The following is a 72,089-nucleotide window of genomic DNA, read 5'->3' on the forward strand; positions in this document are numbered from 1 at the left end:
TTAATGAACATTGTACAGCTACAGTGATATGGAATCCAACACCACATCATTAGCCCCAACATTCCAATAATGTACTGTATATTCCAGCTCCCTTCACACAATTTTATTCACTTTTTGAATTGTATGGGTTAAACAATACCCTTAATTTACTTCCTCACAATCAAATATCTTTCCTGAGTTGAGCAAAAACCATCTGGGGAAAGCAAGACCAAAAATGGAGGGATCAGATTACAGTCTAAATTAAATCCATGTTCAAACAAAAACATTTTTGAGTAATAGCAATCCAACGGTCTATCTAAAGAGCAAGGAAATTATTTCAGAGGTAGTCATATGAGTTGTTCAGTCCAGATTATCCCAGGGGGAAAAAAAAAAAAAAAAAAAAAAAAGAGAGAGAGAGAGACAACAATCCTCTTCCTTACTGAGTCTTGTTAATAAATCTGTGATTTCCACAGCAATTAGCCACAACAATACAGATAAATGGTGATGCAGCTGCTGTTATTCTGGCTATATTATTGACCATCAAAAAAGGTACTAAATGCTAAAACATTTGTGGAATCGCAAGTGGTTTGCCACGAAGAGGAATCGGTGCATTAATATAAACTGGTTGGAAAACTCAGAAATCACAAGGCAGGGGACTGAACTCAACAAACTCAACTATCTTTTTCTGTTGCCTTGGTGGCTTATCTTTGGGAAGACCCCTATGCTTTTTAAATTATTAAGGTATTAACTATAACATTGTACCCCTTCTGCTGGCAATGCCTGAGTTCTTACCCATTCCCCTGGTGGCTGTTCAAGGTTTAATTTTTTTGTTTTGTTTTTTAAGTAGAACTGAAGAGCCATATCTGATGCACGTATCTATGGCAATATTATGGTGCCCCCCAATTCAGTCTCTTCCAATCACTACCTATTGAAAGAGATGTGCCAATTCTGACTGACAACTCTGAAAACACACGGGGATGTATTTTCTGTATGCCTATATATGGGAAATGTAAGAGGTACAAAAGTGCAGGAAGTGCCTTGTGGAAGGTAAATGTACAGGTATATACCATCATGTGAAAGAACTGGGTTCACTGTCTTGATGTCTTTTCCCTCAGACCCACTGAACACTGCTAGCATTTTAAACAATAGGCCCAGAGACTTATTAGTAAATTTACAAGTTATGTATTGCATACAATGAAGAGATATTGTAATGAAACTGTGTAATAATGTTCACAAATACTGCACTTTATCTAAGCAATATGCACATCGAAGACAGTGTAATGCAGCTATTATATATATTTATATATATATATATATATATATATATATATATACATACACAGTATAGTCACTATTTTCGCGATATATACTCTCGCGAAATTTCGTTTCACGATGGCAAGGGAATGTTTTTTTCCTTGGAGTCTCGCAATTTTCCTACGATTTTCGTGAGCCCCCACATCTCCGCAGTCACTTTTTTTTAGCCACAGCCGCCGCCATATTTGTAATGTCGTATCCCGCACCACTTTGGGTTGTGATCTCACACTCACAGGACAATCTCTCGAGTCTTTAGTTCACGTGTTGTGTAACGTGTTTCACGATTACATAATGAGTGACCGCAGTGCCGAGGATTCAAGGAAGGGCAAGGGTACCCAGGAGTACCGTAAAGGTGTGAGTATGAAGAAATATTCTCTGGAAGAAAAGCGTGGTATACTAACCATGCTGGACAGTGACGCTAGAACATGTGATATCGTGAAGAAGTTGAAGTTTTAAGTACCCAGAATCAACAGTGCGTTCAATTAAAAAGTACCGTGATGCAGTGAGTGTCAGAGTGAATTTATTTTCCCGTTTCTAAACTGGACGTGCATTTAGTTCAACCTGTGAAAGAAACAGGTGGTAACTAACCACTGCTCCCAGCTTCGGAACTCATCTGCAAGCCCCATCAAGCAGTTCAGCCTAAGTGTCAATGTTAGTAAATTCTTTGTTCAGTAATATATTATATGTCTGATTATCTGTATGTAATTTATAGTAGGGGTATTGTGTCATTAATGGGTAGCTAAGGGGGAATGAGGTGGCTGACCCTGGAACCAATTACCACTTATTACTGTAAATGGAAAGTATACGCACAAATTTCGCAAGTTTAAGTTTCGCGCCGCAATTGTGGTACCAATTAGTCGCGAAAATAGTGACTGTACTGTGTATATATATATATACAAATATATTGTATTGCATACAATGATGAGATATTGTAATGAACCTGAGTAATAATGTTCACAAGTACTGTACTTTATCTAAGTAATATGCACATTGAAGACAGCGTAATGTAGCTATTATATATATATATATATATATATATATATGTATATACACAGTACACACAATATAATCTTGAATTTCAACGGAGGTCGGTTCTCCGACCCCCGTGCGAAATTTAAAACGTCGAAATTTAAATTGAACTTCTTATGAAGAAAATTAGCACAGTTCTGCGGCTGGCCAACCTTGACTTTTAAAACCTCCCTTTTTCACATACAAACCCAAGTTAATTCTGCGGCTGGCCAACCTTGACTTTTAAAACCTCCCTTTTTCACATACAAACCCAAGTTAATGCATAGAAATAATTAAATACAGCCTAAATAAGTACAGTATATTGGAACATATCCCTGACTTATAACAAAGACTGTTTGTACATGGAACCTAGAGCTCAAATGAGCAACAAAGGAAGGAAAGAAAGAATGCTTTTTGAGTAATATTATTCTATATAGTGAGAGAATGAAGGTACCGGTAATAAGTTCGAAAACATCAACATCACTAAAGGGAACTTAGTAATGTAGGAACAATAAGAAGGAGATGTACTGGTATAAGAACAACTTAAAAACCAGACTAGGACAGTGAAAGATTGTAATGATGCAGAAAGAAAAAAATGCCTTCCTAGTAACAAGAACAAGATTGACTGGCAACAAGAAAGGAAGAAAGGCTGGAAGTAATGCAAGAATGAGACAAAATACAAAAATCACAAAGATGCAAGAGTGATGGGTGAGGCTTACCAAAATCTGGAAGAAGTCATGGGTAAGGGCCTGCTGGACGGTGATGCGCTTAGCAGGATCCACCACCAGTAGCTTAGCAATAAGGTCCTTTGGGGCATCTGTGGCAGGGGCAAGGGTTAGTCAGCATCATAACTTGGTTTCCCATTGTTACATGAACTAGAAAACTCTAGACTAACAGCTGCGTACTTAAAGCTTATTTTGCGGACACGAAGGAACCACCATAATTTTGATAGTTATGTATGGCAGGCCAGTAACTGTTAGATGTGATCAGCTTGCACCCCACATTACAGAGCACAGTGAGCAATGATACATAAAGGTCTTCATCACATGCTTCAGAAGTTATCAAACAATGGGGACTGCCATTCCTTTGTCTTTCAAGTTTTCACAAAACAGATGAAAGAACCATATTCTCATGGAGTTAGAAGCTTCCCTAGAATGTTGCTGTTGCTACTAGTATATTTTCCCTTCCCTTTTTGCTATCTATGGATAATTACCTCCACCACTGAAGCTGACTGAGGTTAAGCGTTCACCAAAGTCTGTCTGTGTACACGATATATTAAAAGTTGTTGGATTTCACTAAAATTCAGTGAATGCGTGGGCAGTGAGTCAAGGAAGGACGGATTAGATTTCGAGGTGGATCCAGACCTGGATGCAGGAGATCATAAATTTTACTGGTATTGGTACAAGTATGTGCTCTCTGAAACTGTGTAACAGGGCAGACTCTATGTGAGACCGTAAGAGTATTCATCTGGTAGGAAAGAAACTGTAGCAGTAATCTTATCTTAAATGTCAGGACTGAGTAACCTAGTCCCTAGCCACCACACTCCTATTTATATGGGGCAAAAATGGGATTTGATGACGATGGCAATGCCAACAAAGGTGGTAGTGTGGTGTGGTGTGATGTGTGGTTGTCTGGTGGCAGTGTGATGGTGATTGTGGTGGTGGTGATTCATTTTTACTGGTGTTGGTAGTTACATATGTGCTCTCTGAGTGCTTTCCAGCTGAACAGTATTATTTTGGTTCTTCAATGCATCACCTCACCAGTCCCAGTTCCTATAACAATAAGGTATTTCATAAAGTGTGCCATGACCTCACCTGTGATATCCTCCCACTCAGGTGACTGGAAGGAGAATTTGCCCTCCATGATGTTGCGAATCATCACCATCTGCTTCCGGTGCCAGAAGGGTGGACATCCTACCAGCCTGCAATGGTCATGCACCTACTTCAGTTTATAAAGCCACACTAGCATCACTATATGACTAACTTGCAAATTATATTTATGTATGTATCCAATCAGATTGAGCTGATGAAGGTTTATATCCAAGGGGTGATTGGGGTTATTGCTCATGTAATGCCATTCAGGGATGAGTGAGGCTGGTCACTCTCATCGTAAATGTTAGGACCAAATTGCCTAGCCCCGGGCTGCTACGCTCCTCATGGGGCAATGTAGAACTGGATGATGGATGGATGGATGGATATTAATATATACATGCATGAATATTTATATACTGTATATCTGATATGTGCAACCATATAGCCAAACTATGGCACCTAGTGGTTTAGTGGGTAATTAAAGTGCTCCAACCAGATTAAGCCTGTGTCGGTTTATATCCAACGGGTGGCTGGGGTTTGCTGCTCACGTAATGCCACTGAGGAATGAGTGCGGCTAGTCACTCTTATCTTACGTGTCACAACCAACATGCCTGGCCCCAAGCTCCTATGCTCCTCGTGGGGCAACACAGGATTAGATGATGATGATGATATAATTCCAATACATATATAACTGTGTGTGTGTGTGTGTGTGTGTTTCTGATTTCTTATTCTTTATAAATTTCTGAAAATACATAGGTCTATCTGTCTGCTGAGACCAATATGGAACTGAAAAGGTTTGTGTCAATTAAAATTAAGTTTGTACAGTATGCATCAACCTAATATTCATAAACTGGTAAACTTATGTACTAAGCCAATATCAAATGGACTATGGCATATCTACTATTATCTTAGGTTAACAAAATATTACAATAAGAAAATACTTACAAAGTGTACATAATAACACCACACGCCCACCTGAAAGTAAACAATACATTAAAACACAGAATTATAACCTGGTCATAAAAGGGAGGGTAAAATTATCCTTGATAAATAGGTGTTATTACCAATTAGCATCAACTCAAAAATTAAATTATACATGCAGTTACTGGTAACAAAGTTCTGGTCCCATGGCTAAACCCATGGAACACTTGATGAAGTTAAACTCCTCAGTATGATGATAATTTTTCAGTTTAGTTATGCTACCTCCTTCTGGTGTTTTTATTCAGCTTAAGGGATGCTTTCTGAAATGAAAGTATGACACATAGCCTTAATCAAGATCTACATTTTCAGAGAGTTTTCCTACACTGAATAAAACCATCTGGTGGTAGTTTGGTGATAATGAAGGATAAAGCAATTGTTACAAAGTGATTAAGAGTGAATTAAAAGACAACACTCAAACTATTTCATTAAAACAGAACAATAAAACTATTTTACCACAAAAATTGTGAGAGGCACCAAGGGCATGCTAAATTACAGGTATGCAACGAGGTGTGTAACTAGATTAAATAACCACCATAACAGCAGGAGAGTACATGCACTGTGGTACTCATGACTTAAAGCAATTCACAAATTCAAAACAATGTCCAGGTCTCTATATAAGCTACATAAATGAAAACTAGAAAGCAATTAAAATCTCGTCATATTACAGTATTATCAAAAGTTCTTACCTCTCTTCTCCTCAAAAATGCAGTTTGTTGGTAGCCACATTTATGTTCCCATCCTTCTACTAAATCACCCACAACTTGCCAAACAATGGCAATTATCAGCATTAATTATCTCTCCATCCCTCCATCATTCACTCCCCCCCCCCCTTTTTTTTTGCCTCATCAGCAGTGTAGGAGCCTACTGTTAGGCTACTGACTCTTGACACTGAAAGCAAGGGTGACGAGCCTTACTTGGCCCTAACTGGCTTACATGAGCAATAAACTCCAACCGACCCTCAGATATAAACCCTCAGAGGCTTAATCCAGTTGCAGCGCATTAACTGCAAGGGTGGCCAGCCTTACTTGCCCCAGAGCGGCATTATGTGAGCAATAAACTCCAACCATCCCTTGGATATAAACCCAATGAGGCTTAATCAGGTTGGAGTGCATTAACTCACTAGATGCACAGGTGTTCTTTAGTTAAATGGTTACTACCCAATATGGTAAATGGTTGAATCAGTTTGGCTTGTCACTCAGTACAGAGTGACAACACTACACTGAAGGCAACACTACACTGAGTGAGTGGATGGTAGATGCCCCACTGTGTTACACCAAGCTACTTCATTATGGGAGACATCATTGGGAATACAAATAGTAACAGATAACGGCCAGTCCCATATTACCCACTTTGAGGTGTAGGGGACCAAGGGTAGCTACAGTAGTCCAGTACATTTAAGAACAGATGATCTGCTTACTTCCCTTCATGGCACTACAGTACATGACTACAAAACCTCCAGTCACTTGCTGCAGCTTGCACCTATGCAAGGCCATCATTGACCAAGGTGTTCTAACTACAGTACTAGGGTTCCAGGCACCTTTGGCCATTATACTAGTGTATATTAGGACAGGATGTATGGCTCCTCTATTTTCAGCATAATTCTCTTGCACCTACTTTCATTATCTTCTATCATCACCTATATAGTCTTCTCTCCCACATCATACCAATTTATCTATGTTTTTGTATGTAAATCCATAAACATCTTAAAAAAGAAAAAAAAAGTATCAAACTGCATTTTTGACAGTCTACAATGAAGGTTCTTTATCCAGTAAGCTTCAGTCCAGAACCTGGTTGTGACCAAGACATAGTCAATGAATCAGATGGACATGAGTTTCACAAAAACTGTCAGTGAACCAATACATGGCAGTGTTAATTCCTTATCTTCAATTTGTCATCACAAAACTTTACCTCTCTCTGTCCTCCAACACAATTTCTAATCACTATAATCATATTTATCCTATATCTCAATATGTGACTCAGTAGACTCGAATAAAAATTACTGAATTACAAAAATAGTGAAAACTGATTTAAATATAACTTCTCAACTCCTAAAACAGACATGGCACAAACCTGATTAAGTGAGGAATAATGTTTGAACTTAGTTTCACCTATCATTCTAAGCTTCCCACTTTTTTTCTCTCTCTCTCTTGCAACTCTTCATCAATTTCCCATGGCTTGTTCCTTCTCTCTTTTTAACCAGTTCAACCCAATGGCATAATATTACATTTACTCTTGTTGCTCCTGGATGATTCTATTCAGCACAACCGTGCAGCCTACACTCGATATATTTTCTTCTGATGGAGCCAAGTCATCCCCAGCTTACATATTATGTTGTGAAAAATCTGACGAGCACTAGTCATGAAGTAGGAATGAATCTCCTTGGTTACTAATCAAATCAACACTTCAGGCTGATTACACTTATTCACTAGTTGAGATGAGAGGGATTAGGGATCTTAGTCAGGTTCAATGTGCTATAGTAGTAGTTTAATGTGCTATGGTAGTGGGTTAAAGAAAGTTATACTGGAAAGTTAATTTCAACTTGAAAACTGATCTTACGATGAATAAAATTGTCTGAACAGGGCAATATCAAAATATTGTGTATGTCATCAAACAGAGGCAGTTAATGTTATTACTGTTCTTATAGTGATCCCTTCAGGTACAGGCATGCTTTTTTCAATGTTCGGAGTCTGTCCAAAAAGGAACTAAACTTTTAAAACAGCACCCCATCTAGCCAGCCAAGCATGATCCCAGCACTGTGTAGTGTCAACTCTAAGCTTTAGTCTTACACTCGCCAAATCACGCCACGTCATTCAGTCATCAAGGTACACGTGCTTGAGTTAACGTGTTTAGTGTACTCAGTGATTTGCTGCAGGTTGAACGATGAAGGATCTTGCAGAGCAATGTATTTGCATGAAATTGTTTCAAATTGGGAAAAACTTTTATGGCGACTTTTTAATGCTGCAACACATTTATGGGGAGGACTGTTTGATCCATATGCAATGTCACATGTGATTCCAGTGATTAAAATCGGGCAGAACATCCGACGAAAATGACCCCAAATCTAGATGGCCTTCCACATCAACAGACGACACTCACGTCGAGATAGTGCGTGCTGTGATCACATAATGAATACATTAATAAAGGCTCTACCTAAACCTTCTACTATGAAAAGTCTGTCAAAAGCTAAATAAAATCACCAGGTAGATACACAAAGAAAATTAAAGTTACATTCCTGTAAAATTCAGCATTGTACACTAGCTCATGATTTTCAGCCACTCAATGCGAGACAAGTTCTAGTGAAGCAGTAGCTAGACACTTACCTTTATGGCAACTGTGTATGAAAGAGGGTGAGGTTGGGAGGAGGAGGAATACGAGCCAACAGCTCTCCCTAGTCCTCCTCCTCCCAGAACCCTACCCCTCTTACACAGTTACCATATAGGTGAGTGTCTGACTACTGCTTTGATAAAACATGTCTCTCTCAGAGGTTCAAACTGTGGGCAAGTGTATAACAAAGAACTATTGTATAGCACTGAACTTTTCTCAAGTGTACAGCATCAGGCCAGAAGATTAATAGCCAAAAAGGACATAAACAGGTGACAAAAAGAGGATTTCCAGTGTAAGTATGTGGAATACAGAGCAGGTGAACACAAATCTAAGTTCATGATACAGATAATGTAAAGTAAATGAGATGTCCTCCAGTGAAAGAGCCTGACACACCAAGAGTTAAGCTTTACTCTTGTTACAACAAGATGATTTTGTTCTGTTTGGGAGAGTAATCTGGTAGTGAAGGCATGAATGAACACATAACTAAACTCTCCAATTTGAAAAGACTATCCTAGGCTGACCAAAATGATGTGGCAGAGACAGCAAGGATTAAACAATCTTTCTTGCTGGGACCTTTCGATGGGGGACATCTCAAATAATCCTCTTGTGATGGCACATTATGGCCCAATTCCACTCACACACATTAATGACTTACCATTTGTAGGATGGAGCACTTTCTAGATTCTTACACCAGAAAAGAAAATACCAGAAAATAAGTTCATGATGGAGAAAATGTACAGTATATAATCTCTGATCACCACAAAATATACCACTAACACCATTCAGAAGTTCCAATTCCATTCACACAACTCACAGCGTTGCATTCTTTAGGATACAGCTTTCCAGCTTCACACATCATGCAGGAAGATTTCAAAATCCACTGCATGAAGAAGTGAGGAATGGGAGAATGGGAGATGGAAATTTAACCCATTTAACCTGTTAACTGCTCTTTACAGCCTGGGCTGTTCCGAGTGCGACTGCTCAATACAGCCCTGGCTGCGCAGGCGAATTTCGAATATAGTGCCATGGTGACCAAGGCCAACCCGCGCAAGCATGTCTGAGCCTTCAAAACCGAAACCAAAACCGAAAAAGAAAAAGAAAACAAAAACCATACATTCCAATAGGGAATCAGACACTTCGATGTTTATCCATGGCTTTACCAAGGTAAATATTGAGCTAATATATCGTTACTATATACTCTGGCATGTGTTCTCTCAATTCCTAAGACAAAATTTGGCCTTTGGAAAATTTCATTTTTACTCCTACAGTATGTCTGCGCACCACGGACACCTCCAAAAAAAATGCCATGTGCAGTTAACGGGTTAATCCAGTGACATATAGTACAGCATTTTATTGTCTTCTTCCTATCATCAGACAATTTTACTCAGCTTCTGGGAGACCTATAATACTGAAGGGATTAATGATGGCAACATCTAAACTCTCCAGTCTGAAAAGTCTCTCTAAATCAGAATAACATTATCTGATGGTGGCAAGATGTAAATAACATATTCTACCCTTAAAAAAAAAAAAAAAAAAAAAAAAAAAAAAAAAAAAAAAAGTCAATCAGTGGTAAATGGACATCTAAGTGAATGGTTCATGATCGATGTGGACGTGCAACAAGGTTGTGTGACGTCCCCATGGTTGTTCAATATATATATATATATATATATATATACAGTATATATATTGTTACGCTGTCCGCCTGTCCGTTCCCACGGGTGCAGCCGTTACAGCTGGGCTAGGGGATTATGCAGTATCCGTGTCATTTGCGGAGTTTAAATTAGTGAGTGTTACAAGTTCTTTTGTTTCTTTCGTTCCTGCCACTGAGGGCAATTTTATTTAATACCGTGCTGAGAATGCATCTGATTATTTTGATTGTGTTATGTGAGCTACCAGTATATTTAATGATGTTTTGCTTGCATTAGAAGTACCAATTCATTGTAGAGAGAGAGGGGCACGAATTTAAGTTCCTTGTTAATTAATCAGATTCATGCGTTCGCGCTTGGCTGCGCGCGGGCCTGGCATCAGGGCAGTGTCTTCCCAACCAGCTTCAGTATCGGGTGTTGGTACACTCTCTTTCTCCCCAGTCATTTTTGTGCCGAGCTGGCGTTTTCGTTTTCATTTATTTTATTCTTTTGTTTGCTGACTGAGTTACTATCAAAGTACAGAGTGTTGCGTAATTAAGTAATAATCTTCCGTTGCGCAGTTTTTCTCTAGTTTACGGAGTGTGAGTGCCGGGGTCTGCATTATTTTCAAAATGCAGTGGAGGCTGATCATCTAAAACTACCTTGTTGTCTTTTTGTAATAGCCCCGGGCTGGTGCTACCGTAACAGTGGCGACCTCGCCAGGATATCCCAACAGTGCCTTCTTCTTGCTAGGATATCGTTACCTTGGCGTTCTCTGTGCTTTGAGGTGAAGTAGATGAGTGTGAAGTTTCTCAGTCAGCATTAGTATTTCATTATTCAGTACTGCCATTGAACTGTCGCCATGGAGTCACGCGTGTCTACACCAGATCGCGTACGTGCTGAGTCACCTGTGGATATGGAAAATATGGAACAACAAGAGGCACATAGCAAAGGTACTCCCCGTGTGAGCCCTGAGTTTAACTATGGTGCTGAGCTGCCTCGTTTCGCTACCCCACCATTACCATCTATGATGCCGCCAAGCCAGTTTAGAGCAGTTCCCCCAGGTATGGCTAGTGCTTTCCCTGGAGTTGTTCATTCCACTCCCATATACCCTGGAGTCTTGTCACCGGAGGCTCGGATGCAGTTGGAGTTGAAAAAGTTGGAGATGGAAATGCAGCGTGCAAAAGAAGAGAGGGAGATGCAGCGTGCAAAAGAGAAAGATGAGATGGAGATGCAGCGTGAAAAAATGCGATTTGAGCTGGAGAAGACTCGCTTGGAGGTGACTGCTAACAGACCTACTTCAGATACCCAAACCTCAGGCTGTGCAAAGGATAGGGCGAGTTGGCTCTCAAGGAGTCTAAAATTAGTGCCAGCATTTGATGAGTTGAAGGTGACAGAATGGTTTGTCAGGTTTGAAAAGAAGGCTAGGGAGTTTGAGTGGCCCAGGCAGTGCTGGGTGGGCTTGGTATCTAATGTGCTGAAGGGAAAAGCTTTGGAAGCGTATAATAGGTTGAGCCCTGAGGATGTAGATGATTATGATGAATTTAAAGCAGCCATTCTGAAGGCATATGAACTTAGACCAGAGGCTTATCGGTTGTTGTTCCGTGGTGCTCGGAAAAGACCTGCTGACACCTATATGGCCTACGCCAGGTATCTGGAGGAGAGGTTAGACGAGTGGTTGCTGAGTGAGAGCGCCACTTCGTATAACGAGGTGCGTGAACTGCTTTTGATGGAACATTTTACCAACATGGCTGACAAAGAAATTGGTGTTAAAATTAGGGAGAAGAGATTTAAGACCTTGAAGGAAGCAGCGACGTGGGCTGATGACCGGGTGTTGGCCTTGCGGAGTATGGGGGTCAAGTATGCTAATTTTCAGCATTCCAGGGAGAGGACTGTGAGTGGCCCTGCCTGGGATAAATCTCCCGTGAATCAGTCTAAGGGAAGTACAGAGGAGAAAAGGAATTCTGGGAGAAAGAGCCCCGTATCCAGTTCGAAGCTACTTTGTTACTTTTGCAAACAGAGTGGGCACATCAAGCCTAACTGCCCTAAGTGGAAGGCCTCCCAAAATGCCAAACCAGTGGCACTAATTGTAGGTTCGAGTCAGGTGAACGAGAGGAGTTGGGAGAGTGGTAACGGTGAGGGAGAAGTCTGTGGAAAGCTGGAGTGCGGCCGGCTGTGCTCGCTGCCAGCTCAGGCTGAAAAAGTTACCCAACATGCTACGCCACCTCCGGATGAACTGCCTAAGAAATCGTCCCTAGACTGGTGTAAACCTTTTATGTGTCACGGCACAGTGAAAATTCATGGGATCAGTTATCCAGTTACTGTGGTTCGTGATACCTGTGCACAACAGTCTGTGTGCAGAAACGTGACTGGAGGGCCTGTAAACTCAGGGAAGTATGTGCTGTGTAGAGGCATGAACTCAGATGAATACTATGATTATGTTCATGTGGAACTCGATTGCCCCATTGTTCAGGCTGCAGGTCAAGTAGCTGTTGCTGATGTAATGCCAGCAGAGGGGGTTGATTTTCTGCTGGGGAACGACCTGGCTGGGGAGAAAGTATTTCCATCTCTTCCCCCACCAGTTGTTGTGGCAGAGAAGTGTTTTGACGCCCCAGAAATTGGTATTGAAGGTGATGCAGAAGTGGAAGCCATGTTCCCGGTCTGTGCAATTACAAGATCTATGGCACAGGTTGCAGCCTGGGAGGAAGAACTGGCGAAGTCACAGGTTCTTGGGGTCGACTGTGATGAGGCAGGGCCACCAATGGAGGAACCTAGTGAGCAGGGTGTTGCTGTGGTGGGTGAGGAGAGTGGGAATGCATGCATGGGCGCCGCCCCACTTCCCACTCAGGACACTAGAGGTGGTGCTGAGTGTGTCTGTGTGGAGACTGAACCCAGCCCACAGACTGAATTAGAAGAATTTCAGGACGCTGGGGTCGACTGCGTGGATGCAGGACCACCGTCAAACGCGCCTGAGGAACAGAGTGTCACTGTTGAGGGTAGAGGTGATGATGATGTCAGTGTGGAGTCTGACATTCCTACCCCTGTCGAGTGTACTAGAGGTGGCACTGAGATTGATCGCCCTTCGCAATCCAGTGTCCCGACCAGTCCCTTATCTCAGTCCTCAGTAGAGCTGGCGGGTGTTGGGCCAGCAGAATTGAGGGTGAAGCAACAGGAGGATGTAACATTAAAGCCCTTGTTTGCTCGAGTAGGGGAAGAAAGAAGTATGGAGTGTGGTAAGGAGGAGTTCCTGATTAAAGATAATGTTTTACATCGCCGATGGACGCCCACTGGCGCCACAGTGGATGGAGGAGTTGGTGAGTTAGTGCAGGTGGTGGTGCCTGTGCAGTATAGGGTGCCATTAATACAGTTAGCACATGAGGGACCTTTAGCAGGTCACTTGGGAAACAGAAATACAGTGCAGCACTTAAGATATAACTTTTGGTGGCCAAGTATGCCGGGACAAGTTGCTGCGTACATCAAGAGCTGTCACACGTGTCAGATAGTGGGCAAGCCTAATCAAGTTCTTCCTGTGGCCTCTTTGACTCCCATTCCTGCAGTTGAACCTCCGTTTACCCGGGTAATCATTGATATCGTGGGCCCTTTACCTCCTACTTCTGCTGGAAACAAGTATTTGTTAACCATAATGGATGTTACAACGCGATACCCAGAGGCTATACCAATCAGAAGCATGCAGGCGAAGTCAGTAGTCAAGCAACTTATCCTGTTCTTTACTCATTTTGGCCTGCCCAAGGAGTTGCAGTCAGACCATGGAGTAAATTTTACATCTAATTTGTTTAAGCAGACAATGACAGAGTTGGGCATCAAACACACTTTGTCCAGTGCCTACCATCCGCAGTCACAAGGTGCCCTGGAGAGGCATCATCAGACCTTAAAAACAATGCTGTGCACCTTCTGCTATGATAGTAGAAAGGATTGGGACCTAGTGGTACCCTTTGTTATGTTTGCAGTGAGAGAGGTACCAACTGAGTCATTAGGGTTTTCACCCAATGAGTTAGTGTTTGGGCACAGAGTCCGTGGTCCCTTGGATGTGGTGCGAGAGGCCTGGAGTAACAACAAATCTGGCAACCAGGAATCCATGCTTGACTATGTCTGCCGCACTCGGGAGAGACTGCATTGCGCTTTAGAGCTTGCCCGTGACCATCTAATCGGGGCTCAAGCGAAAATGAAGGCTCATTACGATAAGAAGGTTAGAAGTCGTGAGTTTAAGCAAGGAGATGAAGTTTTGGCACTGCTGCCCATGCAAGGAAAACCTCTGGCGGCTAGATTCAGTGGTCCTTATATTGTGAAGAAGAGAGTTGGGGAACTTGACTATCTAATTGTTACCCCAGATAGGCGGAAGAGTACTCAGTTGTGCCACGTTAATATGTTGAAGCCATACTACCGCCCAGTTGATTCTCATTGTGGGATGACTGCTGATGTCTCTCACCTGGGATGTGAAGGACGGGGAAGGGAGGACATGGCATCGAAGGAACGTGCTGTGGAGGGAGCTGTTGGTGCCGGTGATGTGAGTAGTGGACCAGGGTTACAGCCACAGTCCCTAGAAGGAGACTTTGGAGTGGACGTTGAGGGAACCAGGGATAAGAGCGCTCCTGTAGTTTTGGCGGTTGGTAGTGAGTTGGAGGAGCAGGAGGAAGTGCTTAGTCGTGGTGAGATGTTACCAGCTGACCTATGGGAGGGCAATGGTTATGCAGCTCTGGTGGAGAAATTGCGACACCTTGATCCAGTAAAGCAAGAAGAGCTGTGCAACAGATTATGGAAACATCCGAAAGTTTTTGGAGATTCACCGGGATTGACAACTTGGGCTACTCATGACATTGACGTTGGGGATAGTAAGCCTGTAAAATTAGCTCCCTACCGCATCAACCCTATCAGACAGAAAGCTCTCGATAATGAGATCAAGTATATGTTGGACCATGGATTGATCAAAAGGAGTTTCAGTGAGTGGAGTTCACCAGTTACCTTGCAGCCGAAGCCAGATGGGAAGGTTAGGTTGTGTGTGGACTTCCGGAAGGTTAACTCACTGTCTAAGACCGATGCATATCCCTTGCCTCGGGTCGATGACTCCGTGGACAAGGTGGGAAATGCCACTTATATCACCAAACTTGACTTAGTAAAAGGATACTGGCAGGTCCCGCTGACGGAACAGGCTAAACAAGTGGCTAGCTTTGTTGTCAGTGGTGCAGTATATCAGTGCCAGGTGATGCCTTATGGACTGAAGAATGCTCCAGCCACTTTCCAGAGGCTTATGGATAAAGTGGTGGATGGCATACCTAATTGTGTTGTTTACATCGATGATGTCATTGTGTATGACACCAAGTGGGAGGAGCACCTTGATCATGTGGAAATGCTCATTAAGCGGTTGGAGGAAGCTGGCTTAGTAGTCAACTTGGACAAGTGCAAGTTCGTACGTGCTAAGGTCCAGTACCTTGGATTTGTTGTAGGACATGGGCAAGTGGCTCCACCTCGGGCTAAGGTGGATGCCATTTCCAACTTTGCAGCACCCCAGTGTCGCTGTGCCCTCCAGCGATTTTTGGGCATGATCGGCTATTACAGAAGATTTATTGGGAATTACTCCACAGTGCTTGCCCCTCTTACTGACTTATTGCGCAAGGATAAGAAGTGGCAGTGGACAGCCGAGTGTGAGCAAGCTTTTACTACTGTTAAGTCTCTGCTGTGCCACCACCCTATATTGCGTGCACCAGATTTTGACAAATCTTTTGTGCTGGCAGTTGATGCTAGCCGAGTAGGGGTAGGAGCAGTGTTGATGCAGCCGGATGAGGGCCAGGTTGAACATCCCATATCATACTTCTCAAAGAAGTTTAATAGAGCTCAGAAGAACTATTCCGTCATAGAGCAGGAGTTATTAGCGATTATCCTGGCCCTGCAACACTTTGCTGTCTACCTGCCCCCTTTTGGCCCTGTGATCAAGATTTATTCAGACCATCATCCCCTGCAGTTTTTGAACAAGTTTAAATTTAAGAACCAGCGTTTGACCCGCTGGAGTTTGCTTTTGCAAGAGTACAATTTAGAAGTTAGGCATATTAAAGGGATTGATAACGTAATTGCTGATTGTTTATCCAGGGAGGGGTCAGGGTCTTGATTCGAAAATTTTGATCCAGGGCTCAAAATTTTCCCTTGGGGAAGGGCGTGTTACACTGTCCGCCTGTCCGTTCCCACGGGTGCAGCCGTTACAGCTGGGCTAGGGGATTATGCAGTATCCATGTCATTCGCGGAGTTTAAATTAGCGAGTGTTACAAGTTCTTTTGTTTCTTTCGTTCCTGCCACTGAGGGCAATTTTATTTAATACCGTGCTGAGAATGCATTTGATTATTTTGATTGTGTTATGTGAGCTACCAGTATATTTAATGATGTTTTGCTTGCATTAGAAGTACCAGTTCATTGTAGAGAGAGAGGGGCACGAATTTAAGTTCCTTGTTAATTAATCTGATTCATGCGTTCGCGCTTGGCTGCGCGCGGGCCTGGCATCAGGGCAGTGTCTTCCCAACCAGCTTCAGTATCGGGTGTTGGTACACTCTCTTTCTCCCCAGTCATTTTTGTGCCGAGCTGGCATTTTCATTTAAGCTCATTTTTATTTCTTTTGTTTGCTGACTACCGTAACAATATATATACAGTAATCACTCTAATATCCGGACGCCCAATATCCGAACATCCCCACTATCCGGACATAAGAATGTTTCATACTGTACTTTTTTCCATACTATACTTACCTCATTTCACTCTTTAATGTCCATTATTGGTGTGAATAGGGTGTTAGGAGCCATGCATGTGCAGTAGGAAGGTGTTTTTCTGAGTTAGGCTAGGTTAGGGTCCATAAGTACCAGTCCAGAAGCCAGTCACCAGAATGTTTATTATTGTATGAACCTACTTCTAAATCCTCATTTTATGTTTCTTTTGCATTTATTTCAGTCATTTATGTGCCTTATTGGTGTGATTTGAGTCTTAAATAGATGCTATGCATGTCCAGAGGGAGTTGTATAGGTGTTTCTCTGAGTTAGGGTCCATAAGTACAAGTCCATAAGCTGGGGCCCAATATCCAGACAGAACCAATATCCGGACCTACCTATGGCTCTATTATGTCGGATATTGGAGTGATTACTGTATATATATATATATATATATATATATACACTCAACCCTCGGCTATCACGGGTTCCGCTATAACGTATCTCACTATCACGCCTATATAAAAAACTACCCAAGTACCTTTATCATCCACTAAATGCCTGCTATCGCGCACCGAAATGTTCGAAAATTTCAAAAAGGCCAGGCTCCAGTGCTCTGCCCAGCCAACAAAAGCTTCACTCCGTGATTGGTCGTGTGACGTCAGCGCCAGCCGAGCGCTGATTGGCCGTCCGACTGAGTCTCCTGCCCGCCAAACCATTCAAGTGTGCGCCCTCAGACCGTGAACAGTGATAGCGAGAACAATAACCTTTTTTATGATGTGACCATGGCCAACGTGCTCCCTCCCCGTCCCCCTACCATCACCCAACATAATGCTGCGGCACCCGGCAGGGAAACAAAGAAGAGGAAGAACCTAAGTTATGCAGATAAACTGGAAATGTGAAACTTATAGAGAATGGTGAGACCAAGTGAAGTGTGTGGAAGAAACATAACATCAGTGAATCAACTGTGAGGGGTAATTATAAGGATCGTAATCACATCATAAAACATGCTCATTTTTAGACTATTTTATATTAATATGTGGTACAAAAAAGGTATCTTAGAGGTAAATGTTGAGGTCATGGCACCAATTAGAATTATTACCATAAGTTCTTCAATTCGGTTATCACGGTTTCGGTTATAGCGCAGCCATAGCGGGACCAATTGGGAGTGATAGCCGAGGGTTGAGTGTATATATATATATATATATATATATATATACATATGGATGGGGTGATGAGTGAAGTAAAAACATGAGTAATGGAGAGAGGGATGGCATTGGTAATGAATGGTGATGGACAGAATATCTCAAATTTGTTGTGTGCTGATGAAGCAGAACTACTTGCAAATACAAGAAAAGAACTTGGTAGACTAGTGCAGAGTTTTGCTGATGTCTGTGGGCATCGTGCCTTGAGAGTAAATGCAGAAAAGAGTAAAGTGATGGTAACTGAGAGAGAAGGTGACTCCCAGTGTGATGTTACAGTGAATGGATTGACTGGAATTGGTGAAAGAGTTCAAATACCCGGGTATAATGACAGAAAAGAGAGGAAGACGTGAGAAAGAAGTGGAAAGTAGAGTGACACAAGGAAGGAAAGTAGCTGGTGTTCTGAAGCCCTTGATGAGAAACAGAGCCTTGAGTGCCTCTGCACAAGGCTTACATAAAAGAATGTTAGTGCCAACTTTAACATATGGATGTGAGACTATGATGTGGCATGTAAATGAAAAGTCAAGAGTAAGAACAGTGGAGATGGGACTGCTGAGGAATGTATGTGGAGTACAGAGAGTGGATGGGATACGAAATACAGTAATATGATTCGTCAAAGATGCGAAGCAAGAAAGTCTGTGGACACCAGCATCGAAGAGAGTGTACTGAGACGGTATGGTCAATGTGGAGAGAATGGATAACAACAGTGATGAAAAAGGTATATCTGAGCAAATCTGAAGGAGAGAGGAGGCAAGGTAGGCCAAGGAGAAGGTGAAGGGATATGGTGGACGAGTGTGTGAGGAAGAAAGGTATGGAAATTGGCAAGGCTAGGGGACTGGCAAGAGATCAAGCTGGCTGGATGAATGTTGTGAGAAGTGCATGATTAGTGATTTGGCACCTATTTTTAACGTGACAGCGCTCAGACTGACTCTATCGGATACATTTATGTTAAGCTTCAGAATGTGGTGAGTTTTTTGGCGTATCAGATAAAGCCAGGATTCCAGAGGCTTGAACAATGAGTGAATGGAAGCATGGCCCACTGGATTGGGCAAATTTGGGCCATCTGGACGTTGCTACTCTTCACCCTGCCCTAGGGTGGGAAAGGAGGTCTGGATGATGATGATGATGTATGTAAAATCTGGTAAAGTTGATGGTGGCAAACTTTGGTTTCTGAAAAGCCTAATTTTGGAGAAGTTTCTTCCTGTGAACTTAATATCAGTCAAATATAACTAAATATTTGTGTCAATATCTATCAGTGATTGCATTTTATGTGAACCTTATCCATCCATCCATCATCCAATCCTACATTGCCCCATGAGGAGCGTAGGTGCCCGGGGCTAGGCAGTTGGTCCCGACATTTAAGATAAGAGTGACCAGCCTCACTCATCCCTGAGTGGTATTACACAAGCAATCAACCCCAACCACCCCTTGGATATAAATCTTCACCGGCTCAATCCAATTGGAGTGCAATAATTACCCACTAAAACCACCAGGCGCCAAAATCTGGTTATATGGTTACCACCCAGCATAGTAAATGCTTTCCTGGTGTACAGGAAACCATTTGGCTTGTCACTCAGAGTAGAGTCACGCACAGGCTGATGGAAGCAAAAAATGTTAAAAACAACCGTGACTGTCCAGTTCATCCCAGCTGATTTACAACTCAACAAGACAGACTTAGACCAACACAATATTTCCTATGTGTTCAACTGTTTAATTTGTAATTCTACATGCAAATGTCTCCCTGCATATATGTGTGTAATTCACCGGGTCCGGGTCGGTCAGGATCACTTGATGGTCGTGATCATCAGCTTTTACCCTCCCGGAAGGGAGCTGAGAGCTCATATAGTCCGATCTAAGGGCAAGGCTGTGACCTTCACACACGCGTCCCCTTGCTCAAGGGGGACAGTAACCACCCACTTCGTCAGTGAAACTTTTTCGCAACCTGAGCAAGGCACGAACTCCCGTCCACCAGTTGGCAAGCGAGAACGTTACCACTGCACCAGCGAGCGGTGTGTGTGTGTGTGTGTGTGTGTGTGTGTGTGTGTGTGTGTGTGTGTGTGTGTGTGTGTGTGTGTGTGTGTGTGTGTGTGTGTGTGTGTGTGTGTGAGAGAGAGAGCGTGCGTGCCTGTGCGTAAGAATAATTTCGGTTCATTTACTCACTGCAACCAGTGGCTGGAAACACACAGGCTCTTAATCTAGTCTCCTATCCTATTGGGGTCAACAGGCTGACCCTGGCTGCTCCTGAGGAGTGCTGACACACTACCAAGCCTCATCGAGGCTGGAGTGAGGCGTAGGCACACGGGGACAGACCACCTAATCTTAACCCCACTGAGTTTCAAACCCTTGTAGGTCTTCCACAGTGTGCCTTGAGCTACACCTGACAGGTGAGAGCTCACCTCATCCACACAATTAGTGCAGTCTGAGTGGGACTTGAACTCTGGTCACATGGACTGGGAGTCAAGTGCTCTATCAACCACGCCACATATGTGCTTGCATGCATGCGCGTGTGTGTGTGCATGAACACTTGCATGCATTTTTGTGCATGATGTGTGCATCTAAGTATGTGTGTGTGCTGTGTATATGCAGTCATAAGTGCGTAGATGCATGTATATGAGTTTATGACCTCCGAAGTATTCATGGAAACTAAGAAAGCCATGTAGCAAAATAATGAAATGAAGTAATTTCAGACAGTAGTAATGGTCATTTTTTTTTTACTGTTTTCATTAATTACATTTATTCATGCAAGGTTACTTCAAATGATCTCAGTAAATAAACAATATGTGCTGTATGTCATCAGACTGAATCCTAATTAGCTCTGAGCAGAGCATGGATGGTAATTAACAAAATAAGGTATTGGTCCATGTCTCCCCTGGTGGAGGTTCCAACTTACGCCTCACCCTTAAGAGACATATCCCACACACGCCTACATACTACATGTTCATACAGCTACATACTACATGTTCCTCTCAGACACACTCTGCTGTTGATATGGTCCAAGTCTCATCTCAATGTGAACCCACTGGTCTGCAGGAAACAAGTCACTTAAGCCAAGCACTTGCATAGATCATTAGTGAAGTAATGATGAAGGACTGTGTTATGAAAGTACACGAGGTGACTGTATGGCTTGTGGTGAGAGGGGATGCAGTACAGTAATGAAATATTTTCTCAAGCACTCTATGCTCTAAGAAATTATGCAAATACTGTGTAAGCAGTCTCCAACATATAACTAGCTACACACTCTCACAAACATACTATGCTCCTCTGAGTCGCTCTCTACACAGTTGCACACACTGTGACTCCACCACAGACTTGTCCACACTCTGTGCTACTTTCAGAAATTCCCTACAAACACTCTAAGCTATAACGGATCATGCTATGCACACCCAATGTGCAAATTCCATGCTCCATCCTCACATACTCGGTGTATCAGCAGTACTTACCGTATGTGGAAATGCTTTAGAATATCTAGGACTGTCTTCATGTAAGTAGTTTTTCACTAGCTTCACCAATGATTTCCCCCAAAATGTTATGCAAATACTGTACAGTACTGCATCTTTGACTGCTGACAGTGGAAATTTTGATCTTCACATGAAATGTGAATTTGCTAATGCACCAGTAGCTATGCAAATGATGCGATCCACGTGTAATGTGAATTACTGATGTAGAATAGCAAACCCAACAAAGATAAAGAAAGGCAAATTAATGGATAAATAAGTAGGTCTAACAAATATGCTGTGATTAAACATAACTAATAAACAAATACATAATGACTAACAGGTGGAAGCCTGTTAACAAGGTTAGGAATAAAAATCAAGATTATGATATATGGCATGGAAAAAATATAACAGGTATAACATAGCTAAATAAACAGAAGATAACACTGCAGGGAGAAATTAATACAGCAGAGTTTGTAAAAGACAAACTGCCACGACTGGTTAGAGGTGAAGAAAGATACGAACACACCAGTGAAAGAAAGAACTTGACATAAAAAAAACTGATGAAAGGTTAGAAAAGGACTGCAAAAGTAACAAACACACAAACTAGAAACAATGAGATGTGGGATGAAGTATTGAAAGATGTTAAAATGAAAGATGTGAAAAGCTGTTAATACATGGAAAAATAAGGAATTCGGAAAAAAAAAAAAAAGAAAAAAAAAGAGGAAACTGAGATGTGGGAAGATATCATCACACAAGAAAGAAATCCGAGAAGGTGGGAAAAGGTAATGATGGGTGAGCAAAATGAGAGAAGATATGAAGATATTATGAGAGACGGTGATGTGAAAGACTCACAGGTCAACCGCATGTGTGTACCCTGGACATCCCTCGCACATGGCAAAACGCAGCACCTCTGGGGCCAGGTAGCCGGGCGTGCCACATACGTCTGTGTCAACACCAATGCTTACTTTAATTGCCAAAGAGTGATCAACCACAATGCTTTCTATCATACACACTTGGTGCTACAATTCATGCTCACAACATATAAATCCTCACACACAAATAGTAAAGGCACCTACACAACTAACGTCATACAGTACATAAACAAACTGCACTTTGCATACACTTGGAACCCCAAAAGTTTCAGTTTCATGAGTTAGACATCATGAGGGTATTCACTCAAAAGCATATGCATTTTAAAGATGAAAGCATTTACCAGGATTATATTGCATAGTACAAATGATGCCTAAATACAGCCGAAAGACTGCAGAACACTGCCAAAATTAGGAGAGGTACTGTACATATAGGCTGGGTAAGGGTACAGTAGAGGATATTGCTCCGTACTCATTCATTGCCCCTCTCCGGTCATGCCATTGGCTCTATTATGACACATAATCGAGGGATTACTGTGTGTGTGTGTGTGTGTGTGTGTATATATATATATATATATATATATATATATATATATATATATATATATATCATCATCATCATCATCATCATCCGGACATCCTTTCACACCCTAGGGCAGGGTGAGTAGCAGCAATGTCCAGACAACCCAAATCTGCCCAATCCAAAGGGCCACACCTCCATTCACTCACCATTCAAGCCCCTGGAATCCTGGCTCTATCTGATACCCCCAAAACATTCACCACATACTGCAGCTTCACATAAAAGTATTCGATATAGTCAATCAGCACGCTGTCACGTTAAAAAGGGGTGCCAAATTCCTGATCATGCGCTTCTCCTCACAATATTCATCCGGTCATCTTGATCAATTTTCAGTCCCCTAGCCTAACCGACTTCCACATCTTTCTTCCTCACACACCCATCCATCATATCCCTCCACCTTCTCCTTGGCCTACCTCACCTCCTCCCTCCTTCAAATTCGATCAGATATACCTTTCTCACCTCTCTGGTGTCCATTCTCTCCACATGACCATACCATCTCGGCACACGCTCTTCAATTCTGGTGTCCACAGGCTTCTTCAGTCCACATCTTTCACGAATCACATTATTTTGTATCCTATCCACTCTCTGTACTCCACATACATTTCTTAGCAGTCCCATCTCCACTGTTCTTACTCCTGACTTTTCATTTTCATGCTACATCATAGTCTCACACCCATATATTAAAGTTGGCACTAACATTCCTTCACGTAAGCCTCGTGCAGCTGCAACACTCAAGCCTCTGTTTCTTATCAAGGCCTTCATTGTAAAAGCTACTTTCCTTCCAGGTGTCACTCTGCTTTCCACTTCTTTTGCACATTTTCCTCTCTTCTCTATCATTGTACCCAGGTATTTGAATTCTCTCACCAATTCCAGTCTCTCTCCATTCACTATAGTATCACACTGGGAGTCACTTTGTATCTCAGTAACCATCACTTTACTCTTTTCCTTATTTACTCTCAAGGCACGACACTCATGGACATCAGCAAAACTCTGCACTAGCCTACCAAGTTCTTGTCTGGTATTTGCAAGGAGTACTGCATCATCAGTACACAACAAATTTGAGATATTCCATCCATCATCATTCATTACCAACGCCATCCCCTCTCCATTACTCGTGTTTTTACTACTCTCATCACCCCATCCGTACATATATTGAACAACCATGGGGACAGCACACAACTGTGTCGCATGCCCACACCAATCATGAACCATTTACTTAGATGCCCATTTACCCTTACATAGGCTTCACTACCATCTATATATAGATAGATAGATAGATACATAATGTATATATATATATATATATATATATACATACTGTACTGTAAATTGCAGTAAAGAACAACTGAAGCAATGTTGTGAATCGTGTCCAGTTGAACTACTAGAAAACTTGGATGTGGATAATTTTACCTGCCTCTTCATTGGTTATTAATCAACATTTGCTGAATTATTAACTATCTTTATATTTTATGTCCTTAAATTTAAATCATAAGAGGTCTGACATCATTATTAATACCCTCTCTTCCAATATTTACACTATACCAAAATATACGTTAGTTGTCAGGACCAACTTGCCTAGCCCTGGGTTCCTACACTCCTCATGAGACAACACAGGACTGGATGATGGATGGATGGATGGATGGATGTATGTACCAACGACACATCCTCTGTCATCCTGGTCACTAAACAAGAATGTGTGGAATAATGATGTCACAACCATAGTCGCGGCGCACGACTCTGAGGTTGTCATTATCGTACCCTGGCAACTTACCATTCAAAAGTGCATCCGATTTCGTACCATATTATACACTAATCATAATATCGTGCACGAATATATTATACACGAATATTATTATATACGAACATATTATACACGAACCACATGCGTCTCATATTATACACGAAATCAGAAGCACTTTTGAATGACAGGTTGCCTGAGCACAATAATAACAACCTCAGAGTCGCGTGCCGCGACTATAATGTGGACTTCTACGCAACTATGCCACAAAGTAGTCTCAGTTCACATGCTGGTTCTCTAGCGAGCAGATGTACAGTGCTGTGTGACTTACTTTCCAGTATCACCACCACCACCAAGTGCATCAACCATCACCACTATGTTCAAGAGGCCAGCCACTACTTCATTAGCTACTCCAAATAGAAAGAAATCAAAGCAACTGATTACAAATGGAGCAGAAAATCAAGGTGCTGGATGTTCTGCAACATGGCAATGGTGCTTTAAGTGTTGGGTGCCCGTTTGGAGCTGATGGTTCTGTAACTATTTCTTCTACTGATAAAGCAGATCACTGCTCTCAGACTTTCTCCTCCAATTCCACCTTGGATGATTCCTCCATCACTTCCCCCCTCTGACCTCCTCATGGCTGACAATAAAATTTCTTCTGCTGATGTATTTCTGACTTCATTGGCCTCAATATTAACAAAGCATATGGGCCTGATGGGGTCCCCCCTGTTGTCCTCAAGAACTGTGCTTCTGTGCTTACACCCTGCGTACGTTAACTCTCTCACCTCTGTCTATCAATTTGTATCTTTCCTTCTTGCTGGAAGTTTGCTCTCATTCAGCCAGTCCCAAAGAAAGGTGACCATTCCCAACTCTCTATCATCCAATTGCTTTAACATCCTGTGTCTCAAAAGTTTTTGAGTCAATTCTTGACAGAAAAATTTTAAGGCATCTTTCCTATCACAACTTTCTTTTTGATCATCATCATGGGTTCCGTCAGAGACGCTCCACTGGCAATCTTCTCACCTACTTTGAGACTCATGGTCATCCTTCTTTAGGGACTGATGAAAGCTTTGCCATTGCACTTGACATCTCAAAGGCATTCGATTAAGTATGGCATACATCTTTAATTTCCAAAATGCCTTCTTACTGTTTCCATCCTTCTATCTATGCCTCCATATATAGCTGCTGCTGTCGTTCCATAGCTGCTGTTGTAGACGGCCACTGTTCTTTTCAATCTATCAACAGTGGTGTTCCTCAGTGCTCTGTCCTATCACCAACTCTCTTCTTTTCATTCATCAATGACCTTCTAAGCTGTACATCTAACCTTATCCACTCACACGCTGATGATTCCACCCTTCACCTTACCATTCGGTTCCTGCAACATCCATATCTGCAGTTACATCAACAAACAAGGGATGAGGCAGTGGCACACCTTATGTCTGACTTGGCTCATATCTCTGACTGGGGTAATAATAATCTCGTATTTAATGCATCAAAGACTCAGTTCTTACACCTATCCACCTGATAAAATCTTCCACAGAAGTATCCACTAATGTTTAATGCTTGGGGTTTCATTCTCTTGGGACTTATCTTGGAAAGATCATATTACATCTCCTGTAAACCCTGCTTCCAAGAGATTGGGTGTGCTAAGCCGACTCTGTACCTTCTTTACTCCTGCACAGTTGTTGACTTTATAGATGGGTTTTATTCACCTGTGTAATGTACAACTCCAATGTGTGGGGGGGCTCCCCAGATACAGCTCTTCTCAATAGAATGGAGTCAAAGGCTTTTTGTCTCATTAATTCTCCTCCTCTTACTGGCTCCCTTCAACCTCTGTCTCTTCGCTGCACTGTTGCATCATTATCTCTTTTCTATTGCTACTTCAATGGTCACTGCTCCTCTGAACTGTCTGCTTGCATCTCTCCACCTCTGCGACAGGCACACAGCACCCATCTAGCAACAAACTTTCATCCCTTTTCTATCCAACTCTCTAATGCAAGAGTTAACCGTTACTCCCAGTCCCTCATTGATGCAACAGGTCAACTCTGGAACTGTCTCCCTCTGTCTGTATTTCCTACTTCCTATGATCTCCAGTCTTTCAAACACAGTGTGTCCAGGCATATCAAAATGAACGGATCTTGAATCTGGTTCTTTCTCTCTCTCTCTCTCTCTCTTTTTTTTTTTTTTTTCTTGGAAGGAATGGTTTGTGAGCTTTTAGCCTTTGGTTCCTTCTTTCTTGCAAAGTGACAGTAGGCAGCAGGCAGTGTACTCGTACATAGCACGCAGTAAGGATGCCATTCACCTCCCACTTCATTGCAGAGAATGATGCTAATTTATCATTCTGATGTATACTTTTCATAATTATTAGTTAATAAAAGCATTTTTACTGTTTGGTGTTTCTCTCAGGTACTAAACTATTTTGTTCCATTAAAACCACACTTCGATTCCGTGCGAAACTGATTTTAGGCAACCTCTCGAGGAACCTATCTCATGTTAAATCCGCGTTGTACTGTATTTGGCTCATTTGGAATGTGGGTAAATGGGGGTGCTCACTATCCACTCACTCAATGTAGTGCAGCTTTGGGTGTCTGCCCTTTCCTCTCTTCCATCTTTCCTCTTCTGTCTTTTTTTCCTTCATTCTTTCCTCTTTGCTCTGCTTAAGGGTGACTTTACTCTCCCTCTTCTGTCCTTCTTTCCTTCATTGTTTCTTCTTCCTACTGCATATGGGTGACTCTACACTAAGTGACAAGCCAAATGGTTTCCTGTACACTAGGAAACTATTTACTACACTGGGTGGTAACCATATAACCAAACTGCCTGGTGGTTTAGTGGGTAATTAAGGTGCTCCAACTGGATTGAGCCGGTGCAGGTTTATATCCAAGGGGTGGTTGGGGTTTATCACTCATGTAATGCCACTCAGAGATCAGTGAGGCTGGTCACTCTCATCTTAAATGTCGGACCAACTTGTCTTGCCCCGTGTTCCTACGCTCCTCTATGGGGCGACAAAGGATTGGATGATGGATGGATGGATGGATGGATGGAAAAAAAAAAAAAAAAAAGTCAGGTACCACTACAGGCAACTTCCATCACAATTTTAAAATGGTATGTCATGTCTTGACTGGTTCAACAGTTGAGAAGAAAACAAAGTTTTGGTGCTCCCCAAGCAGGTCCTAAAAAAGTGCTTGCTGCAGCAATGAATTATCTAAAATGCACTTAATATTACATACATCAGCCATATTATTTCTATACTATAACAGATCATAAAAACAAAACAAATTTCATCAAAATATGTTGTGCAATGCCAAATAACCCCCAAAAATTCTTTTCATTTTCAAACATCAAACCACTGACTTACTGTGGTGCAAGGTGGAAAGCTGCAAGGCCCTACAGATAAACTAAAATCTCAAGTGCACATTCCCTTTTGTCAATGGTCTTTTACAAAAGGTGTTAAATGGACATCAATTACACTCTTACACAAAAAGAGAGGAAGTATCACTAGGTATCCATTGAAACAGGTCATGTTTATTATGACACAAAAATTCTGGACATTTTCTCACAGGTTATACCATTTACACAGCTCCACCCTGCCATTTTCATACATGTGAAGTGTAGCTATTCTATCAAACATCGTTAAAAATATGCTGAAAACAATGTACAGTGTAATGCCTTCCATCATTCATTTTATCCTAGTCATCCATGTCAATCACTTGTTTTCAACACCGATTTCACACACTTTTGCATATCGAGAGCAGCATCATTTTCTTGACTTTCCAAGTCTCCTATCTTCAAAGTCACATATAAGAACATGCATACCACACCTTTTGAAGTCAGTCATAACTATTCTATGCAGCTTTGATATCTCAGCATGCCCTTTTCTATATTCTAACCCCCTTCCCAGTTTTTCTGTTCTGAAGCATTTAAGTTCCATAATAACCTGAAGCACTTGATGTCTTCAAAAATAAAATTACACAAATAAAATAAATACAAAATGTTCCTATACTGATACCCTCACATCACATATAACTGACTGAAATAATAATATAAACTCTGCCATGAAGGCAATACTGTATAAGTATGACAGACTAGTGAAGCACAAATTACAAGAGTCATCAATAAATGAGATTCTTCAAGCCATGCATGTGTTGGTGCCAGCATGCTCATGTCATGCACAGTAAGCATGGTTTAGGTGCCAGCATCGACTTAATTATTTATGAAAGGCACAGACTAGTGATAGTCAAGCAAAACTACAGTATCTGTACTTCTCAAATATACAATACCTTATGGAAACTACCATTCACACTATAACTTATATGCCTTACTTTCTTTCTTGGGCAACGGATAGTGACAAGACACACTTACATGAAGCGCACCCATGAACTACCGTACATTACCCCCAAGAATTACCCCCAAGAACTATAATATGAATCACATGAAAAATTACAAACAAGGAATATTTACACTACTTATACAATAAATACAAAACACTACCAGTACACTAAATTTACAGTGAACAAGAATTTTGGTATACTTTAATATGATGTGAAAACTATATTAATTTAAAAAATATTTACAGCCAATTGTCACAGCAATCTGCAATACAAAATGTTAACCTTCCCACAGGTGTTCGTAACTACCCACACTAAGCACCCCAAGAGGTAGTGAGCGTGAGGTAGCGTACTCACAAGTCCACCTGATGAGCGTAACCAGGTGCGCCCTCCATCATGTTGCAGCGGAGCAACTCTGGTGCCAGGTAGCCCGGGGTGCCGCACAACTCTGGTGGCACACACCATCACACTCACACACTCATATATGCACCCTACATTCACAAACCACTGCCCATACACCATCTCACCTAGCAAAATAATGCACTAGCTTATAGAACTGACATTCAAAGACATTACAAAGACATCAAATCAAACAGCATTATTCCAGGGTTAATCTTAACGGAATCCTCATACTGAAAGTGACCATGGTCACCAAGATATGGGCTGGCTATTACCCATAAGGATCTCATCAACAGCTCTCCAACATGGAATCACTACCATAATCATAAACCTTCTGCCACTTCCAGGATGGTATGTCTCTTCTGAAAGTGGTTACATCACAAAATAAAATTTACAGACCCAGTCCTCTGACATCAAGATATTAAACAGTGTGCAAGTTTTCTATAAATATGGCAATTTTTAAATGTCACCCACAGCTGCTTCATATCTGGACAATGTACTAGCAACATGACTGTACAGAAGTTGTGTGCAACATACAAGTGTGAAGCAAATACAAACTTTAAGCTGGAATACTATGGCACATCACAGAAAATGATGGATGCTTTAACTGACTATGAAAGTCATACCATGACTTACTTGGAACAATGGCTACCATTTTGTTTTATACGTACTTTTCCTGGTTCCCTCTACTTTAATTATTCTAAATGTTCTGTTCATTGCTGCTCTGGTTGAATAAAGAAAAAAAAAAAGGGGGGGTGGCAAGGGGAGGGGCAGGGGCATTTGTGTTGCGTCAACAAACAATATGGTATTCATGAATCCTTCTGTACATTTGCAAAAACAATTAGTATATTTCTTTACTATATTATCTGTATGATAACCAGACAAGCACAGCACCAGCCTACTAATTCACAGTCTGAATCTTATCTCCTAATACGGCAAAATCTTACTATATCTGACTTTCTTTTTTATCATACACATTAAGCCTGTTGAACTTTCTTCTTTTACATCATACCCAGACCAATATTAATTCAAACAATCCAAAATAATCAGTGCCTGACTGTACTAAGTTTGGCTTTAGGTATTCAAAAAGCTTAATTTGCACTAAGTATGCATTGTATAAATACTTATTTCTGAATTAGACTACCTACAGCTCAGTGGATGGGTGTTTTAGCAAATTTCAGTTTAATGGAATTGTCATTTACAAGAAAGACATCACAAATATTATAATAAAATACTGATAACAATTTACCATTCATTGCAAAGAGGCTAATCCTCCTGTTAACAGATGTAAATACGGTATGTAATGGACTCAGTTTGGCCAATTCTTCACATAAAAGAGCTCAACTCAACAGAAAAATGTCAAGAGAGCAAACTTCTTGTGAAAATCACTATGCACTATGCAGTTTCATTAAACACTGTCAACTTTACTTTCACTGGCAAAGATTTTCAAAGAAGTTCTTCCTTTGTGATACAAAATGCAAATTATATCTTAGTACTGTCTTGTACTTGTGGCAGACAACGGACACCCAACATCCACTCACCCAGTGCGGTGCTACCTTCACATGGCTATACACTGAGTGACAAACAAAATTTTTTCCTGAAACCCAGGAAACCATTTAATACAGTAGATGGTATCCATATGGCCAACAAACAAACCCTTGGTGGTCTTGTGAGCAATGGCACTCCAACCAGAGATGGCCCATGAAAGTGTAAACCTAGCAGGTGGCTGGGATTTCACATCGTCAGTTCATATTGTTTATGAAGGCTCCAACATGCGTGCATGCATCAGCCTCTGTCTCCTAATGGCAGCTCTCCACGCTGATCGATCTCTGGCAGCCTCCCTATTCAGTCCCTTACCCCTGAAGTCACACTCCAATACCTCGTCCCAGGTATTCTTTGGGCTGCCCCCCATAACCCTACCATCAATATTCACAAATCTCAACCTCTGCACCCAATTGTCATCTTCCATCCTCTAAACATGCCCAAACATCTCAATTTAATCCTCCTCATCACAACACCAATACACTCCAGTCAACTCTTCAATCACAATCCTAGTCCCCCCCCCCCCCAGGCTTCACATTCAAGGATGCGCAACACATCTGTCTAATCAACGTTCATATTGTTCCACTCAGGCAAGCAACTAGTCACTCTCGCCTGTTAGTTACCGGTATATACAGACATTTATTTTTTCCCACTTTTACTGAACTATGAAACCATCTAGTCAGGTAAGAAAAGGTTGCTATGCATTTCATTTCTACCACATGGGCCAGTCAGACTGGTTTCATGCTTTTCACAATTTATTTAAGATGATGCATACTTAAAAACATTTCCAGTTTAGTGTAATAATCAATTTAGCTAATCAATGAAGCTAAAATTAGTTTACTAAACAATTAACCACTGTACTGCTATGTCATATATCATATTAGTATGCATACATTACTTACTCTCTCACACTTGCACAGCTGCAGTCAACTTTACTTGCTAATATCAGACTGAAGTCCAAAAACAAAACACACAACCATGGAGTCCTCCTAAGCACTAGAATCTGATATAGTAAGATTTTACTGTACTTTCAATATTCATTCTTCATTCCCATCCCATTCACTCAGAGCATGATAATCTGTACTTAGTTTTAATAGTTTTGGTAATTGTAGTCTTAGATACAATACCTTATGACACTATAGTAGAATACTAGAGCACTACAGAATATTATGCACAGACTGGCAATACACAAAGCACGGATAATGCGCTTGTAGCTACTTAATAACTATAGTATTAAATCTCATGGAAAAACATGAAAACAAAATTCATCAACAAACAAACCTGATGAGACAAGAATATTACGTAATACAAAACACAAGATAAAGTTATTATATTATATGCATGATAATCTGACAGTCACTTCCTGAGAAAAAAACAAATGGTACAATGTACTGGAAATGAAGACTGATATGATGTACCGGTAAGTCACATAAACTAAACATACAGCACACTCTTTATGAAGTAATGCTACATTTTTGCTAAAGGTTTTTATATATATGAAAACACTTCAACCTAATACAGTACAGACAGGGGGTTACTGACCCTTTTCATTCTCCACCATGTGATAGCATGTTTGGGGGGGAGGGGGAACTATTGCTATGCTTCTCTCATGTTTCTTCAACAACAATGAAACTTATTAGTTTCTCTGCGGGAATCTAATAGGTGTAAATCCATACTACTAATATGCTACAGATATGTGCACTATGTTACAGCTCAATGGTACTCACCCGTCAATGTTTCACCAGGCCTCAGGACTTTCGCAAAGCCAAAGTCAGTAAGTTTGACATTGTAATCATCGTCGAGGAGAATGTTCTCTGGCTTGAGATCACGGTGTACAATTCCCTTGCCATGGACATGAGCCAGTGCTTCAAACAGCTGCCGCATGATCACCCTAAGAAGTTAATATTATCAATGAATTTCAAAATTACTTAAAATAGGCAGTATGCAATATTAAGTGAAGTAACAACTTTTAGTGCATGAAGTGGACATTTGTGCTGGGAGGGGGTTGGTGATAGCCAATACCCTCTTCAGGCATAAAATGATCCACAGGTATACATGGCGAGTGATGAGAAGGGTGGGTGGTGAACTGAATGAAAGGAAGGCAATGATTGATTATGTGTGTGCGGGTGAAAGGATGCGAAGATGTGTAAAGGATGCAAGAGTGTATAGAGGTTGGGGGAGTGGACTTTCTGACCACTACTTGGTGGTGGCCAGAATTAGAATGCAAGTAAGATGGAGGAATAGAAGAAGGGAAAGACGAGAGGAAGAAGTAGTTGCAAGAAGAGTGGAAAGGTTACAAGAGGATGAGAAAAAGGCAGAGTATAAGAGAGAAGTGGAGGAACGACTGGGCAAATATGAATTGGAGCAGATGGGAGACGTGGAAGGTGTGTGTAAGATATTTACAGAAGAAATATGTGCAGCATGTGATGTGGTGTGTGGAGTGAAGAAGACGAAAGGGGGTGCAAGGAACAGCGTGGTGGACTGAAGAGGTGAAACAGGCTGTGGCACAAAAGAAGAAAGCATACAATGAATGGATGAGAAATAGGGGCGTGGAAGAAGTTGAGAGGTGGAAGAGAGAGTTATATGTGGAAAGAAAGAGAGAGGTGAAAAGATTAGTAAGAGAGAGTAAGAAGAGAGTGGATGAGGAATTTGGAAGGAATTTGAGTGTAAAGTGGAGGGACTGTAAGAAAATGTTCTGGAGAGAAGTGAAAAGAGTAAGACAGGGTAGAAGTGAAGTTAGCAGGGGAGTGAAAGATAAAAATGGTAGATTACTACTGGAGAAGGGAGAAAAAGTGAACAGATGGAGAGAACACTTTAAGGAATTGTTGAACGTAGAGGATGGAAGTAATGCGAGTATAAGTGGCTGGGGAATGGCTGGGAGAAGGAGGGAGGTGAGAAGACAGGAAGAAATCAGTAGGATAGAAGTTGTGGAAGCAATGAAGAAAGTTAAATCGGGGAAAGCCCCAGGAATTGATGGAGTGTGTGGTGAAATGCTGAAGCATGGGGGAGAGATAGTAGTAGAATGAATGTGGAAGATGTGCAGATTGGCCTGGGAGGAAGGTAGAGTCCCGGAGGATTGGAAGTCAGGTATAATTATTCCTTTGTACGAAGGAAAAGGAGAAAAAGAAGAATGTGGTAATCATAGGGGCATTTGTCTTCTTAGTATAATAGGAAAAGTGTATGGTAGGATACTTATAGACAGAGTTAGAGAAAGAACAGAGAAATTAGTTGGAGAAGAACAGGGAGGCTTTAGGAAGGGAAGAGGTTGTGTAGATCAGATATTCATTCGTAGATCTTTAGTGGAAAAGTTTCTAGAGAAGGGAATGAAGTTGTATGCGGCTTTCATGGATTTGGAGAAAGCATATGACAGGGTGGATAGACAAGGATTGTGGAAAGTGTTAAGATTATATGGAGTAGATGGGAAGTTGTTGAATGCTGTGAAGAGTATGTACGATGGTGCGAAGGCTGCAGTGCGTATGGATGGTGAACTAAGTGAATTTTTCTCTCTGAAAGTTGGTTTGAAACAGGGATGTGTCATGTCTCCATGGTTGTTCAATCTGTACATGGATGGGGTAATAAAAGAGGTACAAGGTAGGGTAGTGGATGTTGGAGTGGCCCTGGTGAGAGAGGATAGTGTTTGGAAACTCCCTGTACTGTTGTTTGCAGATGATACTGTGTTGTTGAGTGAAGACGAAGGGGAGCTACAAGGCTTGGTGGATGAGTTTGGGAGAGTGTGTAAGAAACGGAATCTAAAGGTGAATGTAGGGAAGAGTAAAGTGATGGTCTTTGAGAGAGGTGAAGTTAGTGAATGTACAGCAAGGCTGGATGGTGAGGAATTGGAAAATGTGAGTACGCGTAAGTACTTGGGTAGTGTGATGAGTAAGGATGGAGGTTTGGAGGGTGAAGTGCTTGAAAGGGTACAGCAGGGAAGAAAGGTTGCTGGTTCTTTGAAAGCAGTGATAAGAAACAGGGAAGTGAGCATGGAAGTGAAAAAGTTACTACATGACAGTATTGTGATACCAACTCTAACGTACGGAAGTGAAGCTTGGACATTGTTGGAAGGACACAAGTCAAGAGTGAGAGCAGTGGAAATGAGTTATTTAAGAGGGGCCTGTGGAGTAACATGGAGAGACAGGCTGACGAATGAGGATATAAAGGAGCGTTGTGGTGTGGATGTGGATGTGATAGGAAGCGTTATGAGGAACACACTGAGGTGGTTTGGCCATATGGAGAGGATGGAGGGTGAAAGACTGACGAAGAGAGTGTATGTGAGTGAGGTGGAGGGGGGAAGAGGGAGGGGGAGGCCGAGGATGAGATGGAGGGATGGGGTGGAGAGGTATATGAGAGAGGGGGGTGTGAGTTGGGAGCAGGGCAGTGAAATGGCGGGGGACAGGGCGACTTGGAGACGATTTGTTTGTGGCCACCCCAAACGGGATTGAGGCGTCTGGCAATAGATAGATAGATAGATATAAGTACTCAAACATGTGACTTGGTAATTGTGTCTGGCAAGCATGCTACCCCTAACAGAAAGTGTGGTGCTACTGACAAACGCCGAGGGCAAGCCTAAAAGTTTTTTTTTAGATTTTAGGTTTCGTGGTCAAGGGAACCCTCCCTAACTCCACTGAACCCAGGTTATGTCGACCTCACTATACAATGAATCACTATGAAACAGGTTTTCAATTGACGTAACCCTGTCGTATAGTGAAACCTGGCTGTAGTTATGGTAAAGAAGTGTGTGAGAATGAGAGGTATGGAAGATGACGAGACTGGGGAACTGACAATGGACTGAGGTAGCTTCAAAAACTTTGTACGAAGAAGTGTATGACCAGGGTTTGACACCCCTTTTATACTGACAGTTGTTGGACTGACTGTCAGATGGGTAAATATGATGCTACCTGCAAACACATATACCTATCAGGTAGAGTCAGGATTTTGGAAGCTTGAATGGGGAATGAATGTATGTGTTTGGCTCATCTCACTGGGCATGCAGTTGATTAGATCTCCTACTACTGTATTCTTTCCTCTTCCTGGCTTTCTGTGCCCTACTTTACCCACCTACAGGTAGGAAAATGAGGTACGATGATGATGGTGAGTAGGATTAAGAAACAGGAAAAAGGATGCATAAACGTTAGGTGAATACTATATCTGAGTGACCAGTGAAATGAACCAAATGTCCATTCAATCACCATTCCAGGTTCAAGCTTTCCAAATTATGGCAGTACACTTGAGACTACATCTAAACAACTGGACAAGATAATTCAGTATAATTTATCCAAACTATTTACACCATCCATAATCTTTTCTAATCACTGTTCTAGACTTCCACCCACAGAAAGTAAATCTTAATCTTCGAGGGTGACAAACAGACCTTTTGAAATGTAGATAACCAGTCATAGCACACTATGCTTGAAGAAAAGAGGTTCAATATAATAATTTGAAATCCACACAGTTTAAGAACACTGGCTGTTTAAAAGTGTCTTTACTGTAACTTCATATATAATGCTGCATTCTCTCAAAGTCTCACCCATCTAATACTGAACCATGATCGCCCAGATGTCTTTTGGAGTTGGAATAAAAAGCATTTGGTGTTGTATGCAAAGACAAAGCTTACTTGGTCTTCTTCTCTGAGAGTGTGACAACTGTAGTGAGGTGGTCAAACAGTTCTCCATGTTCACACAGTTCAAACACCAGAAAGATGAAAGTTGATGACTCAAATACATCATGCAGCTCAACTGGAAATAACAATAAAGGATACCTACTTTAGATAGTATTAAAGCAAAAACAAGCACACACATAAATACAGCAACTGTATTGGTAGCTACTTAGAATGAACAACAAGTAGCAGAACTCTGACTAGAATTTAACAAGGGAAAATAAATTATCAAAGACTAGTTTCTTGGTTTCAAATGCCTAAAACATAAACGTTATTTGTACTGTATATAACTGGATACAAATGCTACTATAATAATACGTGGCACTGAGTTATCAATGGAAGATACACAGCATTCTTAAACAACAGAAATTTCATTCAAAAAAGGTAATGTTTCCAAAGGGATGACTGTATAATTCACTATCAGGAACTGGAAAATACAACACATAATTCATCACATAAAAGTTATTTCCACAGCATAAAGCAGAGCAACCAACATTATCAAGCACAGAAGGGAGGAAAGAAGAGAGAAAGGAAGAAGTGAGGAAAGACGAAAGGAAGAAAGACGTGAGGAAAGATGATGGGATGGAAGATGTGAGGAATGATGAAGGGAAGGAAGAAGGAATGAGGAAAGAAGGAAGAAGGAAAGAAGAAAGGAAGAAAGATGTGAGGAATGAATGATAGAAAGAAGAAAGGGAGGAAGATGTGAGGAAAGAAGGAGGAAGGAAAGAAGAAAGATGAAAGGAAGGAAGAAGGAAGGAAGATGTGAGGAAAGAAGGGAAGGAAGATGTGAAGAAAGATGCAATGTGGGAAGAAGGAAAGAAGAAAGGATGGAAGATGTGAGGAAGGAAGAAGGAAAGGAAGATGTGAAGAATGATTTGAAGGAAGGAAGGAATTAGGAAAGAAGAAAGGATGGAAATGTGAGGAAGGAAAAAAGGAAGGAAGAAGAAAAGAAAGGGAGGAAGATGTGAGGAAAGAGGAAAGGAAGGAAGATGCAAGGAAAGAAGAAAGGATGGATGATGCAAAGAAAGAAGGGAAGGAAGGAAGATGTGAGGAAAAGCAAAAAGAAGGAAAATGAAAAGAATAAATGACAATGTGAAGAAAAACAAAAGGAAGGAAGCAGGAAAGAAGAAACAAAGAAGGAAGGAAGAAAGGAATGAAAATGGAAAAAGGAGAGGAAGGAAGAAAGGAAGGAAGAGTGAAAGAAGAAAAGGAAGAAGGAAAGAAGAAAGGGAGAAGGAAAAAGGTACTATCAGCAACAATAATCCAGTCACTGCTCCTGATATTTTCTCAATTTTGAAAATCAGTCTGGTGAATATGAAGCACACACCAGTGATGACAACAATGTGTGATAAAACTGTCACTGCAGTTGGTTACTGCGAATTCACAAGGACGATTTTCAAAGGCCATGAAAGGAGAAGTAGGTGAGACAAAAGGACTTTTGTTGGCAACTCTATTCTGACAGTAATGGTAATAAAAACACACATTGTGAGGTGAAGGTCTTTACTAAGTAATAATACTTCATTCAACTGAGCTTCATCAAGTTACCTGGCAAAACTAAGAAGAGTGATATGTTGCTACTAAATAGAGATCACCTCAAAAGATGTGTTTTTGTCATGTACTGTAGTTCATTTCGGCAGACACTTGGTAATCTGTTCAGCTGACAGAAATAACTGGATTAGGCTAACACTTGAGCTGCTATGAACCCATCTACACATTCCATACACAGTAAGCTAACATCATTTTTTTTTTTTTTTTTTTTTTTAGTTGAATTTTGGTAGTCACAGGGATAATCTCAGGCTCCCATGACTTACTCTCAGCTGATTAAATTGTCTGGCATTGCAGTGTGTGTGATAAATGGGTGCATAAGAGATGTAGTGGTATCAGAGGTAGACTGCGAGATAATGCTGATTTTATGTGTACGGCGTGCCGGGGTGAGCAGGTGGAGATTGTCAGACGTGAAAGGATTGAACTTGCTGGTGAATCTCTTGAGTGTATGGATGAGTTTTGTTATTTGGGAGACATGTTGTGTGCTGGAGGTGGGGCTGAAGCTAGCTCTGTGGCTAGGGTGAGAAGTGGTTGGAAGAAGTTCAGGGAGCTCTTGCCTCTCCTGACATTGAGAGGGCTTTCCCTACGTGCTAAGGGGTCTTTGTATGCAGGATGTGTTAGGAGTGTAATGCTGTTTGGTAGTGAGACCTGGGCAGTGAAGGAGGAAGATATTCACCGGCTCTGATGTACAGAAATGACAATGATTAGGTGGATGTGCAGTGCGTCCCTGCGTCCAAGGCCTGGAGGGGCTGGGTTTACGATGGAAGAGTTAAGAGGTAGGATGGGACTAGAGTGTATTGGTGTTGTGATGAGGAGAGGTAGATTGAAGTGGTTTGAACATGTGGAGAGGATGAGGGATGATAATTGGGTGAGGAAGGTGAGAAGTGTTAATACTGGGGGTGGGGTTATGAGGGGTAGACCGAGAAAGACATGGGACGAGGTCATTAAGTGTGACATTAGGGTTAAGGGACTGAACAGGGAGGCTGCAATGGATCGTGCAGCATGGAGAGCCGCCATTAGGTGACCAAGGCCGACACATGCAAGCATGTTGGAGCCTTTAAAAACGAAATGAAACGAAACAAGAGAAGATATGACCATAAGAGTGTTAATCCTTACTGATATATGGGTGTCCAGCCACCATACGCAGCACCTCAATCTCCCGCTTGGTAGCCTCATACACACCCTCATCAGAAGAGTCACTCAGGTCAATAATTTTGGCTGCATACTGCTGCCCTGTCTCCTTCTCTGCAATATGCAAAATACAGTTAGTTTCTAACATGATTAAGGGACGTGTTCCAAAATACAGTATGTACAAAGAATACTGCTGTTTTGAACGGCAATTCTTCACACTACAGGCAATCAGTCAGTACAAATATCACATTACCATTTCAGCTGAGGATGTCCAATTTTACTCTAGCTACTATGAAATGATCTAACTCAGCCTATGAAAGTCCCATAGCTATAAAGGGATGACTATAGCTAATCTTGCCAGTAACAGATGTATCCCCTAAACTGAATAAAATAATTTGAAAGTAAGAAAAAAAAAAATGAATGGTATGTCACTACACAGAAGTTAAGGGCTATCAATTTGAGAACACTTTTTCATAAACTAAGCTGTTTTCATTACTGGGTGGTTAGACTCACCATGGTTAATCAGAAAGTGGTAATGACATCCAGACACACACTCCAGTATATCATGTCTCAACATTACAGTCCTATGAACTGTTCGAAGGGAAGAATGATACCCATATCTGGAGGGAGGAGGAGGAGGAAACCAGACTAGTGTAAAATGTGAACCCAGTGGACTGCAGGCTGAAGCTGCCCCCTGCAATCCACTATCCTTCTTTCAGTGGACAGGAAACTAAGAGAGATGTTTGTATAATCAGACAATCAATCCATCCATCTATATCAATACCACCAAAGGATAGCATCCCTCTAGCCTCTACAGCATCACCTATGCACATACAGTATACAAATGTTGTTTATTGGAAGAAGGCCCATATCAAGCTATAACTGTCCATCATCATCACCATCATCCGGACCTCCTTTCCCACCCTAGGGTGGGGTGAGGAGTAGCAGTGTCCAGATAACCAAAGTTTGCCCAATTCAATGGGCCATGCTTCCATTCACGCATCATTCGAGCCCAAGGAATCCTGGCTCCATTTGAATAGGCCAAACAGTTTCCACCACGTACAGTAGCTTCACATATACCTATACAGTAGAGTCAATCCCAATGCTGTCACTTTAAAAAGGGGTGCCAAATCCCTGGTCATAAGCTTCTCTGCACAAAATTCATCCAGCCAGTCTGATATCTTGGCAGTCCCTTAGCCTCACCAACTTCCATACCTCTCTTCCTCACACACTCATTCACCGTACCTCTCCATCTTCTTGGCCTACTTCACCTCCTCCCTCCTTCAAATTCAATCAGATATACCTTTTTCACCACTCTGTTGTCATCCATTCTCTCCACGTCATACCATCTCAGTACACTCTCTTCAATTCTGGTGTCCACAGACTTCCTCAGTCCACATCTTTCATACATCACATTATTCTGTGCCCTATCTGCTCTCTGTCCTCCACATACATTCCTAAAAAGTCCCAACTCCACTGCTCTTACTCCTGACTTTTCATTTTCATGCCACACTATAGTCTCACACCCGAATGTTAAAGCTGGAACTAACACTCCTTCAAGTGCAGTAAGCCTCCTGCATCTACAACACTCAAGCATCCATTTCTTATCAAGGCCATCATAGCGCCAGCTACTTTCCTTCCTTGCGTCACTCTACTTTCCACTTCTTTTGCACATATTCCTCTATTTTCTATCGCTGTACACAGGCATTTGAACTCTCACAAATTCCAGTCTCTCTCCATTCACTGCAACATCACACTTGGAGCCACCTTCTCTCTCAATAATCATCACTTCACTCTTATCTACATTTAGTCTCAAGGCACGACATCTACAAAACTCTGCACTAGTCCAACAACCTCTCGTCTGGTACCTGCAAGCAGTACTGATCATCAGCATATATCAAACTTGAGATATTCCATTCATCACCATTCATTACCAACATCATCCCTCTCTCCATGACTCATATGTTTACTTCTCTCATCTTCCAGATAAACAAATTTTCAAATGTCTAACTATCTATCAATCACCAGATGCTCTAATCCTGTAACGGGGTGGCCACAAATGAATCTCCGTGCTACCCTGAGCTCCACCATCTGACTGTCCTCTTTCTAATTCACACCACCCCCTCTCTCATATACCTCCCATATTATCCCTCCATCTAATCCTTGGCCCAAATATGGGTACAGTATAATCATTCCACTTCAACATAAACTCCACATAACTGACTAATGCAGTGTTATTCCAAGTACTGTAAAGAATAATATAAAGCATAATTATTCCACTCAAAAACAAATCCCACTTGACTGACCAATGCAGCGGCGCACCACAGAGCAGCCTCCTCGACCCAGAACCTCCTTGGGCTCATACTTGGCATAGAAACCCCTGGCAGCATCACGGTCGGGCAGAACATCACCTTCATCATCCACAGCCATCTTAACAACACTCCCTGCAAAACACGTACCTCAGTTTCAAGACACTCCTCTTCTATGGGTTTCTGGTACCAAGTTATGAATAAGAGAAATACCAATGTTAAGATTTCAATGTATGGTTTGAAATCAATTACAGTTTGCATGGGATAGACTTCAACCAATCACAGCTAAATAGATCCTCATTATACGATCGCTAGGTGTGCAATAATTCACCTATACAGTACAGTCAATACTATTTTGTGACCTTTTCTGATACTGTATATGACTGCATTTTCATTCATGCGATCATAATGATCCTGTTTGAAACCTTACTAGTCAATGTAATCACCATTTTCCCTTATATGACTGCCGACAAGCACACATACACTCATTTGTTTGTTCCAAGATGGCCTCTAAACTCGGTCACTGTTGGTTGTGTTAGTGTTAGTGATCAAACAACAGTGTCGTACTGGAGTTCAAGCTGCAAGTGAAGTGAAATGATATGAAATATCTACCAGTTTAGGTGTGACGGAAACATATTTTTAGACATATCTGGTGGTTGAACACTGCCCAAAAATGTATCCCCAGCCAACCCATGTCAAGTGGTAATCATTCCACTATCTGACTGACTGTTAATCGATGCGTTTTCAAAAGCACATCCTAATCATATAACGAGGGTGTGCTGGTGGGAGTCATGGGTGGACCTGAATTAGACTCAAGATGCTGCAACTGTAAAGGGCTTTACATAATGGTGTAGGCAGAGGGGTGGCCAGGGTGGCACTGGCCTCCCCAATGGTTATCCCAGATATCTGTGGGAATACCTCTGGACTCTCAAAAACAGCAATCCTAACATCACTCCATAATTAGGTTTGGTTACCCAATTTATAAGATACTAGCCAAACTCCAAGCTTTTGAAACTTTCAAAACTTGATCACAGATGTCCATAAAACTTGGAATCAATCGGCCATGCTCTTGTTCACTTATAGCAAGCAACACAATATCATCTGCATATGTCAAATTTGAAGTACCAAACCCTTCCTCAGTCCTCTCTCTATAAACTTAACCTCATCTCCTTACCCCTGCAGGGGCCTCAGCTTGCCTGTAGTTGATAGGTTTATTTAGCCAGAAAGACTGAGTTATTCTACCACTGCTTATACCTAAGCCTCACCTATGAATTATTATAAAGACACACAGTATACTCACTGTAATAAACTTTTTCACTTTGTAATATATCAACTGCTCATAGTACTAAATACAATGGGCCTCTTCAGTACATCAACTAACAGTATTACAGTATTAATCTGGCTAAGGACAGTAATTGGTATTCTTTTAATTTACAACAAAATGGCCCCTCAATATTTTGGTTACTTCCCATACACAAGGTGAGACCCTGACCCTGCAACATCTGGCTTAAAATGGTTTCCGATTATGCTGCCCCCTGTCAGCCTTCGTCCTCCAATTCCTGGGAGATGCTTTAAATCAGCCAATAAGGGTGCTGAGGTCCCTCCAGTGAGAGGCTGCTTACGATCCAACATGACCTGACAGATGCTGAGGTGACACAGACTTATCCCCCGCAAAGCCACACCAAGCCACTTTAAGAATATCTGTACATATCACAAGTGCATGCCTTCTCCCTACAAAACTATTATTCTTTGTTTCCAAAATAACACAGCCAGTCTGGAATGTTAGCATGGCCATCTTGTTTTACCAAGTGAGGTGGTGTCCAAAGTGTGGTAATTGGTGTTGGTACAAGAAGAGGCATTTCTGCCAGTTATCATACATACCTTCTGTCCAAGAAAAGACAGAAAGTGCACATGTCTGGAACATGAGGGCCTTTTCCATCCTCAAATATGGCCAAATGGCTGAGACACCACCTTTCACAGATACGTCAGTTTCCAAAATGGTAGGCACATGAAAGGCCTGAATGGCTTTCAAGGTTAGGCTAAGTGGCAGTCTGGATAGTTAATGTCATGAGGAGCCTGGAGGGGACACAGCCCCCAATTAAAGCAGCTACCTGTATTTTCTTATGCTGTTTTATGCATTTCAATTGATTTTTAAGGCTCATTTTGATTGGAAATGCCTTATTTTGCCATGGTAGTGATGGAAGGAGACAAACTGGCATAATGGGGAATTTTTTATAAAAATGAGCATGAAAAACATTTGAAACACATGAACATCCATCAGAAACAACAAAAATCTAAAATATTAAAGGACAGTGTTAAACAAAATTAATTCCCAGTAACTTAAAGCCAAACATGAAATTTCAGCCTTTTCTTTTTTTTTTTTCTTTTTAACTTATCCTAGACTAAGTAAAACTACCCTGATGCAGCTGAACTGAATTAACCAAACCAGTATTATTTCAGAATTACACCTAACCAATGGAGCAGGGAACAGGGCGACACGGAAGTGATTTGTTTGTGGCCACCCTTTCAGGATTAAGACGTTTGGCAATAGACAGATATAGTTTATGCAACATCATACAAGTTTTCTTTAATACACATCTGTCTCAAATGCAATTTTTGGTACACAGTGTCCAACAAGTGCAAGGAGGGGGGGTGATTGTTCATCTCCAAGTTCCATGTTATGGGCTACCTACCGTATGTTATCTATTCTGATTTCCATCCAGTTGTCCATTAGTCTTTCCACAGCTGGCAACTATGGTAAATTAGGTTAGGTTAGGTTAGGTTTGTTCATGCAACACAGATGCATTAAAAGATGGAGATAGGAACAGAAAATCTCCCCCATCTCTTTATATACTAAGTAAAAAAAGCTTTCCTGATGGATGTTTATAGAAGAGAAAGTGCTTAGAACTACTTAAGTTCAGGATAACATAATATGGCAGTTACACAGAGACTTATGCTGTTTTCTTATAAACTCATAGTCTTAAGGAAGATAATTTTAGCACTAGATATATCAAACAAAAATACGGTACCGTACTGAAACAACAAAAAAGATTTACCTACCACACGATAGTAAAGAAAACTGCCTAAATGACCCCAATAGTGCATTTACTGCCGAAAACAAACTCAAATGTAGCCTACACAATTTAAAAATTACATATACCACTGGAAGCTCAACTGGCGAGGCACTGAAACCCAACTGGGGAGCTTCACCCCTTAGTGATTATAACTAACCTCACAACATGCAAACTGGAAAGTGCACTGGTAAAACTTGCACCGGCAGTATTGTACATTAACAGCGTTTGGTAATCATCACGCAACCACAGGATGGCACAGGTAGATGCGATCATAAAACAAATCTTTACGTAAATCACACAGCATTTAAATAAGACACAGAGGAGCAAAATAATGCTTGACCATTAAATTAAAACCCTTCACAGCACATAAAACTTAAGATACACATAGTATGAAGTACAGTAACTGAACCCCATAATCCCAAACAATTTTTAAAAGCAAACATTAAAAAGCCCACTATATACACTGATCTAGAAAACATAACAAAGGATCTGTCAACACTTTATTCCAAAAAGACACCTGGAAATCTGTGACTGTCATCATATTTAAATTCAGTAATGTGCAAATCAATTTCCATGTCAGTTTATTGTATTTATTCCTGAAAATTCACAAACAAACCTTACCTAGCCTAAATAACCTAACCCAAATAGTCAAAGCGAGGCGTGACTTGCCCAGAACTGCAATAATGCCAAAGTAACTGCCATATATATGAGTTCCAGTGTACTAACGTCACCACCTAAGGTTACGGAATATTGAGTCACAAGAATGCATACCACAATCATAACAATGAGAACTGCAGCCTGCCCTCATTATTTTCCTTTTATCACACGATTCCGGGCATGGCTGCTTTAAAACTACTATTTACCTTTGTCTGCAAATTAAAACCCGACGCTTATGTGAATGTAGAGTTTACGCAGGAAGCAGAAAAGCAGGCAGCAATGATATGAAGAGCACAAAGCAGTCACCTTCACCCAGCTGACCTCGTCCCCATCTCTCGCATTCATACAATCATTGCCAAATTGTTTCGTAACAGGTCTAAATTTTGATCCTGCATATATACCTCCTTTATTCTGCCTATGTTCGGTGTATAGTTGCATTTCAACTTGTTTAAATAAATTATCTGGCTTATGATGAGCAAAATATATATATTTTCAAGGGACAGGAATGGACAGATAGAATATACACCCTGTAGAGCATTTTTCGTTCAAGATTGCGGAATTTGTTTTGGTTTTTATCTACGTATGTCATAAGAGTTTTCTTTTCAAACCAAGTACATTACAGCAGCCTTAACTAATAAAGCAGCTTCAATTAAAACGATTATTCTATGGAAATATCAATACTTAAGTGGGTAACGATAAGCTCATGAAAATTGTGTTATAAAAGTAACTAATATGTGATGCGTATATATATCCCCCAGTTCTTGCATCACAAAAGAAGTGCGAAAAGCGAATGCAGGCTATTAATCTCACTGATCCAGTTTTCTTTTCTGATCAGATTTATTGTGTCCTCTTTTTCTACTTTTGAGTCCATCTACTGAAACGGAAACATATTAGACCTCCTGATATATATATATATATACTGCACTACTGGAAATCTTCACACAAATACTGGTACAGGTTGTAGGTTATTATTATTGCATTTACACTACTACTTTAACAACGCAGTTTTCTCATAATTATACATATCATAAATATACAGTATATGACAACACAAGCCAAGTTTACATCCTGTATGTTATAGTTAGGTAAATAGGGTACACACACGTACCATCATCCACCCACTTGATGTAGTGCTACCAGCTTGTTCCCAGGGCCGGACTCAGGGATGGGCCCACGCCCCTCGGGGCCTGGGCCCCGGGCCTACCACCAGAAGGGGCCCCCCACCAAACGTTGGGCAACTTGGCATTTGGTATTTTTCATTACCAGGTCAGGGCCGACTTGGTAATGAAAAATCCGTCTGATAATGAATAAGCATGATCTGGTATTGTTTAACAACAGATAGATATTTTTTTTCCTTTGTGCCTGTGTCCATTTATCTAACTTTTATTTCTTTAAAATTTGTTCTTTGTGTCTACTTAAGCAATTTTGCGTATATATATATATATATATATATATATATATATATATATATATATATATATATATATATATATATATTCTCTCTCCTAACCCCAGTTCCACCGCCGAAATACTCTCCAAAACTGGATAATTATCTGAAGTTGTTTTTGTGCTTCTACATTATATCTATCAACAATTGTAACACACAGAATGTATATATATATATATATATATATATATATATATATATATATATATATATATATATATATATATATATATATATCTCTCCAGGGGCGTCCGCAGGATTTTTTGTACGGGGGGCAAAATAAATTATACATATATGTGCGGTTATAATATATCAAAATACACACTCTCCAAATAGGCATAGACATATACTTACATGAGTTACATGACTTACAGTACACCAAATGCATAGTGACAGAATGCATGAATCGACTCAAATCACTCAATCATCCTTGAACAAGAATTGAAGCCGTGGAATTCCAAGGGGGAGCAACCGCCCCCCCTTGACCCCGCCCCCCCCGGACCCCCATGTATATGTCCAGGGGCAAGATCCCATTGCTACCTGGCGCGTCCCTGGGTGACGGATAGGGGAAGGACTTGCTGATATAGGCTACGAGGTACCGTCTTTAGACGGTGCGGACCATGGGACCCCCTGTTGATATATTGAACTCCATCGAATATACTGAATAAGGAGGCACACAAATTACATCTCACCAGAAACTACTGTTACTGGTTTCACGGGCGATCTTGTTGGATCATCGCCTACTAAAACTCCAACCGCATTGTCTTCTGTGCTTATGGGCAGTGTGCCACCGAAAGTGAATAGGAACTATCTCGGCAAATCAGAGACTGGGACATAAAACAAACTGGAATCCATGAAGATCTACAACTACAATGTAAGAAGCCTCACAGATTACAAACTTGATATCTTCATGACTGAACTAGAATACATTAGTAGTAGGGATATTGTGGAACTGAATGAGATCCACTGAAAAGAAGAAAAATTTCTTCAGCTCCAAGACAGCAACCACATATTTTACTACAGAGGAAGGCAAAATGAAAGAGACAGTGGTGTAGGATTTCTAATTAAAAGTAATCTTGGAGAAGACGTCGTTAAATTCAGCAGTGTATCTGACAGAGTAGCATGGATTGTAATAAGACTATACAAAAGACACCCTGAAAGTATTATAAGTATATACAGTATATGCACCGACTTCCCAGAGCTCATGTGAAGAAATATAAACATTCTATGATGACATCTCCCAAATTATGGAAGAAGAACAGACCAGTTATTCTATGCTCATGGCAGACTTCAACGCAAAAATTGGTAAACTGAAAAATGGAGAAGCATGTCTGGGAAAATTCGAAGAGGGAGAAAGGAATGACAGAGGTGAAATGGTGGTAAATTTCTGCTGAAATGTGTAACATGAGCATAGTGAACATATTCTTTCGCAAAAGAGCATAGAGAAAATGAACCTGGATAAGTCCACATGGAGAAACAAAGAATAAACTAGACTTCATAATAGCATATAAGAATAACACGATCATAAATGTCACAGTTATCAAAAAGTAATACAGGAAGTGACCAAAGAATGGTGGGTTGCACAGCCAAATTAAATTTCAAAAGTGAAAGATTAAAAACAAAAAAGATATGCCAAATAAAAGTAAGCAAAAACAAAGCAGCCTTTCAGTTACAAATAACGAGTGTCAGGCTCCAAGTTATGCTGAGTGTGACACTGATGAGTTGAATGACAGACCAACAAAAGTGCTAAGAGAATCAGTGGAGGTAGTCGGAAATGCTTATACAACCAAAGACAACAAGTATTAAAAAATGACCTTCGAGCTCATGAAAAGAAGAAAGGAGATGAAAGTAAAAGCAAAGATGAAATCGAAAGAAGGGAATTAAATAAGCTTATCAGCAACTGACAGGAAAAAAGAGAGAGAGAGAGAGAGAGAGAGAGAGAGAGAGAGAGAGAGAGAGAGAAACATGGATCAGATCAAAGAAACCATCAAAAATGGAAAAAGTCTGAATCAGGTCCGAAGTAAAATGGCACCAGGAAAGCAACTTATTATATCACTGAAAGACAAAAACGGAGAAGTCATTAAATGCGGAGGTAGGGTGGTGAAGAGAGTTGAACAATTTTATGAACAACTGTATGCTTCAACGACAATAGTAACCAACAGCTAACTTTTCAGTTGACACAAGTGAAATACTTAAGGTAACACCAGACGAAATAAACATTTCTCTTAAAAGTAAGAAAAGAGGGAACACCCCAGAAGATGGAATAGTAGCTGATGTACTGTCGGAAGCGGGAGTACAAGCACAAAACAGGCTCGTCCACTAATTTACTCAATGTATAAAGATATAAAGTAGAAGAAAAAACAATAGCTATTTTGTTTTACAAAACAGGCGACTCAAAAGATCTTAGTAACTATCGACCCACTGGCTTATTGCCAGCTATTTGCAAACTCTTCCCTGAAGTCCTTACGAACAGAATAATAACAAATTTGCAAAGAAAACCAACCTCGTCAATAGGCAGGATTCCGAAGCGGATATTCAACTACTGATCATCTACACACAATGAATCAGCTAACTCAGAAAACTACATACTATAATAAACCACTGTCTTAGGTTTTGCTGATTAAAAAAAAGTTCCGACTCAGTGGAGAACATAGCAAATTTATATATTCATTGCGGGAAGATGGAAGAAGTGAGAACAGTGAAAAACTGTTAGAAAACATATATAAAAGGGGAACTCCGACAGTACAGTTAAATTACACAGACTAAAAAAAAAAAAAAAAAAAAAAAAAAAAAAAAAAATTTTGAAAGGCGTGCGACAGGGAGGTATAGCTTCAATAGCTTCACCTAAATTATTTACAGCATGCCAGAAAGTACCTTCAGAGAGCCTGACTATGAGAACAAAGGGGTAAACAAAGATGGAGAAAACCTAAACCATTTAAAATATGCAGATGGCACTGTCCTAATCTCATAAACAACAGACATTGCATGAGATCTTAAATTACCTAAATATAAAGTCTCAAAGTAAGGCTAAAGATGAACCGGAGTAAAACTAATGTTTATTCTAAATACACCAAAAAGCGTCATCAGCATAAACGAAGAAATTCTTGAAGTCGAGGAGTACAACTGCTTGGGACAAGCTCTAAAGCTAACGAAAGATCATGATAGCGAAATAAAAAGACGCATTACAACTGAATGGAAAGCTTTCGGTAAGCTTAAAGACAGCATGAAAAGTAGTTTGCCAATATGTATGAAACGAAAAGTGTACAACGTGTAATTCCAGCTATTACGTACGGTTGTGAGACCTGGAAACTAAAAGATCGATGGAAAATCAACTAATCCGTTCTCAAAGAGCAACGGAAAGATCAGTGTTGGGAGTATCTTTAGGAGACAGGAAAACATCAACTTGGGTGAGAGAGCAGACAAAAGACATTATAGAAGTTATAAAGGAACAGAAATGGAGGTAGGCAGGTCAGGTAGCAAGAATAAGGGATAACTGAGAAACTGATAGAGCAAGAGGTTGACTGACTGGACTCCAAAAGATCGTAAGCATAGCAGAAAAAGTCCGGACAGCAGACGAGGATATAAGATGGAGAAGTCCGCGGGCAAAACGCGGCAGAGATTGGCTCAGTCAAGGAATTCGTGGAGAAGGTTGGGGGAGGCCTTTGATCAGCAGTGGACTTGAAATGGCTGCTGCTGGTAATTATCTCTCTATCTGTCTATCTATCTATCTATGTCAGGGTCAACTTGCCTAGCCCCGGGTTCCTACGCTCCTCATGGGGCGACACAGGATTCGATGATATATATATATATATATATATATATATATATATATATATATATATATATATATATATATATATATATATATATATATATATATATCCCCCCAAAAAAAACATTAACGGCACAAAACCCTCAGAATTATTCTAGCCAACAAAATCATAATAAATCAAATAAATGCATGAATAAAAAATATGAATAAACACATAAGACTGTACAGTATTTGGACACTCACCAGTGCTGGTTACACATCTTGTTTACTTTTCCCGTGTGGTAGTGGTGAAGAGATGATTACATGGCCTTGTTCTCCACCCTAATGTCAACTGAGGACGACTGATGTGGATCAAGACGTGATACGGATAATGAACATACTAATATTAGAATATTTACTCTCTCCCTCTCTCTCTCTCTCTCTCTCTCTCTCTCTCTCTCTATATATATATATATATATATATATATATGTGTGTGTGTGTGTGTGTGTGTGTGTATGTGTGTGTGTGTGTGTGTGTGTATTTTTTTTTTTTTTTCCAACGGGGCGAAAAACTGCAACATACTGTATGAACAAACTACTGTACCCAGTATCTACTATATACCGGGTATATACTAATGCAGTGCCTTTATATACATACAGTAGCTGTCTCTGGTATAATAATCAATGGAAAGATACCTAGAATGCACATGATAATCCTGCGAAACACATCGTAAATTTGCATCATTTTTTATGATAAATGCATTACAATTCATACTTTAAGGAAATGTGTATGTTTGCCAACAACAGAAGGTTGCTTTGAGTCATGCACTAACAGTGACTTGGTATTGAATATTAAATTATTTTACATACATGGTGGTGCGTTAAAGACCAATATATTACACGACATGAGGTACTGCAAATGGCAATGAGTCCCATGAGTTGCATTCCTTCAGTTTCGAGGTTTATCAGAGATCTCGCAGAAGTTACCGAAAAATAACTAAAAATCATATTCTTGGACATATAATGTACCATAATGGACGAGGATTAGCATTTATAATGTCTTGTGGTCCCCGTGGAGAGGAACCTCAAAATATTAAATGGTTAACACAAGGCACAAGCCACTGCCACAGAGGCTTAGGGAGAACATGTCCTTGTGTTCAAACATTGACAGATTATCTCCAAAGCACACACACACACACACACACACACACACACACACACACACACACACACACACACACACACACACACACACACACACACACACACGCACGCACGCACGCGCGCGCGCTTTCTGCCAGTCGTAAGGGGACGCATGTGACAACATAGAAAAATGTGGGAAAAAAAAATTCTCTGTGAAAATAGTCGGGGTGGACGCCATTTCCCGTATAAAAAGGTGGAGGTAAGCAGTGCCCCCTCTCCCGTGAAAATAGTCGGGGTGGACGCCGTTCCCCTATGAAGATAGTGGGGGTGCACCGTACCCCTACCCATTCCCCCGTTCCCTTTCCACTACACCGCTGTGTGGCTGTGGTGGTGTTGTTGATGCGGTAGATGGAGTGGTGATGATGGTGCTGGTGAAGTGGTGTCAGAGCTGATCTGGAGGTGGCGATGATAATAAGATCAAGTGGTGAAAATATATGTGACAAAATGGAAAAATCCAAGGCATACACTTGTGCGACTCTCAGCCATACCTTCGTCTGACTATGCAAAAATGTTAACCAATTACACCACTGCTGTACCTAGGGGCTGGATTATATGTATATTTACCATCGTTTCCCTCTCGTAACCATGATTTCGTTTTTGCAAGGAAGATAAGGATAGACGAGTACAGAGTCTTCTAATGTTTGTTCTAAAATAATAATAATAATAATAATAACGAAAAGTAAACTGTTGCAGGTTATATCTGATTGCTGAAGGCAGAACAAGGAAAACAGGGTGCAGAATCTTCCTAGTGTTGCTTCTTCCTGGAAAAGAGGAAATATAAATTTCGACAGCGAAATGATCATAAATATGTTTGTAAAGATGGACCCTGACCTCTGCTTTGCCAACTGGAGACGCTTCAGTTCCCAAGCACTGGTGAATACAAAACACTGGCAGTGACCTGATCCATATAAGGTAGATTCTTAGTATAAAGAGACAAAGAAGCATGGCGGTGAGACATATATGACGAAACTGCGCAGAGCAAGCACGCAGCAGAATGATCAGCCGTGTTGCAGGCCTAGTTGTAGAAACCTTATTATACGGTACAGTGCAGCATCTTCCCGTTCCATAACAGTTGGATATTTCAGTAGATATTCTATTATGTCTCTCCAAATTCTGTTTCTCCAAAACTACAAAAAAATAGTTCGCAGGTAACAATAACAGAATATCCAAGACACACTGGCAGAGTACAACAGCCGCGAGGCTGTAACTGCCCTGCACCCTTGACTTCAGACTGATTACTTTCAAACTCGGTATACTTCATCTGACATGATCCTCAACGCATCCACTGGACTTGGTAAAAATCGAACAAAAAGCCTATGATTTAGCCCTGCCCTAATCCATTGACCTGTAATGACTTCTGTCGGCCAAAATTCAATAATCTTTTCCTCTGATGGTCAGCAATCAGTGTGTCAAATTTAGTGTGATTCCATCCAATACTTTTCCATAACCTTACTAACAGACAGAGATAAAAAGACAGACCGACAGACGAAAAAAAAAAAATACAAGATAGGAGTGAGAGGACTAAATATCGGGGTGGCTTTATTGGCAGCACATCCTGGTTTATCCACACTGTTAAAATTTAATCTATTAACAGTATACAGCTTCCTTGTGGCATACCCTGGGAACGGCTGGAAAGGCACATCTACCTGGGCCTTTCCTCTCTCTCCCTCTCTCTCTCTCTCTCTCCTCCTCATCCTCCTTCTTCTCCTTCCTTTCTTCTCTCCCTCATCTATTCATTATTCAGGTTTTCCTACTTTTTTGTTCGGTATTCCCATCCCTCTTGCAGCCTCTCTCTCTCTCTCTCTCTCTCTCTCTCTCTCTCTCTCTCCTCGACCTACTTTCCTCTCTTACACTCATCCCTTCCTCTTTCAACAGAGAAATTTCCTTCCTAAATTTCTCTCTCTCTCTCTCTCTCCCTCTCTCTGTGCAGACAGACAGACAGACAGACAGACAGATAGACAGATAGATAGACAGATAGCCATACGACTCAATCCCTTAAGGGGTGGCCACAGACAAATCGCCTCCATGTAGCCCTGTCCTCGCCATTTTGCTGCCCTCCCCCCAGCTTGCATCCCCGTCTCCCATATACCTCTCTACTCCATTCCTCCATCTCATCCTTGGTTTCACCTTTTCCCCTCCACTTCACTCACATACACTCTCCTATTTAGTCTCTTACTCTCCATCCTCTCCACATGGCCAAACTACCTCAGTGTATGTCTCCTAACGATTTCTATCACATTCACATCTACACCACATCGATCCTTCACTTCTTCATTTGTTAGTCTCTCCATTTAACTCCACATGCTCCTCTCAAATAACTCATTTCCACTACTCTCATTCTTGCGTCCTTCCAACATGGTCCAGGCTTCGTTTCCATATGTTAGAGTGGGGATCACAATACTGTCATGTAGCGACATATTTACTCCCATGCTCACTTCACTATTTCTAATCATCGCTTCAGTGAACCACGAGCCTTTCTTCCCTACTGCACCCTTTCAAGCACTTCATCCTCCAAACTTTCAGCCTTACTTCACACTACCCAAGCACTAAAATGTACTCATTTTCAATTTCCTCACCATTTCTCTCGAAGACCACAACTTTACCTTTCCCTACATTCATTTTTAGATTCTGTATCTTACTTATTCTCCCAAACGCAACTCCTCCACTTGCAGTTTTTCGCCCTGACTGCACCCCTCTTTCTGCATCTCACTCCTCTCAGTCTAACCTTGTATCCCACAATCAAATGATCAGATAAACCTCCACATCGTTCTCTCACGACCCTCATATCCACGACATTCTTAAGTATCGGTCTTTCCACAAGCATGTTATCAATCAGACTCCTTTCTGTACTTGTTCATTTCCTTTTGTGCCGAGTATACTTATATCCATCTTTATGCTTAACGTATGAGTTACAACTGCACAAGTTTCTTTCCTGATACATGCCCTTCAGTTACCCTTCAGTATCATTCCCCCCTGGTACTCCACAATGACCCATTTCATCATCCACCGGACCAGTATCAAATTTTGCATTCAAATCACCCAGTTTGCTCTTTACCTCCTAAGCATCTTTTTATCGCCTCATCCAACTGATCCCAGATCCCATCTTTTTCTGACTCACCCTTATCATCACAAGGTGATCTGCTACATTCACTGCCACTTTCTGAACTGGACCCTGACATAAATACATCTCTAGGTGACATATTTATAATCTTTCATTCCCCTCTGCCACTCATCACTCATCAATGGCGCCATTCCTTCTTTGCATATTCCACGTGCATTCATACATGACCTTACACATTTCACACCCTCCCGCTCCTCCGCGGCACAACCTTTCATCTTCACTTCACACACTGCCAGCATGGCATACCTAGCACTCTTAAACACATTCTCCCCTTCCATACTCTTACTTTCCTCACTGACATCTCTCTCACATTCCACACGGCCATACAAGCATGCCCATTCGGTTGGGGCCCTGGACAGTTCCAAGACTCTCTAAGGCACTCCGAATTTTCTCCATTTTTGAGACTAATTTTAAAAACTAAGGGAAGCTGGGGGACACTAACCCAACCAGACAACCCCAGCTTTCCAATCAGAGCTTTCCTTCTTCTGCCAACCAGGGCTAAGGAGCTCCACCAACCCTCCTAGATGGCCATTGGTTTGGAAGCTCATCCGCCCTATTACAGACTTGCTTTTTTTTCCTGCCGGGTGTCTAGCTGGCAGCCTCACTTGACAAAACCAGTGGGGTTACAAGTTTAGACGCTGACCATCCCACCAATACACAGGTAGTACTGGATGACCTTTCCTTCCTCCCTCCCTCCCCCCATCCCTTCTTCCTTGCCTCCCTTCTTCTCCCCAGGACTAGAGTTCCTGATCAGGTATATCTTCTTCCTTGGGTTTTTCTCCTTCTCTCTCTCTCTCTCTCTCTCCTTCCTTCCTTTTCTCTTTACTCCATCCTTGCAACATTTCCTCGTCTGTTCATTCCATACTTCTTTTTTCCATCCCTTCCTTCTTGCCTCCTTTCCTCTCTCTCTCTCTCTCTCTCTCTCTCTCTCTCTCACACACACACACACACACACACACACACACACACACACACACACACACACACACACAAACATCACGTATTCATGACATATATGTACTGTACACACACACACTCACACACACATACACACGCACACACAAACCTCATCGACCTTGAAGACTGGTATGTGAGAAGGCAGGAAAGCAGGCAGGTAGGTAGGTAGGTAGGTAGGTAGGCAGGGAGGTGGGTAGGTAGGTAGGTAGGTAGGCAGGTAGGTAGGTAGGTTAATTGGTTGGTAAGTAGGCAGGTAGACAGGTACACGTAGGTAGAACAGGAAGACCAGTGTTAATGTATAAGTAGGCAGGTAGACAGACAGTAAGTAGACAGAGAGGGGCAGTGTGCGTGTGTAAGTAGGCAGGGAGGCAGACAGTAAGTAGACAGAGAGGGGCAGTGTGCGTGTGTAAGAAGGCAGGAAGGTAGACAGTTAGTAGACAGGGAAAGGCAGTGTGCGTGTAAGTAGGCAGGGAAACAGACAGCAAGTAGACAGGGGGGGGCAGTGTGCATGTGTAAGTAGGAAGATAGGCAGACAGACAGACAAATTACAGGGATGCAGGCAGAAAGAGACGGAAATCCAGACAGAAAAAGAGACCGAAAGGGTGCTACACAAAAAACAGATTTAATTACACACACACACACACACACACACACACACACACACACACACACACACACACACACACACACACACACACACACACACATGCGCAAGTGCGAGACAGACAGACAGACAGACAAAAGGGAGACTGACATAGATAAAAACAGCTGCGGACAAACATCCAGACAGAGAAACAGACATGCATTATAACAGACAGACTACAGACGGACAGCGAGAGGGACAATCAGCCAGACAGAATTCGTGAGACAAGCTAGACAGAGACAGACAGACAGACAGACAGACACACAGACATGAACGCGGTCAGACTGAAAGATAGATAGATTTTAGAGAGCTAGAGAGCGACAGAAATATAAAAGAACACAGCTATGGCATGAGGGATATGAGGAGAAGATGGAGAGATGGCATTAGAAACAGGATTATTATTTCTTGTGTGGTGAAGGTGTAGCGTGGTGTGGTGTGGTGTGATGCATGTGTGGTATGGTGTGGTGCAGGTGTGATGTGTGGTGTGATGAGGTGCAGGTATGGTGTGCTATGGTATGATTTGTAGCGTGGTGTGATGTGGCATGTTGTGGTGTGGTGCAATGCAGGTGTGGTGTGGTGTGGACTGATGCAGGTGTGGTGTGGTGTGGACTGATGCAGGTGTGGTGTGGTGTGGCCTGATGCAGGTGTGGTGTGGTGTTGTGTGGCATGGTGTTGTGTGGTGTGGTGTAATGTGGTATGGAGTAAGGCAGGGGTGGTGTGGTATGGTGCGATGTAGGTGTGGTGTGATGTGGTGTGGTGGGGTGTAATATGGCGTGGTGTGGTGTGATGTGGTGTGGTGTGATATGGTGTGGTGTGGTGTGTCCCTTCCCACCACTCTGCCTGCCAACACACTTTCTCCAACCTTGGTGTCCCTGACCGGGCTAAAGCAAGAAAGGGTGTGCAGGTGGAGGGTTAGGCAGGTGGAGGGGTTAATACTGGGGGTGAGGAAGGTGGAAGGTTAGGCAAATGGAAAGAGTAAGATTTGGGGTGTGGCAAGTGGAGAGGGAAGGCAGGTGGAGGGGTTAACCAGGTGGAGAGGTGAGGAAAGGGGACAATAAGTAGGTGGATGGTTGGGGAGGTTAGGCAGATGGAGGGCTGGGGAGATTAGACAGGTGGAGGGTTGAGAGAAGGTTAGGCAGGTGGAAGGCTGGGTATATGGAGGGGATGGGCAGTGAAGAGTCTGGTAGGTGTTAGGGAGATGGTGTGGTTAGGCAGGTATAGGAGTTAGACAGGTGGGTGAGGCAGAGGATGGTGGGTGAGGCAAAAAGGGAATAACACCAGAATAACAAAGTAACACAGTAAACTATATTGCACTAACACCATAACACATTAACACAGTGATAGTAACAGAAAAAGTAAGAATAACTGCACCGTAACACAACAACACACCATGGGAATAAATATAATTACACGGTAACACAATAACAGTAATACGACAAGAGTAACAGCACTATACAAACACAATATTACAGTAGTAGAGTAACACTAGCATAATAACAGTAAAGCAGTAGCACAATAATACAGTATTACCTTATTACAGCAACATAGTAAAACAGTAACACAGTAAGACAATAGTGCAAGAACCATAACAAACAATTACAAAATATGACAAACATACAATAACACAATATCAAAATAAAACAGATAGCGGAACTCTTGACTTTCAGGTTCAGCCAGAATGTCTCTCTTCCCGTTACTCACTTTTTTCCTTTTTCCGATTATTGATGACAGCAAAACCACTTCCACTCCCCTCTCTCTCTCTCTCTCTCTCTCTCTCTCTCTCTCTCTCTCAATATATAACACATGCACTCACCAACTGGCTTATTTCACCGTATGTTTTGTTTTTCTATTACTTTGACCTTGAACCAATAATTCCTCTCTAAATCAATTTAATTCATCCATGGCAATACCTTAACATTTCCACATAGTCTAGTCCAAATCACACCCAAACTTTTAAAGCTAACCCTGCCTTGTAACCATTACCTTTGACCTATCACTGTGACCCTGACCTTTCATTATTCACAAAAATAATAGGTCAACCCCTCACGTGATACTCAGCCCTTCTAAGTTTGGTGCAGATCAAAGCAACACCGATTTCATTATCTTCACACAAAAACGCAAGAGTCAGACTTTCCCCTTGTTCTATGACATTGACCTTCGACTAACAGTTTTCAAAATATAAGCACTTCGTTCTTGCCTTATTCTCAAACTTTCCCCTATGTTTGGTCTAAATTTGATGAAAACTATTTAAGTTGACCACATGATCATGACGCAAACTTTGACCTTGCCTTGTGGCCTTAACATCTGACCTATTGTTCTGAAAAACGATCGGTCAACCCCTTGGCTATCGGTCAAGTCCTCCACCAAGTTTTGTTGAGATCGGACAAAAACTGTTCAAGTTATTTTGTTCACACACACACACACACACACACACACACACACACACACACACACACACACACACACACAGCACTCACTCTCGATTCATGAGCGCTGGTGTGATTAAACTAAGAAATGATACGTAACATTTGCGACATATGTTTCTTATTTGTAAATACATAAACACATGTGTATTTGTGGGACTTGCTCCGTACTGTCTCGTCGCCCACTGGAACGCTGTGTGTGTGTGTGTGTGTGTGTGTGTGTGTGTGTGTGTGTGTGTGTGTGTGTGTGTGTGTGCAAAAACTTGACGTTCTCAGAGGATCAGATAATAGATATAACAAATTACCTGGCAGAAAACTGCTTTTTTACTTGTGGAAATATGGTTCTCAAACAATGCATAGGAATACCCATGGGAACAGACCCAGCCCCGTTCATGGCAAATCTATACTTATATAGTTATGAATTCAAGTTCAATATTCAGCAGCGAGGATATTAAACAAAACTAGACGATTCACTGATGAGCTAATATCCTTAAACACTGATGGAGAAATGAATGAAAGGATAAAAGAAATATATCCGGAAGCACTAGTATTAAAGAGAGAAAACACCGACCACTGCCAAGCAAGCTTTTTGGAAATTAATATCAAACTAGAAAACAAAGTTGTATCAACAAAACTCTATGATAAAAGAGACTATTATAATTTTGAAATTGTATCATACCCGAATTTGTCGGGAAACATACCTAGAGTTCCAGCGTGCGGTGTACGAGACATGTCTCAGTTGCTACGGGTCGCAAAGGCAAGTACAAATTTGGAAAACTTTACTACAAGAATCCAACAGATCACAAGAAAATTCCTCAGTCAAGGATTTTTCAAAACAGAATTACGTAAGACATTAAAGAAAACGTATCATCGTCACTATAACTCCTTCAAACACCTGAAAGGAGAAATAAATAGTCTTACAAGAGAAATATTTGAGTCTGCTACGGATACAATAGTATTCCAGGGCCGTCGATGGGCAGAGAGTGCTCACGGGATCCTCCCTGGCTCTGTAGCAGATTAAGACCGACCACAACAAAAACCAATTATATCTACCAATCTGGACTCAATTGGATGCTACTCAGTCGACCATAACAACAACAAACTATTAACAACGACCAGTGACACCTACCAGTTGAGACTCAACTGAGTGCGACTTAATCAACGATGACAAGAACAAACCATTACTACCAAACTGAACTCCACTGGAAATGGCATATTTGTCGTATCTCTTCGTGTGTGTGTGTGTGTGTGTGTGTGTGTGTGTGTGTGTGTGTGTGTGTGTGTGTGTGTGTGTGTGAGAGAGAGAGAGAGAGAGAGAGAGAGAGAGAGATTAGTATACAAAAAGCTTAACTAGTACCACTGCATCTCGCCATATAAAAAGGAATGTAAGAGGAAAAAACACCTTCTCACGGATACACACCGACCTTGCGGAAGTTCCCGAGTTACCCCGACCATGTGAATGCTGTGGTGGGTCTTCCTGTCCTCTGGTCCTCGTGTCTAGGCAGCCAAAACCACGTCGACCTTAGTGAAATGTACCTAGATGACTCCCCACTTCCTACAGCCATATCGTGCAGAGCTGGTCAAGGTGAACGATGCAGGTAGTAGGGAAAAGATAATGAGTTTGCATTATTAACTCCTTCCATTACTTCTTTCTTTACTTTTTTAGCTTATTGATTCTTACCATGACTATATTTTAGCTTATTAATTCTTACCATGACTATATTTTAGCTTATTAATTCTTACCATGACTATATTTTAGCTTATTAATTCTTACCATGACTATATTTTAGCTTATTGATTCTTACCATGACTATATTTTAGCTTATTGATTCTTACCATGACTATATTTTAGCTTACTGATTCTTACCATGACTATGTTTTAGCTTATTAATTCTTACCATGACTATATTTTAGCATTAATTCTTACCAGTTTTGTGGCTTATTAATTTTTACCATGTTTTCTTTCTTTCTTTACTTTTTTTTTGTGTGTGTGTGTTAGCTTTTTAATTTCTACCATGACGTTTTCTTTATTGATTTTTTTGTCAGGACACTAAAATATCATACACTACATAATGGCTAGTGACATATATGATGTTAATATGTAATATGGAGGTTTGAGGAAAGTCGTGCCTACAGTACATTCGAAAGAGCTGGAGGAAACAGCAGTGGAGATTCTAGCTACAGAATTTCGCACACAGCAGATTATGACGTAATGATAGGAAGCGTTAGGAGAAACACATTGAGGTGGTTTGGCCATGTGGAGAGGATGGAGAGTGAGAGACTGACGAGGATAGTGTTTATGTGAGTGAGGTGGAGGGGGAGAGAGGGAGGGGGAGACCAAGGATGAGATGGAGGGATGGAGTGGAGAGGTATATGAGAGAGTGGGTGTGTGAGCTGGGAGCAGGGCAGTGAAATGGTGGGGGACAGGGCGACGTGGAGGCGATTTGTTTGTGGCCATCCCGTATGGGATTAAGGCGTCTGGCAATAGATAGACAGATACACAGGAAAACTCACACCACACACCTGATGGAAGAACACCACACGCACACACTTGCTCATGCACATGACCCAACCCTGTGATATACTGGGAAAGTGGGAGAGACGGGTCAGAGAGCCAGAGACAGCCAAGGCACAAGGAAGGCTGAGAAGGGGTTGGGACGCGATAGGAAATTGGAGAGGCACGGTGGTAAAGGCAGGACTAGAGGGCACGGTGTTAGCTAGCATAAACCGCCCTCACCTTAGTACTGCTCTTGTCAAGATAGCTCCTTCTTGAGAATAAAACTGCAATCAAACCCCTGACTCGTCTTTATCTTTCTCCTGCCATCCACGACATGACCAACTTGAAAATTCTCTCCCATAATCTAACCCCATAAATTTGTAATAGATTTTTTGAAACGCCTCGGCTACGGCTACGAGATTGGTGGCAGCAATCCTACGAACCACGACTACAATTCTACAGTTGAGTCTACATTAACAAGACAGAGAACAAGAACAGCGACAAGTTCGATCCATACGACGCCCCACAACTTTATACTGGCGGTGCTTCGACGATCTATTATTACAACCAACCTCCCTATCTCTCTACGTCTATCTACGACTACCTAAAGCGACATCGGGGGCAAGCGGCGAAAATGAACGATGTCTTTATTCCCATGGCCTGGATCGATTTTGACTGAACAATGTCGAACTTAAGGACCTGAAATGATCTGACTGGGTTCGGGTGGATGTCAGGTCTCCAGTGCATCTACCTGGACCTGACTGGCTGTGATGGACGTAATTTCACCTGAATGGCTGTGAATGATCGCAAGAAGTACCGAACCTAAAATGGCCTGATATTACCCACCTAAATCGAAATGAATGATAGTGACCTTATGTGGTACTAATTAATCTGAGTGGACAGTACAGTTGACCTGCGGTGATATGAGGGATGTATTTAGCCCAGGTGGATATAACTAGACCTGAAGGGAAATAAAACACTAACTGACTCTGCAAATGGCTATTACTTAAAGCAATGGTTAGCCTATATCATTATCACAAGTCACCTCATCAAACCACCGAATTAATCTGACTCTAATTAGTTAACGCTGACAATCACTGGCCACTTTGTTGTTGCTCTTATGATGGCTATACCGGCTGACAGTTATGTTTGCTGACACTTATGCTTGCTGATGGTGGTGTCGAATGATGATGATGCTGACTGGTGGTTGTGTCAGATGGTGGTGTAGGATGATGGCTATATAGATTGACGTTTATGCCGCCTGACAGATAAGTATTGTACCAACGTTTATATTTATTAAATTCTTGCTGCCTCCAGGTGACCTTATTCACCTTGGGAAGGACATCTCGCACTAAAAAGGTTGTAAACAATCTATCAATTCCTTTATTACGATGGCGTTTATTTATTTCTATTGTAGACACCGACAATTTTTTTTGTGTGTAGGTAGGTAGGAGTGGTCGAGGTGCAGGGAGTGTGGCAACAATGGTGGCCAGTTTGTATAGTCGGCTCTTTCAGAATGATTACTTTTTTATGTATGGAAGAAGGAACCAAAGACCAAAACCCAGCAAGGTTGTTCCCTCAAAGAAAAAATAAAAGCAAGACAACAGAAAGCCGTATTCAAGATCTCATGCATCCTGCCATCAGAGGAATTTATTTGACTAAGCGGAAATGGTCAAGGTGAATACAGCGGGTTGGATGACAAAAATAACTGTATTACATAATACAGCCTCTCACCACGATACAGTACTGTCCTTTTTCGTTATACCTGCTTCCTACAGACCATTTTCTTCAGCTTAGCAAAATGTCTCTTGTAAAGATGGGCAAAAATAATTTTCCCAATCTGTACAGTGACCATTATAATTAGTCTTACCATCTGTAGACAATTATATTCAGCAAGACAAAGCCTCTACCAGTGGAGGCGTTAGTAACAGGTATAACTGGTCAGGGTCAAGGTGAATACAGCAGGTAAAAATGATGAGTCTGCCTGATTAATCACTTCAACCAGAGTAGGTCACTCGTAGTTCATGTTTCTCTCAGATGATTAGGCTCACTGAGAAGGATAGACGGTAGTGAATGGGTTAAAGACGGCTATATCTAATTCCTCCAGTTCAAAATGCCTCCTATAACCTCAGTACAGTTCCCGGCGGATAGCACAAAATAACTAACACAGAAAAAAGAAAAACGGGATGCAAACGACTAGGCAGTGTGGCTATCACGTGCCGGCGACTGGTCTGCCTCAGGGTGTATCCTTGGCTCCCTTACTTTTCATAGGCTCCTTCCATGACTGATTTGTGTGCATGGCAGTTAAACAGCATAGTAAGCTTCACTGGGGAGCAATGGAGCTTAGTAAGGGATGCATGGAATGGGTTGCTTCATTATTTGTTTGTGCGTCAGCTAACATGACCCCCAGCACCTTAAGCTTCACTGGAGAGGGAGCTCAATAAGGATTCCATGGTAACCATTCTGATGATACTCATATTAATGGTTCGTACTCTCGACAACTTCATTGCCAAAGTGAGTGGAAGAGGAGACAAAGGCATGAAGCTTTCGTTGGTTTGCATCCTGACAAAGAGTAATGACTGTGGCAGTGGCCGGTGGTCCTCACTGGAAGTGCTCTTGGTCTTGTTGTTGTGGCCTATACAGGGAGAAGAGGAAGACTTAGAGTACTGCCTACCGACTGTGTGAGTCATTACAGTAAACACCCATCAATGGCTAAGTCCTAACCTTCCCCTACAATAAGACCCACAAAAATTGATGTTATAGCCTGCCCAGGTCTCTCATTGTGTTCCTCGGTGAACAAGGACAATTGGAAAATAAACTCTACAGGCCCATGTGGACGTCAATTGTATGGACTGCGGATATCCGGTCACTTCAACCAGATGCTCCCAGAGTATAAGAAATTACACCTGCACAATCAAACTGTTAATAGTGGTGTACGTCAGTTTGGGGCACAACTCAGACCTTCTTCTAATAATGAACGAAATGTCAATATGTGGGTATTTTTTTCACAACTATATACACAGTGGGTTTCTGTTGAGGCGTTTCAGTTGCATGTGGTCCGCAAGAGCTTATATCCAAGGGCTGGCTGGGGTTCATTGCTCACATACTGCCACTTGAGGGTGAGTGAGGCTGGTCACACTCACCTTAAATGTCGGGACTGAGTAGCCTAGCCCCAGGCCCTACGCTCCACACGAGGGGGAAAAGGGCTGGGCATCAGAGAATTGTTAGGTTAGGTTGAAGGAATGTGTGTGTTGTGGGTGTGTGTTGTAGTGAGGGACGACAAGGGGGTGAGGGAAAGTGCTCGTGCGACGTAAGGAAATCAGCTCACTTCAGTCGGGAGCTCCCAGGGATGTCTTGGTTGGATTATTTGAAAGTACTCTCCGTGTTTTGAGATTATGTGAAGTGTTGTAGTGAGGGGTGTAACTGCTGTGCTGAGACAAGTGTTGAACTGAAGGGTAAATCTGACGTGATGTATAGCGATATGAATACCGGATGGAGAAGCGATTTGTTTGTGGGATGTGATCGATTAACCCATTATGATGATGATGATGATGATGATGATGATGATTATTACTACTACTACTACTACTACTATTACCACTACTCCTGCCGTTACTACTACAGTACTACTCCTAACTCCTACTGCTACTACTACTCTACTACTACTATTGCTGCTGCTGCTACTTTTATTAAGATTTTTTTCCAAGCAATATTTAAAACACAATGCTCATTTGGACGTGAACCCGTTAATCTGCAAGCTGAAGTTATCCTCTTGCATTCCACCCTCTTTTCGCTGGACAAGGAGGGAAATGAGGGACGTCTGCATAACCAGGAAAAATGAGCCGCCCAGCTATATCGGTGCCACCACGTGAAGGCGTCCCTCTCCACCACCACCACTGGCTTAGGAGTTGCCTTTCACCTTTAACGGGAAAGTCGCATCATAACAAGGGCTGTACTCACTAAATGACCTTACCTGGTGGCAATAAGAACGAAATACATAGAGCGTCTGAAGGCTAGTAGTAGTAGTAGTAGTAGTAGTGGTAGTGGTAGTGGTGGTGGTAGTAGTAGTAGCAGTAGTAGTAGTAGTACTGTACCAGTAGTAGTAGTAGTAGTAGTAGTGGTAGTGGTAGTAGTGGTGGTAGTAGTAGTAGTAGTAGTAGTAGTAGTAGTAGTAGTAGTAGTAGCAGGAGCAGTACACAGAAGGAACCCATTTTACATGTTTTAATATATCAAAGCTACATCTGCCTTCCTTTCCTATTGGTATCATATTTTAAACTTTTGGCGGGAATCTGACCCTCCTTAAAATAAAGGTGGAAACTTTAATATAACTGGAAGACATTAGCAAGGAACCAACGAACTGACCTGAGAAGTTTCGTTAAAATCCATGTGCTTACTCTCCCATATTTCTGTGTGTGTGTGTGTGTGTGTGTGTGTGTGTGTGTGTGTGTGTGTGTGTGTGTGTGTGTGTGTGTGTGTGTGTGTGTGTGTGTGTTTAAGGAGGGCGACTGAACCCTCCAAGAATCGCTCAGGAAGGAGGGGGAGGGTTATGCTTCCCAAATATAGCATGTTCTAAGACGTCAATACCATATCTGCCCGCCTTTAACCGTTTACGAGAATTTTTGATTTGGTGAGGGAAATGGTACCCCCTAAATATCACGGCTGGAAAATTGCATATACTGGAAGACCTTGGGAGAAATCGGACGAACTCACCTGGAAAGTTTCATTTAAATCCATCACACAAGCTGGGAGGCGTTAAGGTACACACACACACACACACACACACACACACACACACACACACACACACACACACACACACTCAGGCTGAATCTCGTGCAACGGTACAGGGCGAGCTGCCGAAAATTACATCCTCCTGCTTCGTAGAATTTTTGAAAGTCGTCGTCATGCTGGATGGGTCAGGAGTTCTCTTTATTCGGATGATTTTAAAAGATTTATTTCACCTACCGCCATATGATTTTACTCAGCTTTAAAGACCATCGTACTAGACTGGTTAGACACAGCCTTCCTTAACACCTTCACTAATAGAGGTTTCTTCTCATTATCATCATCATGCAGGTCAAGTTTTCCCATCTAAATGTAAGATGAGGTTGGGCCCAGCAAGCAAGGGAGGAGGAAACACAGCAGAGGCCAAACAATCATTAGAATTTGCAGTGGAATGGGCCAGACACTCATTCACTCACCATTCAAGCCCTGGTAACCCTGACTCCACCTCACACACTTCGTAACCAGAATAAACTCGCCTGGAGTCAAAAGGAATAATACACAGAAAGTTGTCATCGAAGTTTGGGTTTAAAATTAGGAAAGCCGCATATTTAGGCGATCAGGAAGTCAATGTGCTCAAGGGGAAAAGTACAAACGTGATTGGTGGAAAGGGAAGTGAGGTAATGGAGGAAGCAGAGTGGTGGAGGGGGGGTAAGCAGGAAGAGGGAGAGCGGTAAGCAGGAGAGGAAAGCAGAGAGGGAGCAGGAGAGGGCAAGGGGAAGGGGAAGGAGGGAGACGGGAGGGAAGGGAAAGCAGGAAGGGGAAGGGGGTAAGCTGGAAGCAAAGAGGGAGCAGGAGAGGGCGAGGAGAGGGCGAAGGAGAGGGAAGGGAGGGGTGGGAAAGCAGGAAGGGGAAGGGGGTAAGTTGGAGGGGGAGAGAGATGGGGGGATCTTGGGGTAATGGCTAGCAGTGGCCTAAAGCACACACACACACACACACACACACACACACACACACACACACACACACACACACACACACACACAGTTGTCTGGTCCACAATATGAAGACAAAAAGAGAAGGCTGGCAATGTGTGGGTGGAATTTACGATTGCAAAACCCACGAGGCTACAGTTCTTTCACCTTAACTTGGCTCACGTTTTCGTCCTTGTGCAGGTTATTCCACATAGCTCAGTAACAGAAAACATACACATACACACACACACACACACACACACACACACACACACACACACACACACACACACACACTACGCCACTGCATCCTTTCCATAACACTTCTTCGTGACTGCCATCATATCCTAATGTTAATCTACTGTTACAACTCAGCACTAAAGATAAAGAGATAGCAATTTTAGGTCAAGCTGGAGTGAAAAGAGTATAGAATAGCTCTTTCCAGCCCGAACACGTTACTGTGAATTCTTGTTACTTCCATACGATTTTAGTCAGCTTGAGAGAGATCCCTAGCAAATGCAGCAGATGAACACGTATCTCTCTCTCTCTCTCTCTCTCTCTCTCTCTCTAAAGAAAGCCTAGGATAGCAAGAAATAATAATAATAATAATAATAATAATAATAATAATGATGATGATGATGATGATGATAATAATAATAATAATAATAATAATAATAATAATAATAATAATAACAAATAAAAAGGGAGTCAACTACTGAAACGGGGTAGACAGACTTGTAATGTGTGTATGGAACTTTCGCTAGCAAATCAGCATGTCTTATTGGTGTAGCAAAAACCTCAGGCGATTTTATTCAGCTTAAGAGAGGCCCCTTATACAGCGGAGGGGTTGATGGAGGTTATATGTTACCCCAATTACTCCAGTGCTGAATTAATTGTTTCTGGCATGTAAAAAATTAAATAGTTTCATCCCTAGTATTTTCTTTTTCATTATGTTTTATAACTAACGTCAGAATGTAACGTTAGGATAAATACTCTGGGATGGTTTGGCCATGTGGAGAGGATGCAGAATGAGAGACTGACTAGAAGGGTGCATGTGTGAGATCAAGGATGAGATGGAGGGGTGGAGGGAAGAGATATATCAGAGAGGAGGGCGTGAGCTGAAGGGAGGGTAGCCTAATAACAGAGGACAGGGTGACAAGGAGGAGAATTGTTGTGACCATCCCTTACGGAATAAAGGGACCTCTTGGTGAATCCAGTACCTATCCTTCTAACCATGACACACAACCCTGCCTCATATGCTCCCCCATCTTCTCACTCCGTGTGTGTACCTGGGAATACCGGTTTGTATAAAGAGTATGGTTAAGTCAGGATTCTTGGAAGATGTGGCGAGGAGGGTCCCGGCATGAGGAGACGCCCATCGCACTGAGAGAAAAATTAAACTCGAGATTTTAACCTTCCCGAATGTTCAAGGGCGTCGGGTACTCAGGCAATATATAGACAAGACTTTATGTTAGGTAACTGTCTTGATGTAAACACAGGACCGATGCCCAAACAGGCTGGCTAAAAGAAATAAATTAGCGCCAAAACAGGCATTGCAATACCGGCAATTGATGTGTTTATCACCAGGTGGCACCACTGTGTGTACTGGGTAAACACAAGCCAGAAAAGGCTGGTTGTTGAGGCAGGGACACACACACACACACACACACACACACACACACACACACACACACACTGGTACTAATGGAAATACTCTTTAGCTATATTATTAAGATATCAACTTGTTGCCTATCTCTTCCTATGTTTCTTTTAGTAAACCTAATTCATTCTATCTGTCTATCTATCTACCCATATATCTATCTACCTGCCTACCTATCTATCTATCTACCTGTCTGTCTTTCTGCCTATCTATCTATCTACCTGTTTAAAGACCACACAAATTCGTTCGTATTTTCGTTACTCTAGGAGGCTCCAGCACTTCTTCGTTATTATTTTTTTAACTAACATTTTCTCGCAGTAAAGAGGTTAAGTGAAGGCTCATCCGGGGCATCGGCGGAAAAAAAAAAAGAAAAAAAAAATCCGTCCCCAGTCCAAGACGCCACTTTCTTGTAGTGATGGTAGAAAAAGTCCAGTTGACGCTCTCTCTCTCTCTCTCTCTCTCTGAAAAAATGTTCGAATAGTAACATCATATCTAAACACCACATCTTGGCTACAGTGTCCTTAATTCCCATAACCACTATCGACAGGAGGTGGTATGGTGAGGCTGGGGTCTCCTATTAAACTTCAATCCAGCCAAACACCACTTTCTCACGTACACCACATACCAACACCATACTAGAACACCATATCTCGAGAATAATGATCTTAATTTCCACATAACCACTATAGGTAGGGAGGTGGTATGGCTACGCTTGGGTCTCCTTTGTGTGTGTTTACGTATCCACTTAAGTGTCACCTGGAAGTCGTCTCAGATTCTCGCGATGCCTTTCCACTTTACACCTGACTTCAGACCCATGTCGAGGCCAGGACCAGTTTGGAAGTCGAGACCTTGAAATTATGGTCCCGAAGTCGAGACAGGGATGGTTTTCTCGGTGGGTTAGGGAGCTTACTAACACCTCTTCCTTACCGGTTTATTTCTGATTCTGCTCCGTTACTATATTCTTATGTGTTACCAAGCTTACTAACACCTCTCCCTTACCGGTTTATTTCTGATTCTGCTCCGTTACTATATTCTTATGTGTTACCAAGCTTACTAACACCTCTCCCTTACCGGTTTATTTCTGATTCTCCTCCGTTGGTATATTTTTATTAGCTATGCAATAAAAAGATACAAGGATCGAAAATGAGGATATTAAAGGGTAGTTTGGAATATAAATCGCTTAAGAGGAGGTGTTAGGGAGCCTCCTCGCCCTACAAGAATACGGGTCCTCATGCCTCCCAGTTCGATTTTTTTTCCTTTGCTCTCTCTCTCCCTATTTTTTTTTTTTTTTTATCAATTTAGGAAGGATTGATATAGTATTCATTAGTCTCTTTACTAATAAGGTCCTTTCTTGATCTGAATAAAATCACCCGGAAGCAGCACCAGTGAAATTTAGACGTGCTCAGTCTGAAGTGGTTCATGGCTGTGTGTTTTCCTTTCGTTGATACCAAACCCATCGATTTTATGGCTACTGCTTCATGCTCCATGTGAAAATACTCTGGGATAATGATGATGAGCATGATGATGATGATGATGATAGTAGTAGCACTAGAAGTAATACAGGAGTAGTAGTAGTATTAGTAGTAGTAGCAGTAGTAGTAGTAACAGTAGTATCGTTGTAGTGGTGGTGGTAGTAGTAGTAATAGTAGTAGTAGTAGTAGTAGTAGTGTCGGTATAAATATCATAACATTACCAATGATGTGTGATAATCAGCATATATTACAGAAAGTACAAAAGAAAATCCCACGGCGCCATACGCAGAAACAACCGTAAGGAAGAGGTTGAAAGGGAGCCTCCTAACCCTACGGCAATACAAGCCTAGGTTACATTGGGATAGGTCAGTACAGACGCGCCGAGGTCAGGGAAGGTCAAGGGAGATAACCTGAGATGGCCTGGTGTGAGGTGTGTTGATGCTTGGGACAATGGGACAATACATCAGGCTCAGGGTACACACGGTACGCTGCGTCGAATGAGGTGTACCACGCTGGACACCAAAGCCAAAACATCATCATCTTGTTTATCCTCGTGACGTTTCGATCCTCACATCATCATCAGACCTAACAAACTAACTAAACTAAATTAATTCTCCTATCAATACTAACTAAATTAAATCCATTCTCCTATCAATATTAACTAAACTAATTCCCCTATCAATAATAAAGTAAGAAATGGAATAATATAATGTACTGCTAAAAAATGAGATGACACAGCGGTAAATCAACGAGACTAAATTAAATACCTCAAAAAAAAATCGAGTGACTGCTTCCCTGGCCTTAACCCTTCCACTGGTTCTCGGACCTGTCACACTCTTAGTCAAACTCTGGTTCCCCTTTGTTCCTCGTCATTCACTGGTACAAACGGGGACCTGGATATAACCTGACTACTGCAGGTCGTACTCTAGGGGAAGATTGAGACTTAGCAAAAACTGATTGTCTGCCCCTGTGACCTTTGTGGAGTCAATGATTCTTCTTCTTCTTCTTCTTCTTCGTCGTCGTCGTCGTCGTCCTCCTCCTCCTCCTCTCTTTCTTCTTTATCTCACAGCCATCCCCTCTTTAACTCTCTCGCTGCTATGAACACAGGCTAATACTAGACGAATTTCTTTAGCTGAGAGGAATCACACGCTTATGTACACCAACTTGGCCTTAAATTGACATCTTTCCATTAATAATGTTGAGGTGTACCGCAGATTAACACAGGAACCTAGAGCCAGTCACGAAGAACTATCGAAAAGATACATAGCCGTATTATTGTCTAATTCTGCTATGAGTTGCAAAACGCCAAAAAATCAGGGCCAAGTTAAGGTGAAAGAGCTACAGGAGTCAAAGAATTAAAAGCTAGACTGATTAATCGTTCCTCTGCACCACACGTTCTTAGTACTTCATTCTACCTAACATCAAGCAATTTTATGCGACTGTCAGAAAATGGCAGTGTAACAACTAAAACACACGTCATCTTATCCACAGGGGTTAATTTCCTACACACACGTCTGGTGGTATGGTAAAGCTCTACTCATACAGTTGGAATGTGCTGTGACCTACGCGCAATGGTTGGAGTCCCAGAGGCTGCCAGAGGATGTTCTATCACGGAAACGGTTCCAGGGACGTAGGTCTGTCTCCATCCCGTATATGTTCATAGTTGGACACGTTGGAGAGTGAGAACGCGACATAGGTGAACACGTCTGGAGGGGAGAAAGCGACACAGGTGAACACGCCTGGAGGGGACAGAGCGACACAGGTGGACATGTCGGAAGGTGAGAGAGAGACACAGATGGATACGCCTGGAGGGGAGAGAGAGAGACATGGGTGGACATGCCGGCAGAAGAGAGAGAGACATGGGTGGACACATCGGGAAAGAAGAGATCGACATAGGCGGACATGTAGCAGTAGTAGTAGTAGTAGTAGATGTTCCCTAGGCAGTCTGGCCAAACAGCCCCGGGTCCCTAAGGAAGGCCACGGCCGAGACCGGGCTTTCCCACAGAGCTCTC

At 41.7% G+C, this 72,089-nt stretch overlaps 1 protein-coding gene across 1 annotated transcript; it reads right to left on the reverse strand.

Moving 5' to 3' along the window:
- Positions 1-1,876: 1,876 nt before the first annotated feature.
- Positions 1,877-45,532, reverse strand: PhKgamma (phosphorylase kinase gamma). The gene is made up of 10 exons (XM_080285459.1): positions 45,514-45,532; positions 41,474-41,611; positions 39,153-39,281; positions 36,450-36,570; positions 32,566-32,729; positions 29,255-29,345; positions 5,058-5,087; positions 4,116-4,222; positions 3,021-3,118; positions 1,877-1,906 (listed from the first exon to the last, which is right to left on the reverse strand). The coding sequence occupies exons 2-10, from the start codon at positions 41,595-41,597 to the stop codon at positions 1,877-1,879; spliced, it is 894 nt and encodes a 297-aa protein (XP_080141585.1). The 5' UTR covers positions 41,598-41,611; positions 45,514-45,532.
- Between the last annotated feature and the right edge of the window lie 26,557 nt (positions 45,533-72,089).

Source organism: Coenobita brevimanus, chromosome 106, assembly GCF_032717465.1.
Source record: "Coenobita brevimanus isolate Jiangsu-jjx chromosome 106, ASM3271746v2, whole genome shotgun sequence".
Classification (NCBI taxonomy): domain Eukaryota; kingdom Metazoa; phylum Arthropoda; class Malacostraca; order Decapoda; family Coenobitidae; genus Coenobita; species Coenobita brevimanus.

Excerpts from the sequence above, each read along its gene's own strand:
- PhKgamma (XM_080285459.1), bottom strand. The coding sequence starts at position 41,597 with ATGGCTGTGGATGATGAAGGTGATGTTCTGCCCGACCGTGATGCTGCC. Across the intron at positions 4,223-5,057 it reads GGTGTTATTATGTACACTTT|GCTGGTAGGATGTCCACCCT; the intron begins GTAAGTATTTTC and ends TGACCATTGCAG. Across the intron at positions 3,119-4,115 it reads TGAGTGGGAGGATATCACAG|ATGCCCCAAAGGACCTTATT; the intron begins GTGAGGTCATGG and ends CCCCTGCCACAG.